We start from the raw sequence: 72,089 nt of genomic DNA on the forward strand, positions 1-72,089 counted from the left end.
ACCTCGCACACACACACACACACACACACACACACACACACACACACACACGCACATGCTCACGTATCAACATTCCACTGAACAAATGTTTTTATTTTTCTTGTGTCTAAATAAAGACAAGTGCAAGAACAGAGCGCTGATCACAGGGCCCCCACTCTCGTGTGAGCGCTCTGCGACCACCCTTGCAAGAAAAATCTGCAGCGTGTGTGTGTCTTCACTCTTAGACTCTCAGCTGAAGAAGTGTCTTTTAGAATAAATCTCTTGACATTTATTATAATTATTCTGATTTAGGCTTTGTTCTCTTGCCCTCATGTTTAGTATAGGTTTAGTTCTGTGCTTAGTCTTCTCTGCTCGTGTGTCCCTCTGTGTAAAGTCCATGTTTCTCAGTCCGCATCTTTGTGAATTGTTTCTGGTTTCCTGTTTTACTTTGAAAGTTCATGTCTCATGTCAGTGTGTTCAGTTTTACTTCTCCCTTGTCTTGTTAACCTAATTTCTCCCAGCTGTGTCTCCCTCCTGTTTCTCATTCCCTGATTACTTCCCTGTGTATATAAGCCCTGTGTTTTCCTGTGCTCTCTGTCGTGTTGTACTTTCTCCATGCTGTGTGTTTGTCGTGGTCCAGTATTCCAGCACCTCTGTTCAGAGTTTTTGTTCTGTTCTTGTGAGTCTTATTTTGAAGAGTTTTTCCAGCAATAAAGCTGCGTTTTCAGTTTAAGTCCTGTCTCTGAGAGTCCTGCATTTTGGGTCCTTTTTCCTGCCTGCCACACAGCCAACCATGAAAAAAACAGGTTTTGACACTAGGCCTGCCAAATGGCCTTATTTTTTTTGCAGAAGAGTTTAGGATAGCTAAATAAAAATATAAAATATCAGCTCATTCGGGCCATGCCTTTTTTCTTTTCAGAGATTAAAATCAGGCACCAGTTTAGTTCTCTGGTTGTGAAGGTGATGATCTACAAGACCGCTGAAATGCATTCGTTCTTTGCTCTGTGTCTTAACGATCAGTCTCTCCCTTTCTCATTGTGCCAAATCTAAAGTTTGGTGGAGGGGAGATTATGATGTGGGGGTGATTCTCAGGAGTTGGGCTTTCCCCCGTAAATCCAGTGGAAAGAACGCAAGAATGCTCAAAAATTCCCCTAAACACATTCCTAAACAATATGGCAAGCCTTCCCAGGGGAGTTAAATTAATATTAAACCCTATTTATCAAGAATAGGATGTCACTCACGTTCATATGAGTGGGAAGACAGACCAGCAAATACTTTTGGCAGTATGGTGTATCTGCAAACACAGTAGTATATGTGAGGGGGCAAACTCCTCAAGATGGGTGGTGACCATGGTGGCCATTTAGAAGTCGGCCATCTTGGATACAACTTTGTTTTTTCAATAGGAAGAGGACCATGTGACACATCAAACTTATTGGTAATGTCACAAGAAAAACAATGGTGTGCTTGGTTTCAACGTAACTTTATTCTTTCATGAGTTATTTACAAGTTTCTGACCACTCATAAAATGTGTTCAATGTGCTGCCCATTGTGTTGGATTGTCAATGCAACCCTTGAGGAGGACTTTAATATCACCAACCATTCCCATGTTATTACGGTGTATCCATATAAATGGCCCACCCTTTATTTATTATCATTGTCGCAGGTACAACAAAATTAAACGTGGTCTCTGATCAGTGCATCATCCATAGAAATATAAAAATATAAAAAAACAACAAAATTGAATAAAATCAATGAAAAAAATACTTAAAGTGCTAAAAAAAAATAGTATGAGCAAACATTCACATACATTCCCACACATGCTTCAGGCAGTGCATAGATCATTATAAAAGTGGTGTGATTTTTTCAGAAGCAGCATTCAGACATGTTATTGCGGTTGGGTAAAAGCTGTGTTTGAGTCCATTTGTCATTACACTGATTGCTCTGTACTGTGTGCCCGAGGGCAACAGTTCAAACAGGGAGTGTGGGGTATCTTTTATTATGTTCTGAGCTTTTTTAATACAGCGGGTATTATGAAGATCTTCCAGTGTGGGGAGAGGGCAGCCAGTGATCCTTTGAGCGGTGTTAATGACCCCTTTGGAGTGCTTTCCTCTGAGCCACCGTGCAGCTAGATGCAATAGATTATTACACACTCGATGGTGGCTCTGTCGAAGGACAGAAAAAAAGTTTGTTGCTTTCTGCTTTTTTTGTATTCTGTTCTTTTTGCCAATAAAAATACACTCTGAGTTTCAGTCTGTCGTCACTGTCTGCAATTGGGTCCACGCTCTCTCCACTCCACGGATCTGCCAGCGAAGGCGTGACAAGTCCTTCATTCTGGTTTATTTTCACCAGAATTGGACATCAACATCACATGTTGTTCTAGCAAATTATAACTAAGAAGTAAACAGGTTTTAACACTGTTTACTTGAGGACATAGTTTTTATTTAGTGAAAAATTTCCAGAAACCCATCCTGCGTGCTGGGGGAGGAGCAAAGGTCTGCTCATTAAAGCAGGCCTGAAACTTTCCTTCCTTCCACTACCATGGAGACTATATTTTTGGTAGCGTTTGAATGAACGTCAATCTTTCTGTTTGTAAACATGATGGCTTAAAAAACTTTCAGTGATTTCTGAAAGTATTTAGAGTGTGGTCATATTAACAGTCCATTTGTCTTATGTCCAATGAGATCTTTAACTTCATCCTATTGATTTAAGATTTTGGTTTAAAATGGACTAAATGTCTAAGTGTTGGGTGTAAAAATCATATTAATGAATGTTTCAGGTATTTATTAAAGCTGTGAGGGGATCAAATGCACAACAACACACACAGAGGAAGTGACTTTATACCCTAAATTCCACTATATTGTTACATAACACACAGCCTTGTGTTTAAAATCTTACATATAAAACCTTGTTAAGCAAGATTTTTTTGGTGGTCTTGCTTTGTTGTTTCGTTGCCTTAAGGCATAGTAGACCTACATAGATTTTTTTAATGATTTAATCTTATATGTTAAGCACATTGAGTTTACTTGGAATGAAATGTGCTATATAAATTAAATTCACATTACCATTGTAAATACAGGTCTCATTTAGAAACTCAAAAGTGCCTCAATAGTTTGAAGAAAGGAGAGGTTAACTTCACTCTCACACTATGTTTTACAAGCTCCTTGAGGGTTAAAATATTTAGTGTTGTTTATTGCTGAGCACACACATCAGAGATCTGCTTGCTATATGCTCTGTTTTGGTGTTTAGATCTATTTCAACTGTAGGGAACAATACTCACCTAAAAGTGGTCATAATTATCAAAGCAAAGCAAGGAGGTTCAGATTTCAGATGCAGTTCTCACATCAGGAGTACATTTCCCAATCCATGTTAGTCCTTCTCTTTGAGTCTCACTGCTATTGTTTTTACACCTATTTCACATTGTAATCTAAGGAGTTTGGAAAGAAAAGCATCTAGACTACACAGACCTGGCTGACTGAGAACCTTCACGGACCTATTTCACATTGTTTTTTATTTATCTATTACGCCTTAATTTCAAACAAAACGTCTGCTGAGATTAACATCTCTTAAACTAAGCTTAGCATCAACACATATACACATAAAACAAAGAATTTACACAGGCAAGAAAAGAGATCACCCAGTAAGACTTTATACATAAAAAATATACTTTAGGCTAAATGTAGGGCAAAAAAACACATCATAAAGTACACAGTAATGTCTACAGGACAAAACATTTGAATTGAAAAAGAAAAAAGCTGACACATTTGCTGTCACAAGCTTTAGGTATGAACAGAAATATCATATGTTATAAACATGTAATATTTTAGAAACAGGTAGAAATGGAGGCCACAGTTCTGCAAGCCTGACTGCTCGTCACTGCTTTTGTGTCCTTTTGAAGTTTAGGGTCTGGCTGCTGGACTGGGGTCAGCAGTTGTTTCTGTCTTGAACACAAATTTTTTCCTTTCTCTCCGCTCAGAGTGCCCATGACTGTACAGCCGTTGAAATGCATTTCAAATAAATGACATAAATGACATAAATGTATCTGTAATGTAATTACTGAATTTAATACAATAACAGATTACATTACTGCAATACTGTGTAACTGTGTACTATGTGATTACACCATGATCAGGAATAGCCAAATAAATCTAATCACTATTATGACAAAAAAGCAGGGCCCTATCGGACGGTTTTAAAGAAGCTGTGCCAATGATTCCACACCAGTCAATAATTCGATTATTCCTTTGCCTGTGTTTCACATCTGCATTAATTTGTATGAACTGTGGCTTGGTAGTTCTTACCCAACCTCAGGGTTAATGTACTCCTAGTGCTGGTCCCAAGCCTAGATAAATGGGAGAATTGCACATCTAAATCCACCCGATCTGGCAGCTAGTTGGGAAATAGGTAAGCAGCTGCCACCAGGTTTTAGTTCTTGTTTAACCTTTCTGACAGAAAAAAAGACAAAAAGAAAAGCTACTGAGGAGGAATTAACATGAGGCACATATATATTTCAAAGTATTATTGTTATTAAAGCTCAGGACATTTACATACTTAATCACAATTTCTTCAGCTTAAAACAACACAAAGTGATAAGTGTTATCTGCAGAGATAATCCGATTACTTTTTTCAAGTAATGAGTAAAGTAAGGGATTACTATTGCAAAAAAGGTAATTCGATTACCGTTACTTTCCCGTAAGCACGCTGCGATACTGCATTACTAAAACCGTGATTTTTTTGCGAGAGTGTCTCATGTCAATGACGTAAGCGAGTGCGACGTTCGTGACAACAGCTGTGTGCAGATCAACAATGGATAATATATCGAGTGCGGCGAGAGTATGAGCGTGCAGCGTTTAAAGCGTGGAAGTACTGACCTTACTTTGAGTTTAATTCCGTAAAAAGTGACAAAAACATTAGCGTCCATCGTGCGTGGGAAGATAATTTCTTTTTACAGCAAAAAAACCCCCCTAAACTTCCAAGCAAGCACCGAGTGCGCTACCACGGGAATGTGAAATTCACAGAGAAACTCGTGGATTCTTCCACTGACATAAAGGCTGCGACACACCTGCACCAGGGCAAACATCCGCCTGCCCCACTCCTTACTCAACTCCTGCTCAACAGATAAAAAATAGAGCAACAGGACCGCTGAGTCTTTGATGTTATTTATTTTCTGCTGTGTTTTACTTACTTCTATTTGAAAGAGTGAGTGTAAACACAAAAAAACTATTTTATTTTATGTGCTGGAATGTGCAGAAAATAGGTTTAAATGTTAAACAAATTTCTTCCAGTCAGAGAATGTTGCACATAATTTAATTTTTGCTTGATGCATAAAGTTAAAATATTAAAACTAATAAAACAAGTTTTAAAAAGAGACTTCTTCATTTGATTACATTTTAGTAGAATCGGGCTGAAGGATCTATCGCTTTATTACCTATTCAGGTTCTAAATCATGTTTTTAAAAAGTAACTAAGAAACTAAGTAACTAATTACTTACTAAAGTAACAGGATTACTTTTGGGGGGAAGTAATCACTAATTAGTTACTGATTACTTTTTTCAAGTAACTTGACTAACACTGGTTATCTGCTGTTTTAACCAGCAGATAACAGTTTATAATTTGGGGAAGTAATCTGACTCATGCACCCACAAATATTTCTTAGGTTTAATGTTAACTGATAAATCTCTCAGTAAGTTAAATAGGCCTGTTCCTGGAAACAAAATAAACTGTCGATGGTCATGGCAATAGAGGCACATGAGCCGGGAACAATGGGGCCTTTGGCAGGATGCTGCTTTCCTGAGTGTCCTGCCTGTACTTGGTGGTGAGGGGTTTTGGATAAAAAGGCCCCTATTGTCTTGCTCATCCTTCTTCTGAGCTTTAGCAATGAAAGGATGCTTCTGGATGCCTGCCCAGCGTGCGTTACTATAAATTCTAAACACACTTTCTTCTTTACCCACATGGACAGGTAGGTGCAAGTCTTTTATTGTCCTTTGACTGTAGTGCTGTGGATTATGCTGAACATTAGTTTTAAAGCTTAAAAATTAATTTATGCATCAGTAGACGGGAAATCAGTGAGTGCCTCCCATTGATCCCCTCAGAATAAGTCAATTCTTTTTTTCTTTTTTGTACTTTATAGCTTTTTTGGCTTCATTAAATAGGAGACAGGAAAAAAGACACGCTGTGGAAGAGAGCCAAAGATGAATAATAACTACTGATAACCAGACTTTGGCAAAGTGGTGACACATCTGAATAACTTGCAGTTATGCATAATTGTTTGAACTGATGATCTGGGATTCTGCAGTTTTTTTTAGAAAATGCTTCAAGTGACCTTTTCAACTTGTGCACAACAAGTTCTCCTTCTTACGTCTTTGCTGAGTTCATTGTGTCCCATTGTTCTGAGTATTAGTCAATCGAGTGAATGTTATCAAATTAACCATTACCAAGAGAAAAAACATCCGCTGGCCTTCTCAAGTTAAAAGACGTTGTAGAAAATTAGTTCCTTCACCTACTGTGAAGGATCAGGTGATAAGTTGGGGCCTGATAATTCAAAATCTTGTATGTGAGGAGAAGGGCTTCAAGCTTCTATTGGGCAGTAACCTTCATGATAGTTCTCCAGTTTTCTTGAAGGATTTTAAAAGCTCTTCTTTGGGTGTTGGCTGTTTTTTGTTCTATCCTCTGGCAAGATGATTGTACACTTCTTAAATAATAATACTGATAATGTTTTGGGGAGGTCAGTCCATGACTGATAGTTTTCCATTGTGTGTTTTTCTGTCCTCGTATGCTTTACTGGATTGGTAGTGTTTGAGATCATTGTGATGCTGAAAAATTAAGCTGTTGTCAGTTAAATGCTTACATACATGGTGGATCAAAATCTGACGGTATCTTTTTGGGCTCATAATTCCATCATTTTTTTTACAAGATCCCCAACACCACCGTAGTTTTGTCTCCACTTTACGGTAACATATTTGAGTCACTGTTGCCAGTGTCATACCGTGACACCGTGTTATGGTAAGTTACCGTTCTTCAGGATGATACTGTTGCTGTTGTGCTATAATAGTCTTGGAAAAATTATGCACTGTAGCCTCTTTTACGGTGATAGTGACGCCAGTGAGATACCGTTATGCCTTTTGTCGTCAAAAGGCAAAGTAACATCATACTGTGGTTAAGAAATTGATACACTACCGTTTATTCACGCTATGTGACTGTTACCATGCTTCAAGGTGCAATATATTTACTTTGGCTGAAATGGAACCAAAGACTGAACTATATTTTACCAATGACTGTAGACACTGCTGTTGTACTTCTCTGCTGGCCTCTTCTTTACACTGATTTTCAATACTGAAATGGTCTCACTTCCACCAAGATCATTTCTTTTTGAGGTGTCAGTGAACAACTGATGGACCGACTGCAGGGCTAGCTGCATCTCTCAGGTCCTGTGTCAGAGCTTTTAAAGACATTACTTTCAGATACTCTTCATCTGCTGTAGTTTTCTAGGCCTGCCACTTGTTCTTTTGTCCTCCACACATCCAATTTCCTCTGATTTTTAGGAACACACTATGAAAAGTACTGAGATGTGACAAGTTTGCACATTGGGAATCACTTGTTGATGGAAAAATACTATTTTATACCAGGTGAATTACCTTATCTTTTTTTATATTTGATATATTCAACAAAAGAAATGGGATAAAAATATGTGTTTTGCAAGAGGCTACTAATAACAAAGTGCCTAAAGATACAACTTAAAAGGGAGTCTCTTTACATTTTCTGTTTATGTGTAGACACAACACCGTTCATCCCTGCTTCAGGTATCTTTTTATGCTTGAAGGCTTCATTGGTGAGTGTTACATGGCTTTAATGACCCCAGAAAGTTTGGCTCCTTAGAAGTAAAATATGAAGATGATGAGAGAGATGAGATAGCCTTTATTTGTCAACTGCAGTTGCCCACAATCGAGATGACAGACCTTACCAACCGTACATACAATACACACACATCACATTGGGGAGACGGGTCACGGGAAAAAAAAACATTGAAATGTGTAACACAAAAGGATAATCTAGGAATGCACAGATATCAACACACCATAACACAATAAAACACAGACAAGCAACATGGGAGAATATTCCAGTGTGTACAGCTGGATCTGGGACCGCTGCAATCTTCAATCGCGCCTCCAGCTGATGCGCTGTCCATGGGAGGTAAGCATGGGAGGAGGCGTTAGATTCGGGGGAGGGTTGGTGATAGTATCAGTATCACTGTACATGTTTCGTGCGTGTGTGTGTGTGTGTGTGTGTGTGTAGGTGGCCTTGATGGAGGGACAAAGAGTTCTGACAACAATCTGTTATCATGGGAAGAATTTTTTGTTCCAGTCCGCTTCGACCCTGGCAGGTCTTCAGCTGGCGCCAGTGGGATAGCCACATGAGTAAAGATGGTGAATGTTTGAGTTAGTGCGAACAACTGCATCCAATTTTTATAGTTGGTCTAATGTCCGTCACTGGTCACCAATTCTCTCAATTCCCTTAATTCCTGTTCTTCTTCTCCAAGATCTTATCCATATTGTGTTCATTAACACAGTCTTACTCACAGCCTTGCCCATTGTCTATCATGTCGGCCAGCTTTATGGGATTTTGAACAGCTGTAGCCGCTTCTTGTTCTTCGACAAGCCAAGTCCGAGCCAGCTCCAATCAGCCAGAACTCTGTTATCGTGGTTCCGAATTGGTAGATGTCATTCAATGTCCTCCACCAAGAGTGTCGCCAGACACACGACGCAACTGACCATCGAATATCCAGCAGCAACCGTCCCCGCAGGACAATCGGGCACTCCCAAACCCAGGAGGGTGTGAATTTTGTTATGGGACCAGTTGATCAAATCCATAATTCTTTAGGTATTAGACAACAAAGACTGAGAAATTATTTGAGGGTTAGAGTTAGACGAGACTAGACGAAGACATAGAAGCAGCAGCAGGGAAGATAAGGGAGGGAGAGGGTGAAAGATGCGTCCGAATCCTCGGAGAGCCAAAGAGAGAAATGAGACATGACTCAAAACCTTTTCACAGTACTGTTACTTCAATATTTTGTGCTATATTGCAGTTCCTACTTTTCTTAAACAGAAAAACTGAACAACAAGAAAAAAACAATAGTGCAGAAATGTGGGGAGTTTCTCAGGGAAGCAATGTGTGAAAGCCTGAAAAAGCACGCAGTCATGCCTAACAACCTCGCTTGCTCTACTCTAAATCTAAATGTTGATTGCTAGGCAGTCTCTGCAGGGATTTCCGTCTGAAGTTTTTGTGCCATGTTAACATAGACTGTGATAGAAAATAATAACATCAATTTCAACTGTTCTGCACTCCTTGGTATATAATCTGATGCATTAAATGCCTTAAAATATTCTTCCAGAGCCCTCCGTAAAAGATTTAGTCGTTAACTCTGGAACAGGTTATTTTTATTGTTTGCACACGCTTTCAAAGTTCTTAGAGAAACAGGGCTGCTAGTATTCCACCTAATCAAAGCCTAAATAGGTCAGTCACCTGTTTGCCTTAGGTTGTGCAACAGTCAAACACCTTTTAAATGTCTGTTAAGAGTTCAGCAGGAGTCAAACTTGGTGTGTTTTAAATGAGTACATGCTTGCCATCTAGTGGCTAATAATGGCAATGCCAGAAGGATAAAATGAACAAGATTTAACACATGTAGTTGTTCAAATCTAAAAAAATATGAATACTACTGTACACTTAACATGCATTCAGTGGTATAATGAATAGCTGCATGAATAGTTGCATATTTACTTGGTAACAATCACAGTGACCTTGAAGGTTAATATTCTCCGGAGTAGATTAACTTTTCTTATCACAAGATTAAGACTTTAATTGTTATATGTGTTAAGTACTATAGTACTATACAATGTAACCATAGGTGGAGTTATGATCCTGATTGTATTAATTTACAACATTAGAAGATTAAAGATTTTTTTAAAAAAGTATCTTGCTGTTATCTGAGGATGTCCTGCAGCGTTGCTATCAGTGTCTGGAGTTCACTCAGTTAGAGAAAGGCAACGGCACTAAGATGCCCAGAAGAAGGAAGGAGCTGCCTTAACATACCCCTGATAGTGCAAATGAACCCTGACTAGGTCTGCTGCTCCTTTGAGCTTGCCCCAGCTCATTCCCTGACATAGACATTTAAGACAAGATAATGTCAAAGATCAAGGCCTCACAGCTCTGCAAGCAAAGCACTGTTATTTCAATTCTTTCTTTTTGATGGCTAGTTGTGAGTTGGATTGTATTGCTCTGATGGAAAACCTAATCAGAAAGTCATCATATGAATAACGGTGGTCAAGTTACACAGTGAATGCCGTTATGTTTATACGTTGAATTTTACAATATTAGTCAGTTTTTATGTTGCTACCATTTTTTTATAACATTTTGAAAACTTTTAAAATTTCTCTAAAATTCGGTTATCTTTCAGAATTTAACACTGAAACTCTGTATTAGGTTATAGCTTACAAACAGACCTATGAGCTCATGCCCATGGAGGAGGTATCTGTCAATACTTCCTCAACAGTATCGGTCAGAATAAACACACATGATCACCTAATCAGTTGTTACACAAATCAAGGTTAAGTTCAAGGTCATATTTCACAAGAATCTCTGCTCCTCCCAGGGCACTGGCCAGATTTTTGTGAAACCTGCACTCAGTAATCTCCCAGTGTGTTTTCATCCAAACTGTGCCTGAGATAAAGGTCAAGGTCAAGGTCATTTTATGGATACTAACCTGTGAACTGTGAGGGATTGTGAACTGGATAACCTACGATTTCATTTCTTTTCTTGTTTAAGACGGCAAATTTTCTTCTGCTTTCCAAACTTTTCAGCTGCTTTGTTTTCTTCTATAGGGCTCTATAGCTCTTTTGGTTAATAAAGATTACTCTGTGTTAAGATGTGTTACTCACTTTCAAATTTAACTAGACAACTGGTTCCATGCAAATATTTTTATTTAAACTCAAATCAAATTACATATCTGAGAAGATTTAACTAAAAACATTGCATAATTCATCCGTGTCACATTCACCACAGCCATACAGTCAGTTCTACAGGTGAGAATAGTTCAATATTGTAAACTACCTAATGAGACAACTACTAATGAGTTAATTTTTAACTGGCAATGAAGGCTGGCCTGATATAGCTCTGAAGTTTACATAATAATAATGTTTTAATCTTCCCCCTATAGATCAATGGGAGTGTGGATATATTATCTCTGTTAGTAATAGAGCTCTTTAAAATCCCTGTGACTGCCAGATTTGCTGCAGTGTTGCATGCTATTTGTCATATTTATCTTTAAGTGAATATGGACGTGCATGAAGACGAGAGCTTTTACCTGCATATCGGACTCTTAATGTTTTATTTTCTCTGTTCATTTAACACATTCAAAAATAATAACCAAGTCGACACTTTAATATTGAAACTAAACAAATATGAACTTTCACTTCCTTTGTCAGCGTAATGTAATGCACACTCAATACGAGTTGCTTTGCTCATGTGTGGGGGACGCAGAGCCCTGTCTGAGGGAAGTTGTTGGCATCCTCCTCAAGGCTTTTCATGCAGTCGCTTCAGTGGAGTCCAGCCTTAGTGAAACTGGCACGGGACGCACTCACCCCGGGGGTAGGAGATGCTCAGCTGAGAAACTGGGAGAAAAATGAACAAATGCGATGGGACTGCCACCACTCTCAGGCTGCCTGTGGGACAGCCCTTCACAGCCTGGTAAGAGTAGTTTAATGATAGTGGTAGCAGAGGATCAGAGAGGAGGAGTACAAGAGCCAAGTTGCATGTTTTTGCTCGGGTGTCTTGTGTCACTCTTTTCTCCCAGAGGGTGGGACACATCCAAGTCACATGGTGGAGCTCGATCTGTTACATAAACACAGACCTTCACAGCCCCCAGTCTACTCGCATCAACTTTGTTCAGTAAATACATGCGGATAAACCTGTTGTGATGTCATCAGCGGCGTCCAAGGACAGTTGTTGAGATGTTCGCTCCTCCATGCTGCATCATTCAGCAGTCACTAGTCCACAAAACTTAAAAGCTTGCAGTGACCTCTTAAGACGTAACCGTCTGCGACTCAAAACTTACATTTATTTGGTTGGAATACTGATGCATGAAGTATAAGTATACAGTATACATGAACCAGGGGCTATGAAAATGGTTATGAAATGGTTTATATAGTGAGTATTCAATTCAGTGTATTTTTAAAACCTTTTTTTAATCTGGTAAATTCATGAGACATTCCAGTGTCTTTCTCTTTATTTTAAGTGATCTGTTTAACATATAACAATAAATATAACCTTAATGAATATTAAACACCCTCTTTTGGCTGTTACATGTGGCCAGTCCTTGTAACAACAGCAAAGTCAAACAATGTCTTACAGGGGAATACTGTAATATTTTCCTGGCTCAGGGCAGTCCAATCAATACTTATCAACATGAACTTCAGTTTCCCAAAGCTAGAACAGTCTGACTTGTCCAAGGACACAATGACTGTGTATCCAAAGCTAAACAGCCAATGGGTTGACTCTATGGGTTGTTTTTATTCAGTAACTTTGTGCATCTCATGCATTTAAATGCACGCAAAAGCTGAGTTTTTATTGTTTGTCACTGCCACTATCAATTTTCATATCATGTCAATTTTTTCTTAATCTTCTGCTGTAAAACCAGTAATCCTGCAAACAGTTATTTATAAATAAAATGAAAAAGGTAATACTCAGGCATATATTTTTGATTACATAAGGTGTTTTAGTAGATAATGGTTCTAATATCTTGACTGAATACATCTGCATATTAATCTCTTCTAATATTCTGAGTGCTTCCTTTGCTCAGAATGTTATGATACCAGAGTGATAAATGCAGTTCACATCAACAGTGAGCAATTTATACAACTGTTGAGGAACATAAACTCTAACTGACTTCAATTTCAAGTCACACAAATGTTCACTTCTTAGCTATCTTCACTGGACCATCTGCGTCTTCTGGATGATGGAAGGACTTTAGAGGGAGAGCAGTGCGTTACAACTTAAAAGCACGTGCTTAATGGTCCCTTAGGGAAAGCACATGTCCAAACGCCAAATGCTCAAGCCATTCCAGAAGCATCCCCTATCTTCTTTTCCTCACTGCTGCACCAGTGGTGCTTGCTACACCGCATCTCCTCAGTCAAATGGAGAGGCGAGCCTTGAAGGCGAGGCCTCTGGAGGAAGGCTCCTACAGGCCCAGATGGCTAGCACTCAAAGATTTATTAAGACCACAAATGACTCAAAAAGAATGAGATTTTAATGCAGACTTCTTTTTTACTGCTATTGTTTTAATCTGGGCATTTATTTTTGTTGGCTTCCTGTGTTCATAATATTGCAACAGTGTTTAAAGACACTGGAGATCAAGAATTTTGCATCATTTCTGAGTTGAAACTGTGATTTGATTGATGGTGGACTTGCTGATGTTGTTGAATGTTATTCTCTGCTTTATAGCTGTACACAGATCATAATTAAAGAGTTATTGGGGATCTGGTGAAAGTAACTTTATAATAATATGGCCAGCGTGACAATGACCAGGCACATTTCATTAATGCAAGCCAGACACTAACCAGTTTATCTGTCTTCTATTAAAAGTAGTCGAGTTTAAATCTCTTCCAAAACTTGATGGAAGAATTCTTACTTCTAATCTTCCATGAATCACTTCATCATCTGTATTTTGGTGTTTCATTTCTGAAGCAATTAATGTAATGCACGTGTATGTGTGTGAGATTTCTGTTCATATAGCACAAGTCTTTTTATCATGATAAAATAAAGGCCATTACGTCTCTTTAGTAACAATGTATGCCGCTGCACTTCACAGACCAAGGTGAAAGCTTTAAGTATAAACACCAAGTTGGGAAAAGACGTGTAGCCGCAGCAATGACTGCGACCTGTCCACTGCTTCTATCTGGCCATCTGCCTGGACAGAAGATCTAAATATTATGACACTTGATATAACTGAGCATACCTGCTGGTTACATTCTAGCGGATCTGTATTGAGGCAAGGTGGCTTATATCTCAGTGACACTGCTGTCCTTACACTTACTGGCCTCCCCAAAGTTGTTTTTTCACGACCGTCACCCACTGTAAACTGTTATGTAATTGATAATAGAGAGGTTGCCTGTCTGCATTTATTTTTTGTTGATATGCTTGTATGTGACAGAAAGAGTGGGATAGAGGAAAATGTAGTGATGTCTTAAATGATCTTTTGAGAGAACTAAAAGTGTTTATCAGTCATTAAAATATAAAGGTGCTAGAAGCTGAGGTGCTTATTGTATGTTGTCGGAAACAGAACGTGATAAAGACGATGACAGAGTGAGAAAAAGTAGAGAAAGAGAGAGAGAGCGATACTTCCATCATCTGTGTTACAAATGTTGCACACGAGCGTTGGGGGGAGGTTGACTGTGTTGAGATTAACGTCCTCCCTCAGCTGGGTGTTCGTTTCAATCTGCAGTACCATATCCTCAAGTCTGAACCCTTGGATGAGGGTCAGTTGCCAGAGGAGGATTTTTTCTTCTCTGCCTCTCTGTTTTTTTTATACTTCCTTCTTGGGCAGGAGGCTGGTGTAATAGAAACCAGACACAGGCTAGAATGTGAGGCATTCACAGCGGCGAGACTTCACTTCTTAACAGAGTGGAAAAACGGGATGAAAAGAAATTCCAGTTCAACAGGTTTAGTCATTTTTCTTATTTTTTTGTGATTCTGGAAGTGATCAGTAAGACGGAGAAGGCCAGGACATTAGGATGGAAGTGGTATTCCATGGATCAGACTGTGGAGGGGATATCTAGAGAGGGCAAAGGAGACCTTCAGGATGGGGGAAACATGTGCAACTTTTCCAGGTGAGTTGTTTCTAGCCGACTTTCTTCTCTAGTCTAAACCAACTAGATATTTTAGTATTTTTTCAACTACAGACTTGCATCATGGCAGCATGGATGTGTTTGCGTGGACGTGTTTCAGAAAAAAAAAACCTTGCTGAAAGACATTTTGACACTACTGCAGCAGTCTTTCAAATATCAAACACTCTGACATATGCAAAGCAACTAAATGGAAAAATGTGTAGCAGTTGTTTTATATTGTACAGTGCAAAAAATATGTCCCAATCCAAGAGGAAGCTCGTCACTAAAAATATTTTACGATACTACTCTAATTTAGCCAGAGTTCCCATTCATAATATGGTTTTATGTAAAACATTATTGTCAAGATGCATAAACCACACATTTTAAATATTTTGTGTAATGTCCTATATAACTACCTCTAACTGCTTCACTAAATACCTCCCTGTTATTTACACAATAAACAGATTCTGGGACATTTGACAAAAAACATGGCAGCTCTTCCTCTTTTTAATGATTTGGAAAAATATTACAGCATTAAATTAAATTAAATTAAATATCCAACCTTAATTTTTACATGTAATTAATAAGAATAGTTACTCTACTACTAATGTAGGCCAATTTATATTAATCCTAAAAAATAACCTAAGAAAATCTATCAGGTTCTACAGACATTTAAAGCTCAAGGGGCTCATTGGGCTGAAATTGCTGCAGCTCTGCAATACAAACAAAACTGCACAAAACTTATATAAAATTTTCTAAAACGGTTTTCAAAACACATCAGCAGCGAGTGTAAATGTATAGGAGTTGTTATACGAATAAGGTTGATGTTAAGCTACACAGCAAATTCATTGCATCCTACATGAAACAGCCCTTCTGTCATGCCATCCTGGGGCAGAAGTGAACTGCCCACCATAGGTGCCATCTGCCTCCATGACGCCGTAGCCCTCCCCAGCGTCAGCAGTGCTGGATCTGCAGGGGAGGCCTCGTGGCAGAGCAACAAGCCTCTCCTGTTCTCTCAGATGGCAGCAGAGATGGCACATCACACGCCAGGGAATGCAGTGTTGCATTCATGAGATCACCGTGAACCATGAATGAAGGGACAGAAGTACTACGCTGTTTCCCTCCATTACAGTTGCCTCACTGAGTCAGTTGTGATGCAGGCTATGAGAAGAGTATGACACTGTGAGATCTCATTTCTGTGTAGGATCATTGGCGTGGAGTTTTAAAACAAAGCTTGCAGTATGTTTCTGAAGAGGCGCTCTTTGGTTTCCGAACTGGCTCGAGTTCTTTTCTTGTAGCAATCGGTTTTGTTCTGTCTAATCAAATGATTGATGGCGCGTTTGTTTGTTTGGCTGATGGAATGCTTTCTTTTTGTCTTTTAATCTTCCCTGAGCTATTTTGTACTATTTCAACCATGTCAAAAACTATTCCAGGATGTCCTAATGACTTTACCCTATGCATCAACACAAGCCTTTGTTTATTTGTGGCTGTGCAATCACTTGAAAAGAGAAATAGCCTTTAGAAAAAGAAGTAGCCAAGTGAGCTGGTCACAGGTCCACACTGTATGTTTCGGCAAGTATGCTTGCAAAGTGACTGTTTAAGTCTGAGATAGCAACAAAATCAGTGAAACACCTTCATTATAAAATTAAAATTAATTTGCAATAATTGCCTTTCTCTTGAAAAATGACGCCACACTTTTCAGCAAAAACTTCACTAACAGAAAATATTTTAAGACTATAATTTGGTCTTAAGTTTAAGGAAACTCAGATGCTTTGCTGTTCAGGGACTGTAAATTACTTCTGGGTTTGTTTTCTTGTCATCGTCTTCCTGGGATCTAAAAAGCTGCGGGGTTTTTTTAATAATATTTTGGTATATTTTTGGTAATTGTATCTTTATACACAGTAAAAAAAAATTAATTTAATTGTCACTTAAAACCATTTTAGTTAGAGAACACCACACAATGAATACAATGGGTTGATTAGTCAAAGACTCGAGTTCATTACAGTTCTAAATGACAGTTTGCTAAAATGTAAAATGTTCACATCATCAGTCCAAAACATCTCTTGAATAGTTCCTTACTTACATTTAATTATTACTTATCTTATTTTCTTTTTAACAGATTCTAGTTGAAAAGCTTCTTAGAGCAACATGAGCTGGAGCTTTCTCACTCGCCTCCTGGAAGAGATCCACAACCACTCCACCTTCGTGGGGAAAGTGTGGCTGACTGTGCTCATCATCTTTCGCATTGTGCTCACAGCAGTCGGAGGTGAGTCCATCTACTCGGACGAGCAGACCAAGTTCACCTGCAACACCAAGCAACCAGGCTGTGACAACGTATGCTATGACGCATTCGCTCCCCTCTCGCATGTTCGCTTCTGGGTCTTCCAGATCATCATGATCTCCACTCCCTCTGTCATGTACATGGGTTATGCCATCCACAAGATTGCCCGAAGTTCAGAGGAGGAGCGCAGGAAGCAGCAAAGACTTCGCAAAAAGCCACCTCCTCACTTGAGATGGAGAGAGAGCCACCATCTGCAGGAAGTCTTAGAGGAGGAGGAAGATGACGATGCGGAGCCAATGATCTATGAGGATACACTGGAGGTGCAGGAGGCCAAACCTGAACCAGTAAGCAGTACTAGCAAAGACCCACCAAAATACGATGGCCGCAGAAAAATAATGCAAGAAGGCCTGATGAGAATCTATGTCCTCCAACTCATGTCAAGAGCTATTTTTGAAATTGCTTTCCTTGCTGGACAGTACCTCCTTTATGGTTTTCGAGTTAATCCTTCGTATGTATGCAACAGGGTGCCCTGCCCACACAGAGTGGACTGTTTCATCTCCAGGCCCACAGAAAAAACAATCTTCCTCCTAATTATGTATGTGGTAAGCTGTCTTTGTCTCGTGCTAAATGTCTGTGAGATGCTTCACTTGGGGATTGGCACTTTTCGGGATACTCTTCGCATGAAGAGGAACCGTGGCCAGCGGATGTCATACGGCTACCCATTCTCCCGTAACATCCCAGCGTCCCCTCCAGGGTACAATCTTGTGATGAAGACAGAAAAGCCTAGCAGGATCCCCAACAGCCTCATCACACATGAGCAGAATATGGCCAATGTGGCCCAGGAGCAGCAGTGCACCAGCCCAGATGAGAATATCCCCTCTGATCTTGCAAGTCTGCACCGGCATCTACGGGTTGCACAAGAGCAGCTTGATATGGCTTTTCAAACCTACCAAACCAAAAACAACCAACAAACCTCCAGAACCAGTAGTCCTGTGTCGGGAGGCACTATGGCTGAGCAGAATCGAGTTAATACAGTCCAAGAGAAACAAGGAGCAAGACCCAAGTCAGCCACAGAGAAGGCTGCATCCATTGTAAAAAATGGGAAGACTTCTGTCTGGATCTAGTGATAAATTTCCTTTAGTAGATAACAGTGAAAACTATCAAGTCCCCAGAATTTCAAAGTGACCCAGGTGGAGGATGTGTTTGTGTGAGATACAACTTTGGACGATAACAAGTGAAATTTCAGTCTCACTATTTTAAAGAAGTACAAAGTAGGAAGACAATTTGGGGGAATAGAAAATAAACACGAAGGAATTATTAACTCCAGTATCATAAATCTTCTTTGTTACTGTAGCGTGTCATATTGTTCTTGCAATAGATTTTGGTTATAGGCTAACAAATGCTTGCTCAGTTTATTCATCTACTTCCAATTAAAATGTCAAAGCATAAACAGACTGCTTCAAGCGAATTACCATGACTGATTTGAAGAAATTTTACTTTGAAAGGACACAAGTGGATCTAAACCTGAAAATGCAGTCTAAGACACTGTACACATGCACAATGGCTCATTCTGAAGAATGATGAATGTTATTATTATTAGAAAGATGCATGTTTAAAATTAGAAGTATTTCTGGATGTAGTATGGATGAGTGTCCCCTCAAGAAAATTAAATGTAAAATTATATACATATAACTGTTTGACACTGAAAGCTTTAAATCTTTTTAGTGTCATCGCCAATCAATGTGTCCCAAAGCCTTGCAGTGTCACATTTGAACAGAAAGAGGTAAGTAAATAGAAAATAGACTAAATACTGATTTTATGCAATCTGAAGCAGATGATGCATGCTTTGCAGCTGGGAACATACAGCATAGACATAGGCTATAGTACAAATCCTGTCCTTAGCTATTCAATAAGCTCCTAAGTCTTGGCATGTTAAATGAGATTATTACCTTTTTTCTGTTTCTATAATTGCTTTCATAATAATGGTTAATCCTGCCTTCGCTGTTTTCATACAACAAAGTGCCTCAAACCTTAAAAGACTGTTCAAGTATTTTATTTATGAAACAAAGATAAACTTGTTTGAAACCTCAGATTTCTGTCTTTACAGCAGCACTCTGCTTTTGTCACTCTGTGCTAATAAAGAAAGTGTTTCTAAAAGTGCAAACGCTTTAAAGTTGTTTTTTTTATTGAAGTCTGACTAAAAATTAGAGCATTGAAGAAAGTTAGGATGTTACTGCAGGTCCTTCTCAATCACTTCTGACCATCTGCTGGTTGAGCCTTATCTTAAAATGGGGTCATACCTTTGCTGTCATTGCACCAGGACTTTGGAATTTCTCCCAAGTGACCTCAGACAAGCATCGACTCTGAACCTTTTTAAACCTAAGCTGAAGAGATACCTTTTTTGTTTGTTTGTTTAGCTTTTAGATATTCTTACTTAAGTAAATAAATGAGTATATTCACTTACTTACTGACATAGTTTCATTTCTATTTGTGCTCATATTAATCTGGGCAAACTGCATTCAAATAAAATAAAGGCTATTTCTCCTTTTTATGTAATCAATGCCAAACCTTAAGCTCTACAGACTGTGCATATGCATCTATTAAGGTACATATAGGAAATTTTCAGACTATCTCTCATTCCATTTGCCCAAATAATATTAGTTGCCCTACATTTAATTATTTTAATCTGTTGTCTTATAAAATCACAGCTAATGAAAGATCAACATCACAATGTGGGAGCTGGCTACTCCGCTGACTTACAGATTCACAGCACCACGATAGTATTAAAACAAGAACATTCACAGAGCGTTACTCCCCCTGAAGGCCAAGGCCTAGACCACAGGTGTCGAACTCCAGGCCTCGAGGGCCGGTGTCCTGCAGGTTTTTAGATGTGTCCTTGATCCAACACAGGTGATTTAAATGGCTAAATTACCTCCTCAACATGTCTTGAAGTTCTCCAGAGGCTGGTAATGAACTGATCACTTGATTCAGGTGTGTTGACCCAGAGTGAGATCTAAAACCTGCAGGACACCGGCCCTCGAGGCCTGGAGTTCAACACCCCTGGCCTAGACTAAAACTTTGATGTTTTTATTACAAACTGGTATCAGCCTGTTATGGTGTCATTCTACAGAGGGTTGTACAGCTCTCTCCATGCCCTTTCATATGCTATATTACTCAATATGGTTTCTTTACATTTTATTTTCAAAGTCGATTTTGACCTTGAGCACTATCTGTCATATATTTAGCCAACCTAGGTACTCATGTCCCTCAAGGCCTTTGTGAAGTTTGAAGATTGTAATAAAAAAAATGTGTGTAATACAAAGTTTTTACTGATTATTTTTACATTTGGTGAGACGTTTGACAAAATTAAATCAGCTCGAGCTGTTCTTGTTGTCTACCTATCACTCAAAATTTGAAAATGATATCATTACTGAGGAATATGCAAAAAACTCGCAAACAAGCAACTTTAATAACTTTGATTTTTGCTGCTTTGCTGTTCTGTGTGTCGTTTTTATGTTTTACAATCTGATAACTATTTATAAAGGGATAGTAGGAGAGCTTTTATTCTATCAATAAGCGTCCCATACCTCACGAGAAAACGACGGGAACAAATATCGCTCACTGACACACACGTGCTATCGAGCAATGCATTGTGGGATTTCAAAATGGAGCTGTTTGTGCAGAGTACGCTGTGATATCCTTGGTATTTAGCTGTCCACTGTCGTTTTTAGTGGAGTAGGCAGTCTTTTTACGACTCAGTACACTCCCGTGCCACTGTACATCATGGGGGTTTTGTGCTTTGCTCGGGGAGTGCTGGCGTCCGCCTCCGGGCTCGGTGTTTACGCCAGGAAAAAACCCGGAGGTTTGTGTGTAACCCTTCTCTCAAGTGTGTTAGCTCCAGCTGGGATCCGTGTCAGGAGGTACAGCCAGGACACCGGTAATCCTAAACACTCCCAGGGGCAATTTGTGTGCTATTACCTTCCGCACAGGAGCCTGCTGAAAATTCAGGGACAAGACACGAGCGCGTTTCTCCAAGGTATTATAACCAATGACATGGCGGTGCTGGATGAGCCTGAACACAGAGCTTTATACGCACACATGCTAAACGTGCAAGGAAGGACACTATATGACATCATATTGTACAGGTAAGAGCAAACTTAGAGCACTGTTCAAACGCTTATAAGTGCATTCAGTAAACGCGTTATCAAGAGGGTGTGTCTGCTTACTGCTTACGTAAAGGCGTTTTTTTTCCCCGAGGCGTCACACTGGCCGAGATAAGCTTATTTTCTTTTTCCTTCTATTTTTTTAAACCCCGGAAAAAACCAAATTGTATGACAGAAAACGAGCTCAGGCTGACAAACCCTTATTTAATAAGCTGTAAAATTCAGCACGGGAACAACAACAGCTCTTCTTTATCACTTGCCTATTTTTTACTGTTACTAAAAATAATGTTAATAAAACTTTAAAAAGCAAAAACGACTAATGTTGATGGTTGAAGTAGAAACCATTTTTAAAATTCTATATTAAAAAGCGTTTGTCATGTATGCTGTACTTGAGTACATCTAAATTATAGAATATAACTTCTCTAATAAACTGCAAAAAGACATTTTGCAATATTAGCATCTCAAATTTTTAGTGACTGACACATGATCAATGTTCTTTTAGTTTTGATGTACATTGTTGGGTGAACCACGTTTTCTATACCTTAAACTATTTAAGATGATATTCTTGTACACCTGGTTGTAAATATCCCCAGTTTTGAAAAGTTGCAGTTGTTGCAGTTCTCACTACTCATAACTCATCTTGATATCTAAACAGCATTTTTACTAGTCTTTGTAGTACTTTGTAAAGCTGTGTTTAAAAACTCCTTGCTCTGTTTGACAGTATTTGATGTTACAGCAAATCCTGTTAAAAATTACATTCTCATAAGGAGAGAATTATTAGCCCTCCTATCTGTAAGACACAGTGGGTGACCACAGATGCTCCATCAAAGTTCCACCAAAGGTCACCCAACCAAAATAAGTGAAAACATCTGCGTGTGTTTGCTTTCATGTTGTTTTGCATTCTTCTGAGTCACTCATCCAGTTATATTTGCTTTCAGATTAAAAGAAACAGAAGGAGGATACGGTGTTTTCCTGGAGTGTGACAACACAATTAAGGACTCCATCTTGAAACACTTGAAAGTATACAACCTCCGCAGAAAAGTCAACATTAGCCCTTGTTCAGAGCTCTCTGTGTGGGCTGTGCTGTCCCAGCAAAACAAGCCAGGTCAAGAGTTCAGTAAGCCTGAGCTTTCTTCCCCTGATAAAGCTCTGGCATGGGAGGCTGATCCAAGAACTCAGCAAATGGGCTGGAGATTTGTGCTACAGAGTGATGTTGATCCTCTCAAAGTCATTGCGTCCTGTCAGAAAGGAGACACTGAAGACTATCACAGACATCGCTATGCCATAGGTATGACACCAGCTTTGAACAAAGACAAACAAGAACACCCGGAGAGAGAGAGCAACTTATTCCGAAGGGCAAGGGCTTTACTAAAGCTCTGAATTTTTTTTTTTTTTTTTTTTTTTTTTTTGGGGGGGGGGGGTGTTTTTATAACAGTGGGAGGACAGGTTGCTTTTAATACAATATGCTCTATTATCTTTAGCCAGATAAGGACAAAAATAAGATTTACCCGTATGGGCAGCACGGTGGCATGGTGATTAGCCTCACAGCAAGAACGTCCTGAGTTCAATTCCACCACCTGGCCAGGGCCTTTCTGTGTGGAGTTTTGTTCTCCCCGTGTTTGCCTGGGTTCTCTCTGGGTACTCCAGCTTCCTCCCACAGTCCAGACATGCAGTTAGTGGGTTTAGTTTAATTGACCATTCTAAATTGCCCATGAGTGTTAATAGTTGTGTCTCTCTGTGTTAGGCTTGCGACAGATCTGCCACGTGTAGCAAACTGTTTTATTGGATATGCTATTATACCCTATTTATAGTGTTTATTGTTTTGTTTGATATGCTTTTATTCCCATGTGAAGCACTTTGAAAAAACCTCCTGTTTTAAGAAGCGCTATATAAAGACATTTTACTTACTTAGTTATTGCCTCTCGCCCTACCGTAGCTGGGATAGGCTCCAGGAAAAAAAAACCTGCTAGCTAGATCCTGAGATGAAGATAAATTCATGCAGTGTGTGATTTTTGTTGTGAGGTCATAGGGTGTTGTATTGGAAAAAAAGTATCGTGCAGCTCTCTCCATGCACTTTCATATGATATGTTATACTCTATGGGGTTTTTTATTTCCAATTTCTTTTCTAGGTCAACTTTGACCTTGGGCTATGAGAAATGAAGGTCGAGGTCAAATGCTTAGCCAACCTCAGTGTCCCCCAAGACCTGGAATATTGTTGCGAAGTTTGACAATGATCTATAAAAAAATTGTGGGTAATATGAAGTTTTTGCTGATTTTTAGTTTTGGTGTGACCTTTACTGTATTCTCACCAAAGTTAAAATCGGCTCAAGGTGGCATTGGAATCTACCATCACACAAAATTTAAACATGATATCTTGAAAGCTGTGGATGCTAGACTGCTAACAAAGAGACAGACAAGCACAGACAAAAGGAGGAGGGGGTGGTTCTGAGAAGCATTTATTTGTCTGAAAAAGTACTCTTATTTTATGACGCATGTTTGTGTCCTTTGCTGTTTTTGTTGTCTAGGTCTACCTGAGGGAGTCAAAGACCTTCCTCCTGGGGTTGCATTACCACTAGAGTCCAATCTTGTCTACATGCAGGGTATCAGCTTTAGCAAGGGCTGTTACATTGGCCAGGAACTCACAGCCAGGACTCATCACACTGGTGTGATTCGAAAACGCCTGATGCCAGTACGCTTGTCATCTCCAGTGGAACACCTCGAGGAAGGAACGGCACTGTTAACCCAGTCAGGCAAGCCAGCTGGGAAGCACAGAGCAGGGACAGGAGAACTGGGCCTAAGTCTGATCCGCATGGCGCACGCCAAAGAGGTGTTGACGCTCAGATCTTCTGACGACACTACAGTGACACTCGAAGCCTCCGTGCCAGACTGGTGGCCTGAAGATGCGAAATGTAACTGAAGGGAATGTTTTAAAGCTCCCTAAAAATGACATGCATCACATCTGACAGACTTCTCATGGACATAACCCTCAAGTACAGTATGTTACACTGTCATTGCTTAACAGCTGTGTGGCACTGGTCCATGTTTGGGTATTTTTATTTTATTTTTTTGCAATAAAGCCCAAGTTTGTGTGTTTTTGATTTTTTGCTTAAGTATTATTTACCACTGAACTATCATAGATTTATCACAGCTCTGTTCATACTGGACACAAATAGTGTTGGTGATTATTCAATAAATATTTAAAAGAGAAAACTCAGATATTTAATGTGTTTAATCTGTCAGTGCAAAAACAAATGCAAGACATTCACAAACAATATTTGAGATTCCAGTTCAACTCAACCCAAAGATGCAGTAACAGATGTATCATCCTTTTTTTTTTTTTTTTGCACTTTTGCAAACGGGCACTTTTCATTCAAGCTATTTCCAGTCGATAACAATGGTGAGAGGCCGAACACATTACTCCTGATAAAGGAGATGCTGCCCTCTTGTGGACTGTATGGTGTCACGAATTTGCTGTAACATTGTTTCTGGCTGCAGAGTCAATGTTGAGTGATCGAGTCGCTTAAAGTCTTCATTGCACAGGAGGCATTCGATTATATGAGCTACTCTTTGTAGGTCAAAGGCCGCGTGGTAAGGTCCCAACGTGGTGAGAATCTCTGAGAGATGACGTGAGTAATCGGAGGAATCCCCAGAGGAACAAGCGTTAAGGAAAGCCATTCTGTTGTTGGCAATGATTTTCAAAAATGAGGCAAATTCTCCATAATTGATACCGGAGCAAGCCTTCATAATTACCTAAAATGAAACGCACCAAGCAATTGCTATTATGATCAGAGCAGAAGCACATTTAAATGACATGACTGAAAATTTCCATGCATTGTACCTGGCAGTGCTGATGCCACGAGTCCATCGTGTTTCTCCACTCATTTATCTCTTTTTGAACAGATGACAGTTCAGTCTGAAGAAACTGCCACATGATGTCAATGTTGCAGCCATTTAGCCAGTTATGATTAATAGAGATGGTGTCCTCCTGTATGAAACAGAATGTTTTAATATGTCAAACTGGTGATAAATAAAACGCAGTGTTATACAACTTAGAGTAACTGTGATGTCATCATTTCCTGCAAAAAGCCATATTTCTACCAAAAAATATACACAAGGTTTAAATTTATGAAAGATATGTTGACTGGAGGAGATAAACCAGAGCTGCTGTATTGAAACATGAGTGTGTCTGTAAATGTGTGTAATGTTAAACAAAACATGAATTTTGTTTAAAACCTAATTTGAAAAAACATTATTAGGGCTCTTGTCATCTAGTACGTAGTAAGTAATCCAGTCCATTAGACTATTAGGGTATGTTCACACTGCACGCGAAAGCGCATCAAATCTGACTTTTTGACCCTATGCGACCCATATCCGATCATGGTATGACTGTGTGAACAGCACAAATCCAATATTTTCGTATGTGGTACTGAATCCAATACATATCTGATGTTTTAGAAAGCGACTGCTGTTTGAATGGTCATGTCGCATTAAATCCGTCTTTTACGTCACTGATACAAGACAGACACCAATTGTCAGCGCCAGAGAAGCGCCCAAGAACGCTTCCTGGCCATCCAGTGAAACTGTTGGGAAGACAACGGTGGAGAAACGTGAACATTTTATTTGTACTGCATAATCTGCAGATTCTGACAGCAATCTGCAACTATCCTTTGAAGCACCGCTCCTCTCTAAAACAGCAATAAGGATAATTATTAGGCCATATGCAAACAACAAAATAACTTCATAACTTAAAGCAAAATTGGGAAACGTAAAGTCCGAAACAAGTCTTTATATTAAGGGCCATCAGTCAAACAATACTGTTTGGTCTGGGTCTGAACAGAGCGCGTTGTGTGTGACGTTTTCTTTTGCGCACACGGGCCGCTTTGAGGGTTCTTAGCTCAAAGGAGTAGCCAGGCATGGTGTTCTGTTGCTGTAGCCCTGTCTGACATGTTTTAAGTTCAGAAGTGCTATTCTTGCAAAACTTGTTTCTAACGAGTGGTTAATTGAATTGCTGCTACCTCATCGAGAACTGTCGCTCACTGGATATTTTCTGTTTTTCAGAGCATTCTCTAAGCTGGGAAAAGTTTCTAAAATACTAAGACCAGCCGGTATGGCACAAACAATCACATTCAAAACCACTTAAATGGCCTTTTTCCCTAATTCTGATACTCAATATGAACTTCAGCAGGTCATTTTGACCATGTCTACATGCCTTAATGCACTGAGTTAGATAATTGTGTTAACGAGCAGCTGAACACGTGTACCTAACATTGTGGCTGGTGTTTACATTCAGTCTAACAGAACACTTCTCATAGTAAGAAATGCAACTTGTCTTTTATAATACTTGGCAGACCATTTTCCTCTAGATCACCAGTAGATATCCCTCTACAGCTCTTACCAGGTTATAAACTTGATGATGCCAACCACTAGGCACAAAAATGATTTCTCCTGCCTCCTGAATGATTTCAAGAGGTTGGCAGGCTTCTTCAGCGTGTGGAAAAAGGCCTCTGTCTCGAAGTTCAGCTGACGTAACATCATAAGGGAGGTTGCCGTGAGTGTCTCGTAAAAACTCCTCCTGACCTGGAGGATACAAGAGCCACTTCTTCCTGCCACAGATGTTTGCAGACCAACTGTATGAACGGAACACATCAGAGTGGAATGGTGTCCTGGTAACAAGGAAGTGCACTGGGTCAGATCATGAAACATTTTATATAAGCTTATGTTTTGTTTGGTTTTTTTGAAATAATGTTTTCATACCATGACCCTTTAGGTCCCATGTAGACAAATCGGTAGTCATCCACTTCGAGGGTGTCCCAGTATTCATTGAGCCAGTCAGAAGTAAAGAACACTGGTGTGGTGTAAACATTATGTTCTGGAAAGTCCCTGTGGAGAAATTTACAAAGGATAGTTACATATTTTTCATACAATGGTGTAAACATTTTTCTTTGGATTAATATTACTGTGATACCTTGACATGTGCCAGTCTTTAAGATAGAGGCATCCTTTGGGTGATGAGTGTCCATTCAAGATGTATTCCCTCCAGTAGTGTATAAATTCTTTAAAAGGCATGACTTGTTTGGGGTTGGCATTGTACTCCTTCGCATTGCAGTTTGCAACAGGGACTGGAGTCTCATCTGTGATTGAAACAGTAACAGTTATTAAGAATTATCACAGATTATCTTTGCAGACATTTACACAGTAATGCATGTTTGTTTTACCAAACTCTTGCAGCAATTTCTGGAAATTAGGTTTCCCATCCTCAGTCACCCACTGTTTCCTACACTTCCACTCCTCTGTGAATCTCCTTGAAAACATACAAGGGTGATTGGGGAGCAGATATTTCTTGAAAAACTTGGAATAGCTAAGCTCCTTGTCAATGTAATCTACAAAATGCGAAGACCAAAACTGTTCATATGACTGCCTTGGTATTTTGACCAGGCTGCTGCAGTTACGGTACGCCTCCCTGTCCATGATGGTAAACAAGCCCTCGGCTAGCTATTTAGCAAGCTCAGCTGTCAGGGTTTGGACAGCGGGGGAACTGTGAGGGGGAAAAGCTAACTGGAAGATTAACTCGCCATTACACCGCGTACGTATTCTCACGTTTCTGCCACATTTGAAAATCTGGTTAAGCTAGAAAAAGATACTAAGCTAAGAAAAACGCAATTTTCCACTATGACAAGCCGCTACACATTAGCGCATGTTGGGACTCCTGAACGACGCACATATAAAACCGTTGCTATTTATATTTTGTCACGTCACATACATATATATATTTAATACATTTATATTAACGTTATGTTTTTCGTATCGCTTGGAAAGCGCCGAAACCGCCGCCGCTTTCATTATTTTTCGCCAGACATTTTCGCAATAGTGCTTCTTTTTTTTGACAGCAAGTTTTTTCCCCCCCCAAGTCGGACGGTAAATACGGCCGTGCTCGAGCGTGACGTCACTTCCGCAACAAACAGCCGAGTTACTGAGAGGACTACGGGGTAACGTAATGCCCAGCCCGGTGTTGACGATTAATGTGGTGTGGGTTTAATTGCACCGAGAGGATATAAAACACGTTAAAAGGGTTATAACATTATAATGACGCACGCTTAATGCGGTCAGCTGGCTAGAGAGCTGAAGCTGCCAGTGTGAACGCCTCGACTGAGCTCATCTTGCTGTCTGGATTACACTCAAAAGAAAGTATGTTCTTCATCACGACTCGTAGATCACTCAGTACAAAGTGCTTCTGATGTAATTTCATCTTAACCTGCAGCAGTACCTATGTGCATGTTAAACTGATACCTATTTGTCCCCCTGACAGGTGAACCTGTCTTATCTCCTTCCATCACAATGAGCCGGGACGTTCCCATCCACAGCTGGCCAGGCTCCTATTACATCAACAGTGAGAAACGGTGGGAAAACGGAACCCTCTCTCTCACCAGAACCACGGTGTGCTTCGTCTCCAACCAGAGCAAGGAGAGTCTTGCAAGCTTCCGTCTCTCGAGGATCGTGGAGATCAAGATGGAGTCATCTAGTTTCATCTTCAGCACTCTCACAGTACTTGAAGAAGGCAACGTGAAACATTGGTTTGGTTCCCTTAAGCCCAACAGGGTGGTGGTTTATAATGTGTTAGAGCATTTCTGGAGAGAGCGGCTTCTCTCTCCCAGCTCAGAAGCCCAGCGGGCTGAGGCTCAGCCTTCGAAGGGAAGAGAGCTGATCAGCCTGGTGGCAGGGGCCCAGAAAAGATTGGAGGACACTGGCAGAGTCCTTGGCCATCAGGGAGAGCAGTTTGACAATATGATGCAGGGCCTGGAGAAGATTGACTCTGACTTGGGCGTGGCTGACAAGTATCTTAAGATATTTTTAGTTATTGAAGTTTTGCACATGTCTTGTTTATATTGCTTGGCTAACTATAACAAGGCCTAATTTATGACTAACATCAGTTCCTCCTGCCTCTGTATTACAGACTTCTGTCAGAACTGGAGTCTCCTTCCTGGTGGCCTTTTGGTAAACTCCCCTGGAAGACCCAGCAGGATGCAAAGGCCGATGATGCTGCGAGAGCTGCAGCTACTGCTTCTTCTTCAGCAGCCAGGGGCTCCAGCAGAAATAAGTTAATCACAAGCATCCCAGCAGTGCTGTCCAAAGGTGGAGAATCGGACTTGAAGCCAGGATGTTTGTCGGTGCTAGTGTCCTCGCTGGAGGTGCGAAACACAAACTGCCAGCTCCTTCACAGATTTGAGCGAAATGAAATTGATGAAATCAGGGTGCACAGCCCCTATGAGATTACCGTCAGGCAGCGTTTCATCGGGAAGCCAGACATATGTTACAGGCTCCTGTCCGCCAAGATGCCAGAGGCTTTGTCCGTGTTAGAGATGCAGTACAAAAAGAAGATAGAGTTCACAAGCGAATACACAGATTTTAAGACAACTCCAGTTTCATCGCCACGTGACACAGAAGGGAAAAGCTGGACTGAAGGTAAGGAACACATCAAAAAATAAATAAAGACACTCTTATTCCACAGTGGTTTCCATGCCTGGTATAGATTTGACCACTAAGTGGCAGTAAAGGTCTGCATTTCCACCTCTGTGTATTTATAAGTGTGCAGCCACATGTAAAAACATTTCATCATGGTTATTGGTGTCTCCTTGACAGAAATGTATTTTGATGAGTCACTTCACCCTGATTGCCTCAGTTGCTGTACTCTGAGTTTACTGTCTGGTTTCCTCATAAACAACATATGTACTCTGCACTTTTTCACCATCTCCACCCATGGAGTCAGGTTTACTGCAGACGTGCCAAGAGACAGAGCTCCCACTGGAGGTCCCCGCTGGAGAGCTGTCCCAGTTGCAGGTGCATGTCTTCCAGCCATCTGTCAGTCAGGCTGAGGCCCAGGAACTCAAACAGGTGAGAAAAGCTGGACTCCCAAATTTATGACTACACTACCGTGGCCTTAAAATGTTTCATATTTGTATTCACAAGACAAGTAACACAAATGAAAAGCCGTGTGTGCTCCGGGAACGGATTGATTCAAATAGGGGTAGCTGCTATTGTAAATAATCCCAGAGTCTCAGCAACACGTATTTTGATGTTTCCAGTCCAAACCACAATTCACCATAATGATTTTTTATTTTATTTTTCATCCTGTATGTTTAAAATGTTATTTGGTGAGACCACAAACCAATGTCCATCCTGGTTTTAAGAGAGGAAAAGAAACACGGTTAGTTATTTGGTCAGAACCTACAATGTCTTTCCATTCAGAACCTCACAGCGCTGAATGCTGTTACAGACACGGTCTGTGGTGGCAAGACCTACACAGTGACGCAAATTCAGACCCGTGATTTGGGCAAGTTTTATTTTTTAATTTTTTTATAATGTGTGTGTGAATCACTATTACAGGTTGCTTAGACTAGGATTTTTCATGTAAAACTTTCAGAAAGTTGCTCTTTGTTTTATCATATAATGTTTAAATGATCAAAGTTAATGAGTGACTTCAGTCTACAAGGCTCTACTATATGTAAAGGAAAAAAACTATATTAACATTTACAAGTGAGAAGAAACCAAGCAAATACAGTTAATAATGGTGCAAATGTGCCAGTATTGAAATATGTAGCAGACAAAGATGGCTTTGCATTACATATTAACACATAAACATATTAACTCAAAGTTTTTCATGACATCATTACCGCCCTCAACTCCTCAAATCAAAAACTGAAGCAACAACATACAAATGTCTTGTCAACAGCAGCAGTGACACCATAGACAAATACTGTGTTGGGGTTAACAAATAGCTTCATGCTGTAGCTCAGGAGGTAGAGTAGGTCATCTACTAATCTAAAGGTTGGCTGTTTGGTCACTTTGCCAAAGTATCTTTGGGCAAGACCCTAAGTTGCTCTCGGATGCATTTATTGGAGTGTGAATTTTATAGATAGAGGGATAGAAAAAAGTGCTTATATGAATGTGTTTGAATGGGTGAATGAGGCAAGTTGTATAAAGCGCTTTGAGTGCTCCAGTAGATTAAAGCAACACTATATAAGAACCAGTCCATTTAAGATTTGCTTGCAGCCTTATAGTAGTATATAACATAATATCTCTGAGGACCTAACAACATTCCTGGCAAGAACTAATGTACACAGGGAAAACCTGCAACCTCCACACAGAAAGGCCCCAGCGAGCCAGTGGAATGAAACCCAGGAATTTCTTACTGTGAGGCAACAGTGCTAACCACTGCTCTGCATGTTCGGTCAATTGGTGATTCTTAAATGTACGTAGAGGTGAATATGAGCGTGAACGGTTGTCTCGCTCTGCAGTAAACTGCTGACCTGACCTCTCACCCCATGACAGATAGGCTCCAGCCCCCTCCTCTGCCTCCAACCTTCTTCATGATAAGCAGAAGAAGATTGATGGATGGATAATAATATAAAAAAGAAACAAGCACACCATAGCAATAATAGCACCAGGCCAATCACTGGCTAGCCTATTGTGCTTTAAATGGCATGTTATCTGCGGCTGATAATGGGTTACATTTCAAAGCGTGCCAGTTTTGCCTTAATGCTATGCTTTTGTACACACCCTGCTCTTACTGTAATCCATGTCAAGATTAGAATCACTGTGGGCCAACTGGTACTGATAACTTGTACTCAGTTTCATGTCCTGCCCTAAGTGCCGTGCCAAATAGTCTTTTTGGTGTCAGCATTTGTATGTTTTATTATTGTTTGTGGTTGGAAATTCCCACTTGCTAAAAATATGCTGTAAGAATATGAAATTGAGTGTGCTGCTAATGCACAGTCCCAAAGTTACCGCACCTAATACACAAGACACTCAGACTTTTTTTTGCTAATATATTTTTTCTTTTAGCTCTAGCCTAAATGTTTGATTTGAAGGGTTTCTACATGACTTAAGTCCCCTAGCCATTATATAAACAGCGGCAAGAAGTGTTCATTTTTACTGTTTTTCTATGACACACCGAAGCTCTTGTGAATGTTAACTGCAAGGTGTGATTCAGTCATGTCCTCTCAGTTTAAATTGTAAAGTCACAGACCTGAGTGAATGAATATCGTTGTTCCTTGGTGTGTATTGACATATTATCTGTTTTTCAAACTGCTAACTCGAGCTGTTTTTGTGCTCAGCTGAAATGTCCACATAAACCAGCCAGAGAACATAATGACATAATGTGTGTGTGTGCGTGCGTGCGTGCGTGCGTGCGTGCGTGCGTGCGTGCGTGCGTGCGTGTGTGTGCGTGCGTGCGTGCGTGAGGCAGATCATGTAGCATAAAATACTACCAGTTAAGTAACCATAGTGGTAGGGTTTGAGGTGAGTGTTTATTAGGCTTTGCTTGGCACATCACAATATATTAAAACTGTTCCATCAACTACAGCATATGTAGTTGCTGGATCATGGTCATGTAGTTGTGATATCCCTTAAAGTCACTGAAAGTGAGGGAAAAAACCCAGTATGATATCACCGATCCCAAGAATCAAGCCAAGACTTCCCCCTCTGTGTGTCATCAAGTTTCATCTGCAAAATGAATAACAGCTATTATTGTGGTGAATTCCATTGTTCCTTTCTGATCAGCGCACAATTAACAGCAAGCCTTTCTAACGCTTAAATCAGATGGTTTAAGCGTTAGAAAGGACCAATGTCTATGTCTCTCCATATGTGGTGTTGTTTTAATGTGCCTTACTTCTTATTAACACAAAACGTTGTGTCTTTTTATTGTGCTGTGGTGTGTGGGTGTGCTTTCAGATGCTCATGCAGCTAAAGAACCTTGCCTTGGAGGCTGAAACTGAGCTGGAACGCCAGGATGAAGCCCTGGATGTCCTGACGAGCTCCACAGACCGGGCCACCATGCACATAGAGAAGCACACCTGTCGCATGAAAAGACTCCTGTAGTCCTGACGCTTAAGGAGATGCACATAGGCTCAGTGTCCTGAGAAAAACACCGTATACCTTTTTACTGTTCACATGCAGTTTGAGAACCATGAAAAACGCACATCAACAAGGACTTGTGTGTAGTCTCAAAATTAATTTAGTTGCATTTGATGGCCACCAATTCTTGGGAAGTACAGCAATGGCCACTTAAAACAAGACATCTTTAAAGTTTTCACTTTGGTATTAAAAAGAACACAATTGTTTGTTTTAGAGAAAGTAGATAACATGTGGCTGTGCACATTTCTACATGAGAAAACTTGAACTTTTTGCTAAATTGCATCTTATCAATTCTAAATTTGCCCTTCTCTGTTGGAAATGGTCAAAACATTTAATTGGCCATAGCACGAGTAAATGCTCTCCCTGTGAATGCATATTTTTCAGCTGTGGCCTTTGCATTTGGCTTTAATTCTCTCAGCTGCACAACATTTTGAAAGACAGATGTCCTCTGAATACTGGCAAATAGGTGTTAGTATATAAGCCTAATCGGCACATGGCAGAAAAAAAATGTAGCCAGTTAACCCCAATTTAAAATATTACCAGTGGGAACCCAATGATGGAGCCCATCGATTTTAATGCCCCAGTGATTCATACTGATCAGTCATGTCACCTGAGTGGGAGCTGGCAGGAATCTCAAGTGCACGTCGTGCGCTCCCTGTGAAGTTGGCAGGTGAAAAATAAGCAGATGATTTCAGGGTAGACAGGCAGCAGTATATACCCTCCACATCTGCAGTACAGAACAAGACATCCCGAAATGAAAAGAGAATATATTGTACATTCATTCTGCAGTAACTCATTTAAAACAAGCTGCATGTTGGGTCTCTCTTTGATAATCGACTGCCATTATTTCCTTTTATAACCGTCTCTGTCTTTCTCAGGTTCTGTGTATCACGTATCCCTTTTAGTGTTGCATGTCCCAATAATGCTGCTTTGCATAACATCGAGGGAAAATCTTCCATCAATATCAATATATTGCTGAAAAATGTAAATTTGCAACAAGTTCTTGGACCTTTAAACAGAAAACACTACCGATCCACATCTATTGTATATACCTCTATTCTCCTCTAAGCCTGTATTATCTGTAAATGATACATACAATGTAATTCTGTAATGTTATAACAGTCTGTTGTCGCTGTGAATGTGTAATTAGACACTAGGTTAATTTAAATATATGTCTAGTTTAAAAATCTTATCAATGTTTACTTTTTCCTGTGATAATTACCGTGACAACGAATGAAACTAAACCGCTCATTCTAAATACAAGGGAAGACCGTCTGCACTATACTACCATTATAAGCAATGAATGAATTCCTTTCACCATTCAAGGTCTGGAAAGCATATAATGTAAATAAAACTGAAGTTAAACAAGTAGTTTGTTTGTTCTTTTTTGAAACTGCTGCTTACAGTTGCCGTAATCTGTGTCATTGTGCTTGTCAAAGGCGTGTGCTTCAATTATACGATCACACACTGCAGTCTCCCTTTGCAGGCCTCTTAGCGTCTTTGAGTCTTTTGTTTTGGTTCACCCTCAGTACTTTTGTCAGCAGTGCAGGGTGACATTACTTCGACAAGCAGCTTGTTACAGCATGTTCTTGTTACACTCATTACCTCAAATAACACCCCCTTGAACTAAGTGTAATGTATACTGTCCAGACTAAGATGTGTACTGTACTACTGTATATTATTCCGTTCGCTGTTTAACGAGTCTGGTTTCATTTTTATCATTTTTCTCCACCACACAACCACCAACATGCTTGTTAGTTGCACTCGGGGTGACGGCATTAGCTATAGTGCTGTGCAAATGTCTTGGGTTACCCTTTTTTTTTAGGGAAATAGGAACTGAAGACTGGCTGCCTTTTGTTCCATTCACTCTCAAGACGATCTCACACTGCTTCAATGATGTTGATGTCCAAGCTCTGGGGAGTATTAGGGCCACGTTTAAATATGTATATATATATATATATATATATATATATATATTGTTGATCATTTTGAGAATAAAACTGATCAGTTGTCTTGTGATACAACATACATCCTCTTAATTGCATTAGGATGTAGCCATTGATAACCTTGCATCTGTCCATTAAAAGCCATTTCCTTTTGTGCAAATCCACTCTCCCACATTTGTCTGTTTTTCCATCTGACCAGATGGAGCTTTCTGATAATAAAAATAAATGACAAACAAAGTAATATTAAATCTGCTATAAAAACATCACTTCACCAACGCATTAATCATATCTAATTTACCAACGTATATGTCATTCTTTCTAGCTATAAAATGTCACATTGGAGCCTACTGATGATGGGAAATGGCAAACGTCTGAAAATGTAGTTTTTCAGGGTGTTTTGCTCCATGATACACATGAACTATATTCATCACAATTTGCATCTCTTCTAAAAAGTGTTCCCCTATATAGCGTCTAGAGAGAAAATGACCATTAAAGAATGAGATACGACTGACTTTTTTTAGATGAAAAAATAGGATTACTATTTGTGGGGACTTGTGAAATGGGCCAGTGAAATGAGTTTTAACCAGGCTTTAGGTCTTAACAGAAAGTAATTGGGAAACACCCCTCACAGTCAGCTCACATGTGACAAACTGTAACAGAAGACTTGAAAACAGTTCATTATGGTATCGGTCGCTGTGCATGCTGTTGTGAGGAAGTCGCTCACTTTATTCCCTCTAATATTATAACATCCTGTTGGCACCGGGGCTGTTGGCATTGGTTTGACCACCCCAGCTGGACTGCTTTTACCAGAAGGGGGGACTACTTCATGTCAACAGGAGACCACATTTGATTTGGCAAGTGTCTGAGTAATTAATTATGAATCAGGAAGAAGTCTTTCATAAAGAGGTTTGAAAGACTGGCAGCCTCATTCAACAGTTTGGTCCCAGTTAGCATGAACTTATCACTTCTATTAAACAGAGCCCACCAGGAAAGATGTGACACTCAAAACTAAACAAAAAAAGGAAGGCCTCAGTGAGATGTTATGCTTTCTTCTGCACAAGTGAGAATGTTTTTACTGTGGGTCATTTTTTGGTTGATTTCTGTGATAAACAGAGTTTTGAAAGTCCCAAACTCCAGAAGCATACCACATGGTTATGTGAATTCCAATCCTTAAAAAAAGGTTAGGGGAAATAGAACACACACTGGCGTGGTTTTCAAGCAGCCTAGCAATACGAGGAAGTGGTGGCGGTCTTGTCTGACCACAGATACACGAGATCCGGCTTTACTTTCCCAATGGATGGTATGAAGACACAAGAGATTTTGCTGGCCTTGACTTCCAATCTGTTTACTTGATAGTTCTGTGGTGAGCGCTCTCATTCAAGGAGCGTGTCTGCACTGATGGCCAATCAATCAACTGCTGCAGGGGAAAAAAAACCAGCCAAAGTTTGTGGGCTACAAGTCGGTTGCACTGCACTCCAAAATATGGAGTCATGTGACTGCAAGAGAAAAGGGTGTATTCATCATCCCAGAAAAAACCATCCAGCTCTTCAGTGTTTTATATTTATGTTAAAGTTGAAGCACTTTTCTTTGTGTTGCTTGGCAATGTGTAAATGATGCAGCAATTATAGTTTGAAATTAATGGGTTTTTATATAAATGTGTTTTAGTATTACACATCTATTTTCATGAGTAATTGTTGACGAGGAGCAGATCTACTATACATAAATAAAATATTAGAGAAATTTAGCTTCCACTGCTCTATTAGACCATGTCTGAGTCTAATGGCCTGATTTTTGACTCACGTCCTGGACAGCCTGTTTCTAGTGCAGGTGTTGCTGGGTTTCCTTTTGCTGAGGGAGTTTCTGGTTTCAGGAAATAAGGCCTGTTGGTTAATGTTAGAACTGGGAGAAAACATTCCTGTAGGGAAGGTGCTTGAGTCCAACTAGGCGGTGTGTATGTAGTCTCAAACAGAAAATGAGATGACATCAAACATACTCTTCTTGTTTGTGCGTGTCAGTTTGATAACCTTGCCTCTTTTGCTTAGGTCAGATACAAACATTTTTTGCAGGGATGAGGTAACCTGTAGATTTGAATTTGAGTTTTATTTTTAAAAATAGAAATACACAATGTTTATGAAGCTGCTCTTTGGAAATGTTCTTTCTTTCAGTTTAGTACAATCATAAATGTGCTTTGGTTATGCGGTACTTTCCCAAATGCTGAGCTGCATGATGATATCATATGCCATTGCACATCATTATGCTTTCCTTGGTACTTTGGTTTTCTGGCTTTTGTTTCACCAACCTTTCCCATTTCTGCAAGACAGAGTTAACAGCTAGCCGGCCAAACTAAACATGGTTGTGGTTGTATACAGTAGTATCAGCCTCAAATGAACTCCAAGAGAAACCCCACATTACAATCTACCTGAAATCTGCCAAGGTGTTTGCATTTCTTGTATGAATGTTATATAACTTGCATAATATTACTTATAGTGATATACACGCAAGTCCTGAGAATGGCTCAGTTTATATCGAGTGCAATGTGCAGCTAACAGACTACAAATGTATGTACTGATTGACTGAAACAGTTTTCAACAGTTTTCAACTTGATTATGCTAGTGTGGTACATCATTTTCTTATTTATTTTACTCTTTTTTTCTGTACAGTTCATTGTGAGTGCTTGACTTTGAAAACTGCTTCATAAATAAGCTCTTCTTACTTACTGAACTATAACTGAATAAGATGAAAATGTAAACAAGAATTTGATATTAGATATTGCAGCACTTTTTAGACGGTATTTTGTACAGAACACAAATTGGGTTGGGGGGGGGGGGGGCTATATTAAATGTAAAGTGTTTAAAAGCACTGTGTGCCATTACTCAGAAGTTGTACGTCAGATCATATTCTTATCTATCATGATTTCTGTGCTCATGTAGGATTGCATTCTCTCATTCACGCACGAATACAGGGTCTGATAATATGGTGAAAAACGAAAATATTGTTCTAGCAAAATGATCCTTAATGTGTACTCATGGGAATCAGTAGATGGCAGGAGTGGGTTGCTGATGGTCAGTTTTCCATCCATTGATCCATCCATTTTCTTAGCAGCTTCAGAGTCACAGGGGGTGCTGGAGCCTAAGAGGAGAACCTGGTCCTGGTCTCGTTACCAGTCAATCACAGCATGAAATTTTCATTGAATAAAAAAAATTAATTTACCATAATTTATTTGGTTGGTGTTGTGTTGGAAAGAGTGTGTGTTGGGGGAGTGTCCACCAGGTATATGAAATGCATTTAAATGTTTACGTTACACTCTGTTATTATACAGTATATCATCATAGAAATGGTTTTATTTTTAAAGTCAGTACATTTTTTCCACGCTTTTTTCATAAAAATGATAATAGCCCTAACAGCAGTAATAATAGCAATAGTAATACTTATAGTAGTAGTAGTAGTAGCAATAAAAATTTCATTGCAGGTCTTGTTTATTTTCTTTGGAAAAACCAAATCTCTAAATACATTTCATTTTTCTGCTTAAGGTGTATGAGAACACAACAATCCAGACCTGCAGCTTTGGCAAGTTTGAGGGCTCCTTTTTGTGATGACTGGATTATGTATTCATTAAAAGTCCATCTATACAGCTCCCCAAACAGGTTGTCAGGCCATAAGCCAGCTCGTACCGCATCAGAACTTTTACAAGCAGGCCCCCCAGAAATCTTCAGCGAGGCTGTTTTTAGTGGCTCTTACTGCAAATGGAAACACTTAGCTCCCACGATAAATTACCCACCCGACTGATGCCACACTGCACAGACCCCCAGCTAGTTGCAGACATACTATGGATTTATATTTCAACATTAGTTTCTCTTGGCATTTGCTATGCTATGGTGACTCTGGGTCCCATGAACCGATAAGAGGACAGAAAGAGGAAAAGAAAATTAATCACACAAAGGTTGTTGCACTAGCGTGCAGCCTGCAGGCCCAATGGTTTGATTAAAGTTACGGATGTGTCACCCGTCACCTCAGTGGGTCTGACTCGGGGGTCATTTCGGGATAAAAATAGACTTTGTTGGTTACTCATTTTCTCTGCAAAGTAAATAGCCATTAGTGCAGCAGGCCAATGATCTCAAGAGCAACACTAGTGTTCAGGCTAAACTACTGTTTATGCTATAGTCGGATGATTAAAAGCACCAATGGGGTACAGGAGACATGCTTTTAAATAGCAAAAACAATGATGATGGTGCTCTTGTGAACACAGTCCACTGGGGTCAAGTTGAGCCCCTGTGAATACATACTTAAAAGCATTTGACTTAAAGCGCTGCGTTAAATGTTGAGGTGTGTTAGAAAATAAAAACTTCGTGTTTGACCCTCTCTAAGAGTGCCCATGTAATAATCCTAATTATCATTCCAGCTAACTTATGCGTTTGACCACCTAGTGATGTAATTGCAGCTGACCAAATAGATTGTTGTTGAAAGATTGCCCCGCTGTTATAGGTACGTTGTGACAGCGTTGTGTGTTCACCGAGGGCCGGCGCAACCATAACAAACACAGCTGAATCTGGGGTTTACATTTCAGCAGGATGACGGCGCATGCAGCGTCTGGGTGGAACTTGGGAAAAGGAGCCAGGGCTGACAGCCTGGTCTGGCTTCCTGCCAACATGGTAAAAACAGCCTTGTCAGAGGGGCCTGTGAAGTTACTGTCCATATGCTACAGTTTGTGAACGCAGATAGCTTTACATCAACACAAAGCTTGAAGGATGTTTGACTAAACCGTGCCAGTACAATAGACCGGGTCTGTAATGAGGGTGGGGACCATCGAGTTGAGACTGGAATAATTGTGACATTTTCTTTTGAAAATTCCAAAAGGAAGCTGCCAGGCTAATACCATCCAGGACTTGTGATTTATGAAGTCAACGCAACCACAATGGAAAGAATAATTGCAATCATTTTGGTTTAAGAATGCGTTTAATTTAGAAATGAAGTGAAACTTCTGTTGTGTGCACATGTCCTTCAACTACTAAGAGACAGATTTGATTTTCTGTATGTTTTTACTTGAATGTCTGCTGAAAGAGGTTTCCTCATAAATTATTTGATTTCATCAGAATTTGCAAAAGAAAAGCTACCAATGAAAAAAACAAAAAAACAAACTCGAGTTGATTCAACCAAATTTCAAGTTTCTTCTCTCTACTTTTCTCAGTCTCTATAACGTGTCCTCTTTTTGTGGGTTTATTTCCATAAGTGCAAGGAATTTTTGGACAACACCTATTTTGTGGAAACTCCTTCCGCAATACCCAAACGTTTTGTCCACGTAACCTCAAGGGAGCAGCCAGCAACTATGTAATTGGAGAAGATTGAGTACACACAGCGAGACCATAGTCTGGTGAACTATTGAGAAGCTGAAACAAAGATTAACAGATGTTTACCCAGCCATGCCATATGTGAAGTGGATACTAAACCTATGCACAACATGTGTGACTGGCAGACAGAAACATTATGAACCTTTGACCCAGTGTCCATTACAGGTTAAGAAAAACTATAATGCCAGTTGACCATGGAGCCAGTGCAAAACAATGACGTGCTACCCTGTTTGGTTTTCCTCTAAAAGGAAATCTAGTGTTCCTCAGGATATCATTCAGGAATCCCCTTTTACTGATGGAAACCATGAAGCCGTCAAAACAGAGCTCTGTAATTTAGCTGCCTGGTTTCAATTAAAGCATTGAATATCAAAGACAATCACTCCCATTTTAATGTGCAATTTTTATGTGTTCCCAGTTTATTTTGATGGAAAATTTGTGGGTGGAGCACTTGCTAATTGGTATGGAAAACTTGCACCTGTGGTAGACCAATGTTTTGAAAGTCAGAAGCATTGAATATTTGCGTTCTTTTCTTCTGAGAAAGAGCCCGGCTTTATCCAAAAAAACAATTCCAGACTGGAGCTGATGTGTAGGATTGTCTGGAACAAATTGGTTGTGAGTTTTTCAGGCTCATGGCGCAGCATAATTTGTCATTTATCACAACCACGGACCAACTATTTAACCATTAATTTACCACAAGATACTTGAATTGCAAATGAATTTAAAAATATTTAATACCAGCAGACATTAAATGTTCCAAGATGACAAAGATGACAATGATGGTACAATCATCTACTTTGCTCTTTGATGTATTCTTTATCGCTGAAGCACTGGGTCTTGAGTATTTCTGGACTTGCTTTGCTACGTATACTCAACATACCCTTAAGAAAAAGGCATTCAATATTAGCTGCTACTACCATCTAGCATTCCAGTATTGTTGTTTCAGGGTGGCTTTGTGAAGGAAATCCTGTTTGTGCTTTATTCCCTACTACTGCTGTCAGCACTGATACACTTTGTTCATCTACCATTTTTCATATTTGCTGTCAGTCCACCTCAAGTTGGAAGCCAGAGTTTCCTGTCTGTGTTCTAACAGCTTCAACAATTCTTGCCAACTTTCTGTTAAAACTATGAGGGTCACTGCTTTACTTTATCACGCCACTTTCTGCATCTGAAAATGCAATTACTGAGCAGCATTTGTTGGTGAGCAACATTATGTTTCCTTTATGGTATGTTCTTTCTGTCTGCATTGTTTAGGTGTCTGCTGGTTTGCCATTATGCAAATCCTAAAATGATTTTTTTAGGCTTGAACTCACACGTTTAAAGGTATTGTAGTTGTATGATATTATTATTTAATAACAGTGTAATAAGAGTGTCTGCAGAATCATTTTAGGGCCTTCTTTTGTGGCTGTTTTTCACTCTGTATGGATGCGTGTGTGGGATGGGTCTATCAAAACATTCCTTCCATTCTGGTGAAAGAGAGGTGGAATCACTATGTCTATATATGTAACAAAATGAGTCACTTTCCACCATCCTCTGTGGTTTTCAGGACTACAGTGAGATCCGTATGTAACTGTGTTCTGTCATTAGTGGTAAGCTTCAATCTCCAAATTAGAGGGGTAAATCATTAAAAATTGCTTTCATGTGTAAACAGGAAGACGTATAATGAGTCTTTCCCTTTTCATAAAACAACTGGCTGACATATACAGGGGAAAGATAATGTATTTAGACACAGGATTCCCCAGTTTTCTGCATTCGTTTTTTTAAATGCTCATCTTCATTTAAATATTAATAACATGCTTAATAATGACATCACACCAGCAATTACAGTTTTAATGGGTATCAAGCGCCAAGATCTGGCTTCTTCTCCTTACCTCATTAAGCATTTACCTTTATGACTTTAGGGTGGATTTAGCTGAGTACCAAATAACAAATTAAATTATAATTTTAAAGGCAGATCATTCCAAATGCTTTGCTTGCTTTTTCTTACAGTGGAGTTCATCCAGCTCTGTAGTGATTATGGCCATTGAAAAATGAACAACCTTTGGTATAGTAATGGAAAATGCCTCGTAGAATTACAGCACACAATCATTATCGTTTCATTGTTTTTTTTGTTGTTGTTTTTTAAAAAAAGTATTAAAAGCAATATACTCCCATATTTATGAGCAGAAACTTACATTCAGTTTTATATAGCAAGCATTACAGACGATACACTGCATTTAATGCACTTCAATTCATTCTTAAACTCCAATGAGTGACAGACCAGAGTTTTGCTTGGTCCCTTACTTGTTCACACCCATTGTTGTCAAGATCCTTAACTTGATTTATAGCGTTCTAACGTTTCACTGTGTTTAAGAGCTTGAGTTTATTAGTTTGGTCCTCACAATTTGTTTTCCGGAGAGATATGACGGACCTCTGAGAAAGTCAATTTTGTGGTTGTTAGCTCAGTTGCAGTGTTATGAAGCAGCTAGAGACATAACAGTCTCCAGTCCTACAGAAACATATTTTTCAATGACGGCATGAGAACATCTCGCTGAGGTGATGCTGAAATCAACCGAGCATAGACGTCACAGCTTTGCGTAAGCAGCAAACCTGACCATGTAAAAGAAAATTAGTTGCTTTGTTGTAGGCACTCATGAGATCTGAACTGTTTTGGACTGCTTTGCAAAAATATTCATGGTTATAGACCCCTATTAACCTCCTAGGATGATTGTTTTAGTTTTATATGCCCACTGAGCAGTGATATTAAATTTTTTTTCCAGGTGTCAAATAAAGTTATCATTTTATAAAGTCACATACTGTGATTTTGTTATGGTTTTTACATGTGCACACCTGTGCTTGATACATTCTCCTTGAAGTCTTTGGGGAGGTAGTAACCACCATCGATTATGTGAATTCATTTTGCACTTTTATAGTCTACTGAAAAAGGTATTGAGAACCAGCGAAGCAGTAAATGAGCACTCAGCTATGAGACCATGTCTGGTTTTATTATTACCTTCATATGACATTTCACTCATTACTCCCTTATAAAGAATACCAGAATACCAGAGCTTTTTGTCTTCCAAATCATTTAAAGTAACTTCTACGCATGCTATGATTTTAAACTATCTTGCTTCAATCAGACATTTCTGTTACCTTCTCAATCATTGAGGGATTCACTCCATTATGGCCTTTAAACATATGCAAAGGACAGCCCTTCCTTTCCGCTGATCAAGTATCTTCGCTCTGTTTCGCCTGTCAAAGTGAAGCTACATCTGGGAGTTTTTCTCTACAGTGACTAAGCTGTAATCCGAGGCTTGCGACTCACTCTTGGAGACTGTGACCTCTTGTGATTTGGGCTTATGCTGCTGCTTACACAAGGCCACCATACCAGAATGAGGTGGGACGTTTTACAGGCCCACCCGCAAGGAGGAAGCTGCTATTTCCTCTCCATAAATCAAAATGGACATCCTCTGTCAAGGGGTTTTCGATAGTAAAGGACCATGTTCATTTTAAAATAAAGCTAAATTCATTGCTACACATGAGCTTTTGTGCACCAATGGATTTACAGTCTGAACTATGTACTTGAGTAATGTATTTTTAAACCAAGTGACCATTAAGTGTTCAACTAAAACATTTTAATATACCACAGAAATTCACAGACAGTATAGATGGATAGAGCCACAATAAAGTTGCCCACTGGTTTCTGTGCCCCACTCCATTTTGAAGACTTACTGATAGATAGATAGATAGATAGATAGATAGATAGATAGATAGATAGATAGATAGATAGATAGATAGAAGACGATAAGATGGTTAAGCACTAACTAATAACTTAGCAGATATCTGTGTTGTGTGTTGTGATACAGTGTTGGTGTTACAGTGCTAGTGCTAATGGTTACCTTAGCAATTCCATCAAACACTAGCAAGCTTGGTTAGCTAGTTGCATCTATACAAAGATATCATCCAACAAAATAAAGAAATACTAGAATAAGACTTACCAAAACAGCAGGAAAGATGTTTTGGATTTGCTCTACCACACAGCAACTCATAATATTTGTCAAATAACCACACTAAAAAGAGTTTACAATGGCAAAACACAATGGAGACTAGTGCTAGTGAGGTCTAGCAGCACCTGTGACTTGCTAAATCTTAAAAATTTCAGTTGTTAAAGAAAAGAAAGAAACAAAAACAAATGCATATATTTATTATGAATTGGTAAGCTAGTCTTTATACCATGTTAGTTTCAGGCCAAATTGGCATTTTAACGTGGGCCTGTGAAGACTTTTTCCATTGACTAAATTTTTCAGTCCCAGAAGTTGCCGCTTGGAGAAAACACCAAGGGAGTCCTCTTAATGTTCCATCCAACTGATGCATGTAAATTTATTCATTCTCCCATTAGTTGTGTACAATCACTGCCAAATCCTGAATTTTTCCCACCAAGGCATACCTCAGATATAAATCATTTAGTGATAGATTTGAGAAATCGGACCCATGTCTTCTGCAGCTGACCTGAGCTGACATCACCACCAATGCATTAGGCTATATCTGGCTATATCTGGTGATTAATATGACTTGCACACTTCAGAATTCCTGACAAATGTGATTTTTCTTCCCGTCACAAAAACAATTACCACCATTTTCTTTGTGATGTGGTTTTCTGTCGGGACCAGGGGTTATGGAACGCACACAGACGAGTCATGACATGACTCACAACCAGCAAAGCACATCCACAAATATGTGCCTGATGTCAATGACACCACGTCTCGAATATTAAAAACACTCATATCCCTGAGAAAATATCAGCCAGTAATTACACATTTCCTCTGAGATATGAAAATTATTAAAATGTGCTTCAGACAGACTAGCAGTGAAATCATTATGAAACTGGGGAAAGAAATGAAGATAAATCTCTTGCAGGCATGCATATGTCTATCACCCATTTGTAACTTGTACAAAATCAATCCCTAGCAGCCTATGTGATTGGTATTTGTATTGCTATTTGCAGTGTAAATACACAGGAACAATTCAGCCAAAGTGCTTGACTGAGACTCTGCAGAGCTGTGGGAAGCACCCATAAATAGTATTGTGTTTGTGTATTGATAACAGAACATAGTCTTATGTGATATAAGTTCTGTAATAATTCCTTTATTAATACATCAAACATTTATCAGCTGTTATGGAAGAAAATACTGTTTCACTGCAAAGTCCGACTTTACTCTGCACTTTACAGTCTCCCCTGGTGAGTATAAAAGTGTAAGCACATTTACAACACTGGGATACTAGAAAAACATCCATCAAAAACGAGGAGTGCCCAGTCCCAGCTCTGGATAGAGTCCATATCCATATACATTTGTACTGCATGACCTTTGGGGTAAGACCCTTATAACTGCATGAAAGCCAGTTTCATACACGGAAAACTGGCCTCCCCTCAGCAAAGAGCTTGACGGAGAAGCGAATCTTGCCCACCATACCTCTCCTCTTGTTCGATTTGGTCAATATACAGCACCAGTGGTAAATGTTATTGTAGGGAGCTCCCCATTGATCAGTAGTGGAACAGAATCCAGATCCAGCCAGCTGGGGCTGTTAGCTGGGGAAGCCATGTTCTTTGCAATGAGGTAATACTTCAGACATCTACAGCAGGTTCTAATTATGCCAGAACAACTCAGTGTCTGGCTGTGTTTGGCTAGAGGATTAGCCAACACAAGCCATTCTACTCTTCTCTGTGCGTAAGCCATAAAGGCCAAGGGGATGCCCTCATACCGCCCAGCTTCGTCACTGAGTGCTTGTGAAATTCTCCAGAGCGAAATGTGCTGAAAAAGTATAACCAAGTCGTGAGGTTACATATTATGTTTGTGGTCTCTTTCAGTCTTTGAGTTACAATGTTTAATGTCCTCCCTGCCCCTATCAGCAGTGATAATGCAGTAATGTGATTTAGTTTAATTTTGAACGTTACATTTGATAACGTTAAAACCCCCATTGTTTTAGACCTTTTAACCTTTAGCTGTGTCACAACACAAGGGGGTGCTACAGTATCTTTGTGCTATTTTGCTGATGTAGCAGACAAAGGACTAACAGGGTAAAGGCCATGTGTTTAAGGTCAGGGCTTATGTTTAATTTAAGCAACCAATTCAACATCTTAGAGGAGCAAAATTATTAAAGGTTCCTGTACTGAAGACTATACTGCCATTGGTGTAAAATATTCTCAATGGTTACAGTTTCGTGCTTTTCTTCATTCAGTCAAGGTTTCTTTTTTATGAAGTCATAGATTCAATATGTGTCCTTTTGTGTAATTAAACTTACATTTCCATTCCTGTAAGAAAATTAAAGGCTTCACGAACAACATCCCAGTCTTAAAATAAGAAGGTATAACAAGAGCAAAACTGCTCTTTGCAATGCAACCCTTGATTTGAGTAAATTGTAAACTGTAAGTTGACAGTGATTAACACAAAAACATTGGTTGCTATAGCCACCGATTAACAGAGTGTGTAACAGAGATGCCTGTGGATATACTCACATACAGTACCTGGCAATTACATTCAATCGGTTTTAATTGCCCCTTTTTGAACAACTATAATTCAACTTTCTTAAAGTGTTGAACATGCATCTGCAAAAGAAACATGCAAGCAAAGTGTGCCCGTAACACCTTGCATGCACGCACTTGCCACAGCTCAACAGTAGCTGCAAATACAATCTTGAGTTTAAATTGCACACATGGCAAAGTGGCTGCCCAGCCTCAAATCTCATCATTACCAGTGCTGCAGGGGACGAGAGAACCCCTTCTGTAGTCCCACTACAGAAATAGAGTGGTGACAGTTTAATGGTCTCTGGGCTCAGAGAACCACACCCTTGCCAGCCTATATGAAAGACCCTACTCCCACCACAGCTTGTGACGTCAGGTGCTTGAACCTGCTCTGCAAAACTTTCTGGCATTGTTAATACTCGGGAGGGTTAAATTCCCTTTAAGTGATGACATTACTGTGCGTGACTACAAATGGAAAGTTTTTTTAGGCCTGCATAACTGTCAAGGCTCCAAGTGTCAATATTTACTTCTCATTTATTTATGCTAATCAGTAACAATTGGATTTTTTCGTAATGATTGGCAATTTGATATGGATAAATAATTAAAAGCTGGAAGGAGATATACATTTTTTTCATACTTTGGGAATTATTTTTCTGTTGATATGAGAACCTCATTTCATTGTAATACATTTTTTATTCGCCAGCTCCTGTCCACTACATCCATGCTGAATATTCATTAATTTTCCCCTTAAAGACTTTTCCAAATAATATGACTACTTTTTCTGGTGCACTCAGTGAGCCATCTGCGTGGAGAATTACAATCCACAGACTTTCTGTCTCTCTCAGCCCCGTAGTCCACAACATGGGACCTGGTTGAGACAACTGCTGAAAGTTTGCTGGAGCAGCTTTGCTGGCCTGACAGCTTTTGGTGTGAGACACTCCAGATGGGATCCCACACTTTGAGCTTTCCTAATGACCACCAGTATCGCTAGAACCATAAGTTAAAACCTTTGATGTGACAGGGAAGGAAGGAACATCATTAATAAAAATAATGAGGCAGATGGGTGCTCTAATGGGTGCCTGAAGTACACACTGAGGAGTCAGTCAGGGGTGAAGACATCGGATGTGTTTGTTAGGACACATTCAAATATAGAAACCGGATGCTTGGGTGATTTTGACCTTGAATAACCACAGTAAATACATGTCAGGCAACTTTGCCAAAGATCAGATTCAGTGGATTCCACCACCTTCACGGCTACATGTAAGCTTTCCCCTTATCTGATATGAAAAACAGTAATATAATCACAGTACTGAAAAAAATGGATCAAATTTAAAGCCACAAAGGCCTTTTTTATGTTGCACATTTTTCTCCTTTTCAAGAAGTTCAAACACTATTTACCACCAAGATAATATGGCTCAGTTCTGTCAGCTTTATAGTTTAGCAAGCTAAAAAGTCTTTGCCTCAAGCGATATCACTTAAAGCAGTCTATTAGATTTCATGAAGCTCCCATCTACCTTGTTACTCAACCTTTTTTGGCAAAACATGCAGCAACACTTCACCAAGACCTGTGCTGTCCAGACCTGAGGAGGTGTGAGTAAAGGCATGCATGTAGTAGCTTCAGGGGGGGCTCAAAACTTTCAGCTAGCTGAAACGCATTGACACATTATTCCAGATTTGAACTTCATGTAAGATAAAACCATTGCTTTCATATACTTTAGTGTCAGTTTCCATTTTATGTTTTGACTTATGAGCTGGGTTGTAACCATAGACTTGGATATAAAAGATGGACCTAGTCACCGTGACATTGGTTTCTGCATTTTGAACCCCTCACTGTTGGCATTTCGTCCTCTCTCTTGTTAGGGTTTTTTTTTAAATCCTAAGCCAGAAATGATTCAGACCAGAGCACATGGTGCCTTGTTATCAGTTAACTATCAATGAACTGAGTCAAGCGTTAATCACAGATACCTGCTAAATAGCAATTAAAAAGTAATAAAATGCTAGATATCACTCACTAAAACTGTAGAACAACTTCTTGGATGGTCTGTAAAATGGTCTGTAATCCACAGCAAGTCTTTTTTTTTTCAAATAAATTCATAATAAATGCACCAAAACACACCTACTCAACAAACATATAGGTCCAGTTGTTAGTGAAATTAGCAGAGGTGAAGTCTAGCAGACAGTATCAGCAGCAGCTGTTCTTGTCAGCACAGCTGTCAATCAAAAGAGCTACACCCCTAATTTTAATTGTCAGCAAATCAAAAGTATACAATATTTAAGAAAACAAAAAAAACATCACCCTATATAGTTATTATGAGATGAGAAATGTGTTTGTTCAGCAACATATAGTTTCAGTTCCGTATAAAAGATGAATGTAGCTTTAGAGTCGGAATTTTCTTGAATCTGCATTGTTTTTATTGGCCTGTAGGAGGTGACATCTGTGGCTGCAAAAAAGACACCCAGTTCCATAGAAATGGCACTGTTGCATATCTGTAAAGACTTTTCTTATGTGTTTATTCAGACCCTACAATAAGACTAGGGAAAACCCCAGCATTAAGTTGACCCTCTATGAGCAAGCACTTGGCAACAGTGAGAAGGAAAAACTCCCTGGTAACAGGAAGAAACCTCCGGCACAGCCAGACTCAGGGAGGGGCAGCTGATCTTATCCCAGATGTTGATCCAAAATGGCAATGATAAAAATAGTAACAGATTTCTGGGTTTTAGGACTCGCAGATCTATTTGGGCTCATTATGACTTACTTTGTGAGCCAGATTCAAGTGGCCATTAATGAAATTGCAGGTTGTGACACTACTTCTTGACTGTTAACTAGAGGTTGCAACTTGGTCACGACAAGGTGTTGCCTGGTTTCATGGATACAGTTGTGATGATCAGTCCAATGTCTACACGTCATATCACTAAGGAAGCAGAGAAGATGATGATAGGCCTTTTATATATCTTACCCCAGGGGGGCATCAATTTAAAAGTTTTCTTATGTGCAGCCTACTAATATTTTCACTGATAAGAGAGCAAAGGGATGAATATGTTTACATCATCTTACTGCATTTGCATTTGCATCTGCTGATTCATTGTTGCTATCAGTGGCTCATTCACAGCTATGTGGCTCAGGTGACTATAGTGAATTTCAGTCATGTTCATGCTGGTGAGCAGGATTCCTGTTATATGCAAACACTTCACACTATTACTCAAACTGATATGCCAAAGCCAGTGCTATTTGCTGCAGCAGATACCTCTACCAGCCTATCTTCTTCTTCATGTGTGATATTTTTAGCATCGTTGTTAATGTGTTTGTATTAAGTTTGAATACTGCTTGTTGCTCACTGTCATTACAACTCAAGCACAAAACAAGCACTGTCTTTCTGCCATGTTTTATTATAAATATTCATTTATATAATGCATGTGTTTCTGAGTACATTTAGATTTTGTTCTGATATTCCATGTCCTCTCATGTCCTTTCTATGCCCACTCCTTCTATGTAAAATGTCTTCTGTCAGCTCTGAGGCCAGGAGATATAGCCCTATGAGAAGGGAAACAGTGTGTTGATACGCCCAGGGGCAGTGGAAAAAAGGGGTCTGTGTGAACTGTCAGCACCAGATATACACAGAAGCAGCTAATCTTCTCTCAGGCCACCATTTACTACCATATGCCGCTTGCACTCTTGCTGACCAACTTCCTCCATGTGAGCACAGGAGTTGGAGATGGTCTGGGTGTACCCGCAGGTGGAAATCCTGAGTGTAGATATACGTGCATTAGGAGAGGATGACCAAACATGAGATGCAACTAAATTCTGGGAAAACGGTTTTCCTGGCAAAGGACCCCCATTTTGTAAAAAGCACTCTGAATGCAGACTTAAGTGTGGGTTGTCTACAGATTCAAGACACAATGACACGCAAACGCAACTGTATTATCTCACTCTGTACACCGGGGGAAGTGTTGACATGCAGCCTGTGCGTTAATTAAATATACAATTTTCCAGACAATGGAAAATGGATCATTTAATCAGCCACTCCTAGCAGAATGAGAAGAGCAAATAAAGGGTTGTTTGCTCAGTGACTAAGATTTGGAGATGGATTGAAGATGGATAGCTACAAAAGAGACCAAACCCCATGATATCATATCCTTTACTGTAAATCTTCCACCATGAAACTCACTTCACGATTCATTAGTGCTGAACAGAGTCTGTCTTGCCATTAAGGCTGTTTAAATCCTTTGATTGCTGTTGAATGATCAATAATAAATAAAACTTGGTTTGGGCATAAAGGGAAGTTGTCATGACACTGAACAACATAATAATAATCTTCTTACATAAAAGTTATGCCATGCCCTGTCAATCATTTACAGTGTAGCAACAGTCAACAAATCTTGACTCCACCTGCTGCTATTCCACCGGATGTGGGGACTGTCTCGTCTAAATAGCTGGTGCCCAAACATTGTGCCCGACCACTCATGGCTGACACAGTGACCATCAGGCTCCTGTTGCCTACAAGGCAGTCCAGGAGCTGGTCAGATCAAAGTCTAAAATCATGCCCCACCAACAGAGATAAATACACACTTCCTCTCTTCTCTTTCACACCGCTTTTTTCCCACACTCCTGCAAACCCATATGCTGTTGCAAGGCTAGCTCAGAGGAAATGACTGACCACATCAAGGGTCTGGCTGCTGCTTTGACACGAGGGCTTGCATCAGCCTACAGGATAAAGAGACGCTTTAGTATCCATCAGCAGGTTGAAATCTGTTTATTTGTCTTTTGCAAATATTTACACCTGCACAACAGCACATTCAAATAGAAAAATATGCTAGTTTTGACATGCACATTACCTACATTAATCACACTCTCAAGAATAAACCAGCAAATGTGCTTAGTTATTTGAAATGCCAAGTCATTAGTGTCCAAACCCCTATGGGAAAGAACTCTATAAACTTCGAGCTAGTTTATTATAATGAGAGGTTGCAATTTAGAGTTTATTTTTTGCATCCATGACAAGCGCGTGATTGGTCTCACTCTTTTAAACAAAACCCAATGCTCCAAAGTGACTTCTTCTTAATTTTGTCATGGGTTAAACCTGCCGACTGATTCTTGCTGCTTTCAGTTTGAGCAATTGTTTCCCTTCCTTCTGTTGAGATCAGTGAATTTAAATGCCCAAATTCCTGCTTGTTTTCTTTCTGTATTATACATAATTTATAGATCGTTCAAAAAGAGCAACTTTAATGTGCAAAAACTGTCAAATCACAGAAGCGCTATACAAATAATGGAGGAATGAGCCAGGAAAACCTGACAGCTGCTTGCCTCATGCTGACGACAGAGCTGCCCCTTGCAAAACCGCATTGTTTCATCATTTTCCTATTCTGAATATTAAATACTGAATATTTCGTATAATTTCTATTGATTCCTACTATTCATTTACTAGCTATGATTAACTGAGCCCATAAATGGGGAGTTTGTAAGTCATGCAACCTTTGAATGCCCTGACACTTTTATAAATATTTATTTGCTTGCCCTTTCCAGTGGCTGACTGATGTTCTTCTCACTGAGTGGCATATCACAGGCAAATACCCTCCTAATAGCTCAGTTTTACTGCCTATTAGGCTTCTGGCTGTTCCCGGGAAATGCAATGTAGTACACCCGTGTGTGTTTTAATAGCATGTAAATCTTGCACGTCTGATCTCATCTGAGCCTTGCAGACTCGACAGGTCTCAGTAGAAACATGAATCTAAGCAAACTGATACTAAACCAAAACCTTTGGGAGATAAATAATAAACGGTTTTGTTCTTCCAAGGTCTTTAGTCATTTTTAACATCAGCCTCTTCCTTGCTTTCTCAAGTTGTCCATCATTACTGCTGCACTGCAGACATGCCCCTGTCCTTGGTTTTGGGGTTTGGCCTTGATACTTACCTGTTTCCTCAATCAATGTTTAGCAACAAAAGGCCCTCTCATTTTGAGCAGCTCATGGAGTAAATCAACTTTACTTCTGGCCATGTTTCTCTAACATGATCCTTCTGAGACATGTACTTGTCATGGCAAAATATGGCAGCTGTAAGGAAAATCTTCTCCTCAAGCAATGAATTATGTTTGGGCATTCCCTGGACAGCGTCTGTTTATATTTTCTTGGGGGGATATGGAAGGCCACCCAAAACAAAGTTGTGTAATGTTATATTATTCCACTGCTTTACTACAAACAAGAGAAAACGCCAGATCCTCCTAATAGGGCTGTGCAACTTTTCCAGTTTTCTCCTCTGTTTTATGCTTCTCCTCAGGAAATCCACCCATGCTCATAAGTTTCTCCACCTGTTTGGAAATATGTTTGAATAGTTTCTGGTCCCTGTGAAGGATCATAAGCAAGGCCCTTAATGAGCAAATAAAGTTTGCCAATGCTTTGCACCCAAAATCGGAGCAAATGAATCATTCTGCAGATTCATCTTCTGCAACACCTAATATTGTTCGTGATTCATGTAGACATGTCAAAAAGGAACTGGTGGGAGAATGGGAAAACTGAGCCTTGATATCCCACTGCTGAGTCCAAATCCTTGTAATGTAACTCAACATTTTTATGTTCATGCTTTCAATAACTGCCCAAATGCGTGAATGTGCTCTGTATTTAAAGTACAACTGTTAAGACAAATTCTGTTCTGACACAGATTCATGCAAACACAGAATGCAAAATGCAATATTGGGATTTTGATTTTGCATTTATCTCAACTTATATTTAGAAAGGTGCAAAAAATTGTTACAACATACAAATATTCTTTTGTTGGGTGGCTGTAGCGCAGGTGGCAGAGCAGGTCAGCCACTAATCAGAAGGTTGGTGGTTCGATCCCAGGCTGCCTCCTGACTGCATGCCAAATATCCTTGGGCAAGATATTAACCCCATGTTTGCCTACTGGTGGTGGTCAGAGGGCCCGGTGGCGCCAGTGTCCGGCAGCCTCGCCTCTGTCAGTGCGCCCCAGGGCAGCTGTGGCTACAATGTAGCTTGCCATCGCCAGTGTGTGTGAATGGGTGAATGACTGAATGTATTGTGATGCGCTTTGGGGTCCTTAGGGACTAGAAAAGTGCTATACAAATGCAGGCCATTTACCATTTTGTTTGGAAACAAATTTTTTTTTTTGTTAAACTTAAGTCCATGCACATGCCTGAAATTTTACTTGAGACTTGATTTCAAGGCAAGTTGGCCCAAAGTCTTAAATCAAAATTGCAAATAGCAGTCTGTTAACAAGAGGCCTGTGCAGAGCCCTACCATTTTTGGTAATGGATAGGTGAGCATGTTCTGTGGCTTTACCAAAATAAGTACAATTTCTAAATTCCTGCACAGTGCAAGAGAAGCCTTTTAAAAACCTCTGTTAACTGTACTTCTGCCAGCCAGGTTTAGTCCATGGGAGCAAAGTGGTTGCCTTAGCTATGCGATGTGGAGGGGTAGCAGAAGTATGTCCGACCAATGAAGAACAGGTGGCTTAACAGAATTGAATCAGTTGTAGAGAGAAGTGTAAATTGCTGGTAATAACTGAGGGCCTTCAAAGAGTAGGTAGGAGACAGCTGATATATATTCAAGGAAGGGCACAAGCTCCATCGATATTATATACAAGACAGTGAATCTGTTTGTGTTGACCATGATTCTTCACTCTCCCTTATATCCTCATAACCTCAGTGACCCAATGGGCTTTATGTTGTGTCACTGTAAATGATCAGTGAGTATAAAGAAACCCAACCTTAGCTGGTTATGCTGTCAGTGTCAAGAGAATGTCAGAGGGGGAAAAAAAGTGCCAGAGCTTTTTAGTGATCTGTTTGTTTGTTTTCTTTTTCGTTCATTTGTGGCACTTTTAAAGCTTTTGGTCATGGGATGATTCCGGCTGGCACCCCCCCCTTCCTCTCTACCGCACACCTTCCCTCTTGCCATCCGTAATTACCACACTGTTCGAGTACTAGCCTGTCCAAAAGCCACTGCAGGTTTGATGTTTTTGGCTTGGCTCCTCTCTGACATGCCTGGGAAGGGCAAGGAAAGGAAATGGGTGGACCAGTCGCTCTCCGTTCCCCCAAAGCAGGCCTGGGAGAAGCCAGCCCAGTGTTTTTCGACTCGGCTGAGCTTGTAAGGGAGCACAGCCCATCTGGTTCTAATAAATCCTCCATGCGGCTTTGCAACTGGAATTGCCTGATCTGTACGGGGATGTGATCAGTGATACAGTCATTTTGCAAAACAACAGGGAAGAGCTTGGGAACAGTTATGAATGTCATCATATTTGTGGTCCCCAAACAATCTTGTAATCTGCAGAAAACAAAGCTCATACTAAGCAAACCTCCCCAAAACCTAACATTGCTAGGTGATGGATGTGTGGTATAATGGGGACCATGCTGTTACTATGAATTCCTGCCAACAGTGGGCAACGCATCACTGTTTTTTGTATCAAGACCCTTTGCACCTTATCAAACACGGGTCATGTTTAGACCAGCACTAATTTTTATAATGAGGCTATAATGAGTGCTCTATTAGCCAATTTGTAATTACCTTTGCTATCACACAAGTACAAGGTCGAGGACATCCTACTTGGCATGATATCTATAGCAAGCACAGAAAATGAAAACTGCTCCAAGTGGAGAAAAAATAAACTGAAATCCATCCTTTAAAAAAATCACTTGTACCTTCTATTACACCGGGGCAGTAAATCTATGTTGCATTGTGAATGAATGGTAGTATAGGCACACCAAAACAACACACTACGCCATCTATAGCCTGCCAGATCATTAGGTCATGCAGCGCTATGTTGGTAATGTCTGCCTCTCGATCCCAGGCATATATTTATGACCTGTTGGCTGCAAGAGTCCTACTGACTCGTGTGTATGAGGTCAAAGCCATCAAAGTGACCTCACCATCAGAGACAGCACAACATCTGTCCTCATCTTTCACACCTTCGGTGGCTGGGTTTCCTCAGACCTCCCTGCCTCTCGATGCCCTCACTTCCCTCTAATTAGAAAGAGTTTGATTCAGCACTGTGAACACTGTAGATAAAAATAACACGAGCCAAGCGCGTTAAGGCTTAACAGGGAAAATTTTACAGCAGCAGAGTTTACAAATGAATGTAATGCTCTCTACATTTAGCAGCTGAATCAAAAACTACTTAATGCACTCTTCACATGATATTAAAATAGAAGGAACAGCTGCTGTATATCCAATATAAGCCTTCCAACTTGGTTTGTTGACATTTAACTGCCAAAAGCTTTTGAGTAATAGGATTCAGTGGTAGCATCTTTCGCCCTATGATAACACACCGACCATACAGTAACACTACATGTCCGCTTTTTCACTACTGAAAAGGTATTCTAAAAGGGAAAACATGCGACTCTAACAACAGTCGCTTGTATATTAATAATATTAGCAACAATAATGATATAATATCCCACAGGTATTATCCTGTAATCAAAATGGGTGATAATAGGATTTGGGTTGGGGTGGGGTGGAGGGTAGGAGACCACACATGGGGTAAGCTTGTATTGTACATGATTAATCTGATTAAAACTTTAAATGTGATTATGAAAAAAGAGTGACACAGACTTGACAGGAATGTTAACATAAACCTGGATTGTTCTTACAGTCCCTCCTGACAGGGCAGGACTTTTCATTTCACTATAAGTCTCCTCTCAGAAATTTTCCGGAGGATTTACACTCAAGTGGGCTGAGAGAAACTTAGTGAGCTTATGGTGCAGATTTGCACACCTGGTAGAGAATCACTTATCATCCCAGTGTCTCAACTTTCAAATTTTCAGTCAGTAATGCAGCAGTGTCGTGACTCGGAAGGTACTCAAACACATTCGCGTTTGTGTTTTTTAGTCTGTGCCATTCAGTTATTTATACAACTTGTATAACTGTTTAAATTTGTGTTTTTGTACTTTGTTTCCACGAAATAAACCAGTGTGTTTTTTTTCTGTTACTTGCACTGATGGAAAAGTGTGTTGTGAGTAGGTTGTTTTTATAGTCAAACTAAACAATCATTTGTGTTCAGTAAAACATAACAAAGTATTAATTGACTTCATCTGTGCCTGATGAGGACTCAGCTTTGTTATTACAGATTTCTGGGGGTGAGTGAAAGTGGGCTGGTGTTTGCCGATACAAGGCCTTACATGTCTAATCGCGTAAACATGACCTTCATCGCACATCACATTATCAGTTTTTGTAAACAAACTTAAGTATACATATTTGATATATATAAAAAGTAATAGCTTATCGAAATTGTTCAGTAAAACAGCCGTATACCTGAATATACAAAAAAGAGACCTTTATGCATAATGCATGCATGTCTGTTTATTATTGATGCCCTTCCAAAATTCCTTCCAAAATGCTGTTTGAGTTCGTTTTTTTCCATTTAGTTCATAGCAGCTTTTGTCCTCTGCAGGATGCAGGAAATTCATGCTTCTTTTTGTCTCTTTGTGGCCACAAACGGCACCATAATAAATTGCCTGAGCACGGTGGTAATAACAGTAACATCTGAGGACCACATGGGACGTAACAAATTCCTTTGCATCCTTTGCCTCTCAGACAAAGAAACTCAAATTCATTTCTGCCACAGTATAATACAATAAATATTAGTAGCGCATCAATAAGTTTGTTTTTTTCCACTAGGAAAGAAACCTTTATCTTGGGAAGTTCAGCTTGCAAAGTGTAACACCTGGTATGTATCAGTAAATTGAAGGGAGGAAAGGGAAAGCCATATGTCCACCTTCAGTCTTCAAAGGAGCTTGAATGTGTATCTAAGTGCATTTGAAGACTGAAAAAATCCAAAAAGGAAATTTATCACTGAGCTGAAATTTCTGGGCTCTTAAGGATTTAGTTTCATAAACATTGCATGCTGGATGTTTTTCAGCTCAGACTGATGCATGCCATTTGAGCTCAGACATCTACGACTGTCGGTATATTTTCAATGTATTTGCCAAGGCCGTTCATGTGTGTCTGCAATAGCTTTAGTAATGCCACATATATCATTCGTGTCTTTAAATGCACTCAAACAGACCAGATTCCTGTTAATATTTGCAGCCTTTTACTCAGAAAGTCATTTTTTCCTTCACAGAACACAAGCTGTTAAAGAAATTGTTTGACACTTTGGAAAATTGTTTTATTCAAATTGAGATTCAGATCCCACGAGTTAGGCGAGATGATTAGTATCAGTACAAAGTCTGTTTGATAGATATGAAAAAGGAGAAAGTTAGCTCATGTTTAACATTAAACCAGATTGCCAAAGCTAAAAATAAAATTCTAAAAATTCAATTAATATCTGCATATCATTCCCTTCGATTTTCATTAATAGCTGTTTTCATTAAAGTTTTTCAGAAATATTACATGAAATCATTATAATAATTTTATGGTCCACAGACCTCCATAAACATGCATCAGAAATTATAGCTGCCCAGTAGTCCTATCATAGTCACATTGCAGAACAAAGTTTAGTAGTGAGGTAATAGAGCCAGTAAGATATAATCTGTGTTAAATGTGTTTAATTTTACTGAGTAGTAGAAGTAAATAACAGTGTCTCACACATTCTTTGTTTATAGTTTGCAAAGTAGAGGAGTTAGGGAATGGTAGGCAGTGGACCAATCCATTGTGTGGTACATGAAGGGGAATCTATCTTTCAAAGCTTACCAATTAATTGTTGTACGTATGTCTATAATTAAACCAAAAATTTTCATTGCATGTAATATTTAAGATTGTTCTACATATAGCCATGGCTATACCTTCTTATCCATCCATCCATTCATCCCCGGTCTGGGTGGGTGGGGGCAGCAGTCTAAACAGAGATGCCCAAACCTTGCTTTTCCTAGCCACCTCCTCCAACTCTTCTATGTGTACACCCAGTCATTTCTAAATCACCATTCATTCATCTGCCCTTGAGGCATCCTCCTGCCACCAGGAGGTGCCCAAGAAGCATCAGTCAGATGCCTGAATCACCTCAGCTGCCTCCCTTTTATGTGGAGCTGAACTGAATGAGCTCTTCACCCTATCTTCATATGCACAGGTGGAGATGTTCATTTCCATCTCCTGCAGTTGCAGTCTCATTAGTTTAGTCAATATCCAAAGCGCACATCAGTAACAGAGGCCAGTAATGTGGATTACCCAGGAAACCAACAGCTTCACTCTCAGCTCTCTCTTCACCACAAGAGACCCGTACAGCAATCACACTCACTCATCATCTTGCCAAAGCTGGAGTACAAAGACTATGAATGCTATTGGCCCTATCAGAGTCCAAAACTCATTGACTGGATGAGTTACTAAAGCCAAAATTTTAAATAAATGATGTAAATAAATGTAAATCATTTATTTAAATGATTGTTTCATTTAAATAAATGACATATTACGTGTTAGTAGAGTGTTACCAATTCAATTCAGTTTATTTATATAGAGCTACATCACAACAACAGTTACCTCCAGGCAATAAGGTTTCAAAATTAAACCTAGATCGCAGTGGTATAATCTGACTCTGAGAAGATTAATGTCAAACAAGATTTAGATGACTGAAAATAAAATCATGTCAAGTCAGGGATAAATGTTGGATTATATCGCCATTATCTGGACTATCAATAAAGTACAAGAACTCACGACTTCTCGCTGGCTTCCCCTTTTCTTACTCTTAGTACACCGACTGCATCATGATGTTGATAGGTTTTTTAATGGTCTTCCTGTGTCTCATCCTGTGTCTCCGTGAATCATGCCCACTGCAGCGAGGCTCTCCGGACAGTGAGGTGTCATTTCATAATAAATAACATGCACTTGGGTGGGTGGAGATGGGAGCGTTGGATGATAAGCGGACAGAGAGAATCATCATTTACTCTGCTGGGAAAAACAAATACATATGGTAGTTAGATAAACTTCAAACAGGGTACAGACATCCTGAGACTAGAGAGCTGCTTTGCATGTCTCTTTGGACTAGAGAGGAAAGAGATTGAGGCTGTGTTTGGAAAGCAGAAGTCCCTCTTGATAAGATAAGTTTAAGATGTCTAAACAGAGATAAAGATATTTGTTGTGTTTTGCAGCTTTGAATGACATAGTTATGTTTTGTCTTTTGAAAACCAGTGTTGCTCTTCAAATATTTATCATGCTAAATTTACAATCATTTTCACTTTAAAAATATTTAAGTTTTACTTGATTCGAGGCTTCGGCTATAACATCTATCCATGGGTCAGGAGGATATTATTATCCAATATTATTTTCTATTGCATGGCAAAGTACATGGCAATTTTTAGGCTATTTATTTTATGCTTCTATTGTACATTAGACAGATCACAGGAACTGATGGGAAAGAGTCATGGGGAAAGACATGCCACAAAAGCCTTGTACAGGATGTTGTGGTTCATGGTGTGTGCCTTAACCCCAGGCCACCAGAGTACCGTAAGATTGTCAAATTAGTTACTGTTTAAGCAATCCTAGTGTTGACATACTGCAAATATTTAACAGAAGTACTGTGAGTTCATACTTCAGTATGAGTTCATTTCGAATTGTATTAGTCAAAAGGAGTATTTGTTGTAATTATGCTGTTGCTGCTGCTGCTGCTGCTGTATAAAACCTTCAGAAAGATACTAACTAGAGGTAGTACACTGTAAAAAGAAATGTGTAAAAAAAAATGGATAAAAGCCCTGGTAGTTTTCTGCTTTTTAATTAATCTAAGTTTCCATAAATGGCAAAATTCACAATATAATGTCTGATTAAAAACTGCAGACCAACTTTTAAAATGGTATGATGTTTTCACAGATTATTTTTTACGTGGTGGGTGTAATTGTCTTAAAGAATGCTTCCACTTCCAACATCCAAAGCAATAAACAACATTCATTGGTAAACAAACACCCAAATAAGTTGATGGACAAACAGTCCTCACACAGTCTGCATTCAGTTGTTGTTTTTGCTTGATGTCATCTTTTACCTCCTGCTTAAACACCTTTCCTTGCATAACTGCCTTAAGGTCCCTTGTGGCCCTCCACCCTCACAGGATCTGTAGCCAAAATGTGTAGTACCTGTCAAGTTTACACCAACAGATAGCATCATTGCAGTCCTGACAGTGAGCGACAACTACCCCTGTATAGTATTTGGCCGCATAAACGGGAGTTTCCAAGGGACTGCATGTTTGTCTGCTACCTGCAGTCAAAATAAAACATAAATACATGTCTTGGGGATATTTAGACTTTTGAATGACCCCTATACATGGAAACATGGTGGAAAACAGCACATCACAGAACTTGGGATACCCTCAGGGCAACCATAGTAACATGATAAACATCGTGCCTGCCATTAGACGAAGAAAAGCAAATAAAGTGACTCACTGATTCTCATTTTTCATCCTTCTATCCATTCTGCATCAGCAACATATACACTAAAGAAAACAAGTGGGCCGAAAAGCGCTGGGTGGGTTTGTGCTTCAGTTTCAACTTCGGCTTTGCTGGCAAAAAGAACTGCTGGAGGAAAATGTGAGCTGACGATGGTCACGCCCAGCCAGCGTCAGGTGAGTCATTTTATGTGGCAGTTCAGGTTGCAGTCAGTCCAAACCACCCGCGTCTTCTTGTGGCCATCATAGGTCAAATGGTGGTTGGAAAGAAGGGAAAAATCGAGGTAGACTTAATTCATTCTGGGCTGTGACAGGTGTGTTTTTATTTGAGGTTTTTTTTGGTTTTGTTTACCTAAATCTCTCTTTGCTAGACAGTCTCTTGCCCCCCAGATGACTGGATCTGTCATTTTGAGGCTTTCAAGGCATCATTAACTCCTGATTTAGACAACATGTTGAAATACTATTTAAGACAAAGTGGATTATATCAAAATTATGTTCCTTTACTACTCTCAAATTGGTGTAGTCAGAAAATACTAACAGATACAATCGGTTTTGACTTGTTAGCTGCATTACAGTTTTCTAGCAATTTAAAGTGGAAGGTAGAATTGCGTAATATGAGTTTTAACCAGTCTAAATGTCGAGGATATCGTTAGTCTACAGCCTCTACAATATGCCTTCAGGATTTATTTCAATCAAAAAGATGCAGTTATATTAAAAAGACACTTGGACCTTCATGAAGGCCTGCTGTAGTTCATTTGTGGACTTTTATTTATGCACGACTCTCTTTGGTCAGGTTGAGGTTAGGACTTTGACTGGGCCGTTGTCACACCTTGACCTTTTCTTTTTCAGCCATTCTGTTGTAGATCTACTGCAGTGATGTGGGATCATTGTCTCATTGCATGACCCAATTTCATCAAAGTTTTAGCTGTCAGAGAAATGGCTTCACATGTGACTCTAAAATAATTTGGCACACAGAGGAGCTCAAAGTCAACTCAGTGACTGTAAGGTGCCCTGGTTGTGTGGCTTTGAACAAGCCCATAACACCACTGTCCTTGCCAGTTGGTATGAGGTGTTTGTGCTGATCTGCTGTGTTTGGTTTTTGTCAGGCATGATGTTGTGCATTTGACCAAACATCCCCACTTTGGTCTCATCGGTCCAAAAGAAATTATTCCAGAAGTCATGTGTTCAGATACAACTTCGTATACTCAAGTTGTGCTGCCATGTTCATTTTAGAGCAAAAAACATCTACTTATGTAGAGGTACTCACACTAATGAGGTGAATTTATTAGAAAATTCTGGCTGCTATTTACACTTAAGTCCCATGGAAACAGCATACTTAGTTTTTTAGAGGATGCCATAGAATCCTGTGAAAATGTTCTTTTTATGACTTTGAAAGCAAAACACTACAGAGTAATGTTTTGAACTGACGTGCTCATGGCGTGGCACAAGGAAACTTCATTGTCTGGGAATGATGAGCATCTGAATGTTATATAAATCCTACCAAGAAAGTTGATATTACTGCAAGTGCATTTGATTAGCTGCAGTCCACTGGTAGTGCTGGAGAAAAAGTCCAGAGACCAAAAAAGTTTGTCAGCATCATCCACTGGGGACCATCAATTTTTTGGCAAATTATCGATAGGCTGGAACCAAAGACCAACAGACCAACATTGCCATCCCCAGAGCCACACTGTTAGTGCTGCTTAAACACTGATTGCAACAAATAGTGACTGTCCACTATCCAATTAGCTTCCAGCGGTGGATTAGCACCCCCCCCCCCCCCCCCCCCCCACACACACACACACACACAAAAAAACCTTTCCCACAACTATTAGAATAGGAAATATGCAATGTCTCACAGTAAGTCGTGGATTCAATTAGGCAAGAATTTCCATGCAGATGAACAAGTGCTTTTGCTTGAAACCAGGTGACGACCGTCATTTAAGAAGCGGGAGAAATGTTGGAGGGGTTTATTTCCATCCACGTGTTTTTGTTTTAGGAGAAATTTATAAAACCCTTTGTTTTAAAATCCAGGGGTTGACCTGTGCTATGCCTCCTCTTTCTCACCCTCTCCAATCTTGTTTAAGCCTTTAATCAAACGGACATCTGGATTGCATTGAGCGTTGCAGAGAAAGAGGCCTGATTGCCGTTAAGCAGACCACGCGATGATGTCACTTTTCATTAATAATGATGCTGCCCATAGCAGTCGCATTTATCTTCCTGTCTAACAATGCAGAGACTGGAGGCCGAGGACGCAACAATGACTGCGGACACTCGACTGAACAGCTGAGAAAACAGCACAGGCTGCGTGATCACTCTTTGGTCCAATTCATACAAGAAACACAACAATGTGATCATGACAGAGCTACTTAAAAAAAGACAATACCTTCATTGTCATTAAATTCACATGAGAAGCTATGCCAAAGGTTAATCTAGTGACTTGTAGCTAACAGATAACAAAGTACATCAGCAGGTTACTCTCTCAAAGTTTCGATTTACAAGCACTTTGAAGTGACAACAAGCAGTGAATCCAGAGCTGTTGGCATTTTCATAATAGGGAAAAATCTCAAAAACATTCCAACTGGTAAAGTATTTCAGCATTAATGAAAGATGTTACACACATGGGAAAAAATTGAATGTCTTTTTTTTCCGTTTAAAACGAACAACCCAACAAAGTTCATTCCTAACACAGTTACTCTGTGAACTCTACAAGCCTTTCTTCTGAGCTCAAGTTTCATTTAGTTTTGACAGTCAGGGGTGGGCTCAGTTTTAAACCATTGTGTCCATAAATTTAATCTGTTACTGTTAAGTCTACACCCTTTTCCAAAAGCCTGTTATGACTGGCTGATATGCTGTGCAACAGCGTCAATACAGATCAAAAGCAAAATTTAAAAGAGGACAGCGGAAACAGGCCTTTTTCTCATTTAGAAAAGAAGTTCTTCTCACAATACATTTTAAAGAGGACCCTGTTACGCTCATTTGTCTTTATTTTTTTTATTGTGGCTTTCAGAATTCAGAATAATTCTTATTTATTTATTATAGCCATAAAAGGTAACACAGTCCATGTTTTTTTAATTCAGTGAAGATCACATGTGCCACTTGCAGTGGGCAAGGACTTTATCACCAAATTCTTCTCTTTTTTTTTGTAATTTTCAAATTTATTTTATCTTCTGTGGATACTCTATTATTGTCCATTGTTTTGTTCTGAAGTAAATAAATATGTAGTTTATTAATTTTGATTATTTAAAATCCTCGTGCAAACATTCGACTCTCCACATCCAAAACAATCCAAGTTCCACAGAGTAGTGTTGTTGCTGAGATGAAGGGACACTTACTTTCAATATTAAATACATACATACTCAAAGCACTTTCTTACCACAAGCATCATTCCCCCACACATTCACACACCAATGCTCCAAGGGCAACTCCGGGTTTAGTATCTTGCCCAAGGATACTTCAACATGCAGACCAGAGGAGTCAGGGATTGTACCGCTGACCTTGTGTGTAATAGACAACCCTCCATCCTACTGAGCCACAGCCGCCCCTAAAATAAACTAAAATCTGTAGAGGCCTGTGATGTGAAGTCAAAGACTACCTTTACCTGCCTTTATCTCATATGCATACCCGTTCCAGCTACTACATGTGACAGACTCAAACAAAGCAAACCATGACATTTCAGAGGGACAGCATGAACTGGAGCAACTGGGGGCAGTTGTGGCCCAGGCTGCAGCACAGGTTGTCCACTAATAGGAAAATCAGTCATTAAGCTCCCAGCTTCTCTCGTCTGTATGATGAAGTGACCTTGGATACTGAAATACTGAAATGAAATCTGAATTGTCCTTGAAGTATCAGAATCAGAATCAGAATCAGAAAGGGGTTTATTGCCAAATGTTGAGCAGGTTTACAACATTAGGAAATTGCTGCGGTGCTTCAGTGCAATCCACTTGAGCGTGAGTGTGTGTATCAATATTAGAGAGTTATTTTAGAAATAAATAAAAGCACTAAACAAATGTGTGTGCGTGTGTATGTTTGAGTAGAAAACTAGTACATAAATATCAGTGTATAAGCACCTTGAGCTCTTCAGCATTTGATAAAACACAAATTAGTCCACAGTCAGAGTCACTTTAGGTTGGTTTTACTTATTCACATGAAAGTACACACAAGATATATTTTGCAAGCAGGAAATTATGACAGCAACAATCGAATCATCTTATAACATGTTGAATTATTTGTGTTAGTTTTGTAAACCTCACTGTCACTGCAGTCAGAGTGGAAGTGATTAAGAAGTAATGTATATCTTACACGGTGCTTTCTTTCAAAATGAACAGCTTATAGGTCTTCTCCTTCAGAGGTTACACTACAGTTGCCCATGTGAACTTGGACAAAGTACAAAAGTTTCATGAACTTTATTGAAAAAATGCAGTCCAGTTTGCCTAAAAATGTTTTTTCTCTTCCAAACTGAAAATACCTTTATAGTTTAAAGAGAACTGTCATATAACTGTTTACCTCTCAAGACTTTTTAGACAATTTTTATTATATTTGAATTATTAAGATACAAAACGTACTACATTTTTTTCCACACTGACAAAGTGTTTACAACTAGTCAGACAAGTAGAGCACATGTTTAAATACAACCACATGCTGTACTGTATTTCAGTCCTTCTGGATAACTGTAGAGGGTAATTGGAAACAGCGGGGAACCTCATGTTAGGTGTTTTCAATTTTACACCAGCCAGAGGTTTCGGACATTGAAAATTTTTTATGTGTGAATATTGAATATTTCACAGCTTTTTGCCCTGAAACCGACCCAATAGGGCGATAGTGGAAAGTGCAATTTCTGATTTTAACGGGAGATGCTTCTGCTTCATTCTTGCTGAATTATCAGACAGAAGGTACAAAAATGGTTTTGTAAAGTGATGAGGCATTTAAAAGAAAAATAGTGCATTATCCATGAATATTTATTTTAAGTGAAAGAGTAGAAGGAGTCTATATTTGGACATCTTCTTAGACATTTCACTGCCATCTGCTTTTGATAGTCATTAAGTTCTGTTTTCACTCTAAATTATGTCTTGCTGTTATGCTCCGTCTGTTATGAGGCTTAAAGTTATGTAAATTTAAACTAAAAAGGATTGTTTTATTCAAAAAATGTGAGTCTGCAGCTGTGATGTTCCTTTGTGTTTCTGACATGAAACATTTGAGAAGATAAAAGACTTTTTTTTTGCTTTTTTCATTTTCATCGCAGAAGCTCTGTTTTATGTCATTTCTGTCAAAGCCAAAATAACAGTTCGACTCTCTAATGAATTATTAAATCCCTTTGTTAATGGACAATGAAGCTTCAGCTTTTCAGAGTCATCAGCGCATGGATTATGTCCAGACTGACTCGGGTGCAAACAAGAATGCCCTGCTTCAAAGTTTAAGTGAACATTAATTAGGATATTATTTTTGAAAGTGTTTTGCTGATTATGTTTCTTATCCAAATGAGGAGTGGGACCTTTCAAAAGAGGAAGCCATTTATCTGTGCAGCGACAGCTGAGCTGGTCTGGAGAGCCTCACAGTGCTGCTCTTATCAAGAAAAACTTGCGGCGATTCAGTTCGTAATGGCACTCATTTGATCTCGATGGGGTGGTGGACTGTCTACTGTCAACTATGAGCCTATGAGTTTTATCCAGAATGTTTCACAACTCCACCAGTGTGATAAATCTGACAATGAGCATTTTGCAAGATCCACGTCTGAAATGGCAGGCAGATCAAGAAGCTCCAGAAGTCACGTGTCTTGCTGTGTCAACAATAGCGTGAAAGACTTTGAAAAGCAAAGAATATTTCCATGAAATATACTCCAGATTTAGAATATTAGTCCGCATGCCTATTCTGTCCTCGAGCAACAGCATGCTGTGATCATACGCAGGCTTTCTGTCAGTGCAGAAATCATTACTGAACTGTGCTTCTAAAAAAAGATGAAAGAGCGCATCTGGACTGGCAAGGTGGCCTCTAGCAGGTCTGGTGCACCATGGCGTGCTATCTGTGCCGTCTTCTGAAACCTCAAGGTGAAGGGGATGAACAGAAACACATGTGACCTGGGAGGGATTTCACACTGCAAAGCCAGGTCAGGTCAGTCTCCGTATTCCTTTGTTTCAGGTTGCTTCTTTGAATCGAAACCTGCTAACTCCATCATAAACACAACATGAATCTTCTGGTATGAGGGGCCAGAATATATCACAGGCTAATACTCAGATGTCCTTCCCTGTGTTCCACCTTATTTCTCAATGAAGCCTGTAGTCTGCTTTTTCTTTTTTTTTTGTTAATTCAGCAGCAACATGTAGTACAAAGAACCAAATTATTGCTTGAGTGCTAAACCCAATGAATGTTACAAGTTGAAAAAGTACTGCTAGATGTGCTTCAGATTTTCTCTATGTTTTAAGACTTTGGAAGTAAACGAATTTGTGCCTGAAACCTTACCTCTGTTTCAGCTGCGCCTCCTCTGTACAATCAATAATGCCTGAGCAGAGAGAGTTCACATTCCAACTAAAAGTTGCATTTTTGGAAGTGTGTTGGCGGCAGTGGTAAAGCACAACTTTTACTTTGATCGTGAATGTTCTTCTTTTTCCAATTTGCATTGAGTAACCTGAGCCTGCACAGAGGTTTGGGCCTTCGGCGCAAACTATTGGGCAACTATAGTTTGCACCGAAGGAGTTTCGGTGCAGCACCCTCAATTTGCAACCTCTGACAGCCACTCGCCAGATGGTGGAGATATGCACATTTTTTCCCTAGCAACTAGAGGTTGCCTGGAGGTCGCCAACCAGTCTCTAACCAACTAGTGACTAAGGCCCTAAATAACTGAGTAATGTAATTTAATATAGGCAATACTGTTCTTTTCTAAGGCTGTGTAATGTCTGGCTGTTCTTTTCTGAGTTTAGAAAGTTCCAATTTGAACTTTGATCAGACGATGGACAAATTTCCCATAAGAACAAACAGCCAACTAAAGCATTTAGTGCGAAGTGTGCAAAGCATCTGCTACAACATGTTTATGTTCGTTTTCATATTTATTTTTAAGCCTGCGCTGTGACAGGACTTGAATTAAAAATCTTGCTCAACACGCAGGCCTGCCGGAAAAAATTGGGAGGTGTGCATGTGGGATTTTTTGTGAGCTTTTCCCATCCATTGCTGCATAAATTCCACAGAGACATTTACGTCTATCCCAGGGAAGCACAATTCGAACATAACAGATGCAATTATAAGTGCACTTGGCGAGCACAGCCCTCCGCCAAGGCCAATGTCACAATTTTTAGGGACCAGGATCTGCATCAAAATATAAATGGATTTTCCTTCGCTCATGCATCACCCCTCCAGCAAGTTTCATGAAATTCAGCCTGTTATGTTTGGGATAATCGTGCTGACAGACAAAGAAATTAACAACTTGCCCCCCTCAAGACACACACTCACACACACACAGATGCCACACACAGTGTTCAGCACAGCTCCAATCAACGAAAATGAGTAAAAACACCTGTCCAGTGGGGACCATGTTGTATAGAGGTTTATGAATTGCCCATCATTCCCTATTCTAAAATACGTCTTCTTACACATTACACAATATACTCCACAAATGATTTTTTCTGCAAATCAAACAAATCTCTGATGCATGTTCCTGCAGGACAAGAGCTCTTTTCATTTGCTCGTTATAACTAAATGACATTAGTCAGAATCAAAAGTCTTCTCGGCCTACAAATATTTATAATTTTCATTTGATAAATTACGTTGGCACTGAGGAGAAACCGTAATGTGTTTAGGAAAAGAGTGATTTGAGACTGGCTCTCTGCCTGCGTATCTCGTTTGCTGCCCTAGTATGTTTGACTTCACTACTTCACTTGCCTTCATCCACCGTATGTAATTGTGTTATCTCTCTCAAGCCCTTCCCTTCCCAGCTCATTGGCAGAAGCAAGCTGGTAACTGTTTGATGAAAGGCATTCAATTAAGAGGAAACATGTAGGTCCTGATGTCTACGTTTTTGTCCCGACGACGCTGGTGGTCATGGAGGCCCACTGTATCAGTCTCTCATAGTGTGGGAAGTCTGCATAACCCTTTGAGACATGGCCACAGCTCAGTATTAATTCCTTTAGTCATTAGTAGCATTTCACAAAGTCTTTCGTATATTGTTTTAATAGGGGAGCGGAGCTGACGTAAGGAGGGAGCAGTGTTCTGACTGCTCAAAAGGGAGGGGAGACCAAAAGGTTTCCATTGTCTCAAATTAAGTTGGCAGTGAAAGTGAAAGTTTGCTTGGATTCTCCCTGCATGGTGTAATTTGTGAGTATTATATTGATAACCTGCATTCGGCTTCAGTTGTTTGTCTCTTCTCTGCTGTAATAAGAAATGATGGCATATGTAACCGAAGCCAAACGGAATAAGATTTCAGCCAGACGGTTAAGTGAATCACCAACTGTGTTGCATGTGAATTGTACATTTGCGTGACTTGTTGTTTATTGCCCACATTCAACTTCGTGACTCTCTTCCATATTTGTGCCAAGTCTGAGGCCACGTTCCTAAATCTCTCCAGTTTGTTGGTAGAGAAAGTGGCTCATTTTCCTCCCCTGGATTATTCTGGTACATTTCACATCCACTATATTTATTGGGACATGTATATTATACTATAAATATCCCGTGTGTGGCCTGTGTGTGGCATAAAGGATAAAAAAATTTATATTTTCGTGATTCTTATTCTTTCTATAGGAACTAATTCTTTTAAAGAGAGAATTTTAATGAATGTCAGCAGACTTGGATTAATTTAAACCTTTATGTTACTTGTTTTCGTGGCTTCACTCAGACACTCAGTACTGGCAGAATCAGAGGCCACATTTATAATGTAGTTACAGGCACATTTTCATAGACACTTTCATATAAGTATGTGCGGCAGCTCACCTCTATGGAAGAGGATTTGGGCCTTTTTTTTCTCAGAATGATAAAAAAAAATTACAATTTTGAGATAAATAAATAAATAAAAGCACATATAACAGAAATCTGAGAAAAAGTCCAAACCCTGAGTTAAGATCTCACATTTCTGATTTAAACTCAGAATCCTAACATTAATGAATTCAGATCTCTGACAAACACAAAAAGTAATGGCCCAAAAATACTTTTCTTAGTGGCCCCTATTCTCTTCTTTGCAGCTCTTCTAAGGGACCTAAACATGGCAGCACTAGTTGCTCTTTTGATTTGACTGGTTGAGTACATGATGACCTGCTGACTCTACATGCTGTAGATGTGGTTTTGCCTTATTAAACTTCATGAAACATGCTGTACAATTTTCATCAGCAGGTGCAAAATGTCTTACTCCATCTGCCTGATTGTACATGAGCACACGAGTGCCAAAATGTGGGATTTATTTAACATTGACTCAAGCTAAACTGTTTTGATCCACTCTGATGTGTTTATTTCACAGGGAAAAAGAGTCTGGTGTGATTTGCATTCTGGAGATTCCAGTTTTCTAAAACAAAATGAGAGAGACTTTCTCCTGGGTCTCTGTGCTAATTTTATGCTTCACGTGCTTAGCATGCGTAACATATTTAAATGTTCAAAGGGTTGAGCTGTGCTAATAGGTTGTTCCAAACGTCCGACAGTGCCAATCAAGTGTATAGGGAAGACCTGTGATCTAAAAATCTTACCTTTCCCAAAATTTTCTCAGCATTCTCGAGGGATTTGGATGGATCCCCGAACAATATGTTACCAATCCTGCATGTTGATTTCTTTTTTCTATATTCTTCTGTGTGCAGAGATGAACCGCATCTGCAAACCCTTGGATGCAGTAAATAGACAACAGTGGAACTGATGCGTGTGTTTTGCTCATGGACTGAATTTCTGTTGCCTCAAGTCAAAATGAATTTGAACCATTGATCAAAGTCTGCTGTAGTTTGTCTGAAGGGTTAATCTGCAAACGATGGCACGTTACCATGTCGGGAATAAGATGGAAAACATCACCATGTGAACTTTGTAATCATGAGCATGTTGGCATGCTGATTTTGCTCAAAGCAGTACCTTTTAACAGCTGTGTTGGGCCTGGACTTTTAAAGAGACAGTGCTGTTGGGTGTTAAAGGAATAATATGTGGATTTTGATAGTTCAGTAGCCTGAAGGACGGATAAAAGGTATCCAATCCGTTCGTTGTTCATTTATTCATTTAAAATTAACAAAAATCATTTTATCTGAATATCACTTCATTACAAGAATCTGTGAATTGTGCATAATTTTAAGCCAGATAAGATAATATGCAACTGATTGATATGGTCCTAAAATACAATTTTTATTTTGAGTTATAATTTAATATTTTGATTTTTGGGGAGAACAATCCATGTCTGATAGTGTTTCACATTTTGAGAAGAAACAGGTAAACAATTTAATATTAAACTTCATAAAGGTCAATATAGAGTAATGACAAAGTACAGTCTCTTTAAAGTCTAAGGTTTTGCATGTTAGGACATAATAAAAATCATCTGGTGCTTAGCTATTCTTAAAAACTTACCTAAATGTGAACTTAGATGACATACAAAACATGACATTTTACACATTCATTATGTATTTTTTTTTAAAAAAGTGAAGTTAAAATACAGAGGCAATGTGTGAGAAACTAAGTGTGCCTCTACTGCTTCCATATGAATTAAGAGGAGGTTAAGTAGAAGTCAGATGTTGATAATCACATGCACTTGATTAATTGATCATTAGCCAGAGTGAGCACATCTATAAAGCAGATTTGCAGGTTTGCAAAAAAAAAGATCAAGGTGCTGCAATGGCCCACTTAATGTCCAGACCTCA

The 72,089-nt window shown here is 39.5% G+C and overlaps 4 protein-coding genes across 5 annotated transcripts; 3 read left to right on the forward strand and 1 right to left on the reverse strand.

Moving 5' to 3' along the window:
- The first annotated feature begins 16,996 nt into the window (after nt 1-16,996).
- Nucleotides 16,997-18,253, forward strand: gjc2 (gap junction protein gamma 2). Its single transcript, XM_085378928.1, has one exon. The coding sequence runs from the start codon at nt 16,997-16,999 to the stop codon at nt 18,251-18,253; it is 1,257 nt and encodes a 418-aa protein (XP_085235054.1).
- Nucleotides 18,254-20,794: 2,541 nt separating this feature from the next.
- iba57 (iron-sulfur cluster assembly factor IBA57) lies at nt 20,795-24,491 on the forward strand. Its single transcript, XM_085378027.1, has 3 exons — nt 20,795-21,274; nt 22,231-22,580; nt 23,818-24,491. Exons 1-3 carry the CDS (start codon nt 20,913-20,915, stop codon nt 24,207-24,209), a joined length of 1,104 nt encoding a protein of 367 aa, XP_085234153.1. The 5' UTR covers nt 20,795-20,912; the 3' UTR covers nt 24,210-24,491.
- Nucleotides 24,492-24,580: 89 nt separating this feature from the next.
- On the reverse strand, nt 24,581-28,207 carry jmjd4 (jumonji domain containing 4). The gene is made up of 6 exons (XM_085378023.1): nt 27,508-28,207; nt 27,258-27,423; nt 27,047-27,172; nt 26,688-26,955; nt 25,131-25,277; nt 24,581-25,042 (listed from the first exon to the last, which is right to left on the reverse strand). The coding sequence occupies exons 1-6, from the start codon at nt 27,758-27,760 to the stop codon at nt 24,707-24,709; spliced, it is 1,296 nt and encodes a 431-aa protein (XP_085234149.1). The 5' UTR covers nt 27,761-28,207; the 3' UTR covers nt 24,581-24,706.
- Nucleotides 27,784-34,533, forward strand: snap47 (synaptosome associated protein 47). Of its 2 annotated transcripts, none has more exons than XM_085378024.1 (5): nt 27,784-28,477; nt 28,599-29,124; nt 29,244-29,752; nt 30,057-30,181; nt 33,020-34,533. In XM_085378024.1, exons 2-5 carry the CDS (start codon nt 28,628-28,630, stop codon nt 33,164-33,166), a joined length of 1,278 nt encoding a protein of 425 aa, XP_085234150.1. In that variant the 5' UTR covers nt 27,784-28,477; nt 28,599-28,627; the 3' UTR covers nt 33,167-34,533. The 2 variants fall into 2 exon arrangements, with proteins under 2 accessions (XP_085234150.1, XP_085234151.1); XM_085378025.1 differs by having other exon boundaries at nt 27,784-27,875.
- The last annotated feature ends 37,556 nt before the right edge of the window (nt 34,534-72,089 follow it).

Source organism: Diplotaxodon limnothrissa, linkage group LG18 (genome assembly GCF_057381915.1).
Source record: "Diplotaxodon limnothrissa isolate DT_005_m linkage group LG18, D_limnothrissa_male_GT1.1, whole genome shotgun sequence".
NCBI lineage: Eukaryota > Metazoa > Chordata > Actinopteri > Cichliformes > Cichlidae > Diplotaxodon > Diplotaxodon limnothrissa.

Excerpts from the sequence above, each read along its gene's own strand:
- gjc2 (XM_085378928.1), top strand. The coding sequence starts at position 16,997 with ATGAGCTGGAGCTTTCTCACTCGCCTCCTGGAAGAGATCCACAACCAC.
- iba57 (XM_085378027.1), top strand. The coding sequence starts at position 20,913 with ATGGGGGTTTTGTGCTTTGCTCGGGGAGTGCTGGCGTCCGCCTCCGGG. Across the intron at positions 21,275-22,230 it reads TATGACATCATATTGTACAG|ATTAAAAGAAACAGAAGGAG; the intron begins GTAAGAGCAAAC and ends ATTTGCTTTCAG. Across the intron at positions 22,581-23,817 it reads CAGACATCGCTATGCCATAG|GTCTACCTGAGGGAGTCAAA; the intron begins GTATGACACCAG and ends TTTGTTGTCTAG.
- jmjd4 (XM_085378023.1), bottom strand. The coding sequence starts at position 27,760 with ATGGACAGGGAGGCGTACCGTAACTGCAGCAGCCTGGTCAAAATACCA. Across the intron at positions 27,424-27,507 it reads GAAATTGCTGCAAGAGTTTG|ATGAGACTCCAGTCCCTGTT; the intron begins GTAAAACAAACA and ends TTTCAATCACAG. Across the intron at positions 25,043-25,130 it reads CGTGGCATCAGCACTGCCAG|GTAATTATGAAGGCTTGCTC; the intron begins GTACAATGCATG and ends GTTTCATTTTAG.
- snap47 (XM_085378024.1), top strand. The coding sequence starts at position 28,628 with ATGAGCCGGGACGTTCCCATCCACAGCTGGCCAGGCTCCTATTACATC. Across the intron at positions 29,753-30,056 it reads AGGGAAAAGCTGGACTGAAG|GTTTACTGCAGACGTGCCAA; the intron begins GTAAGGAACACA and ends CCATGGAGTCAG. Across the intron at positions 30,182-33,019 it reads AGGCCCAGGAACTCAAACAG|ATGCTCATGCAGCTAAAGAA; the intron begins GTGAGAAAAGCT and ends GTGTGCTTTCAG.